Source organism: Pseudophryne corroboree, chromosome 3, assembly GCF_028390025.1.
Source record: "Pseudophryne corroboree isolate aPseCor3 chromosome 3, aPseCor3.hap2, whole genome shotgun sequence".
Taxonomy (NCBI): Eukaryota; Metazoa; Chordata; class Amphibia; order Anura; family Myobatrachidae; genus Pseudophryne; species Pseudophryne corroboree.
The window spans coordinates 139861401-139932276 of record NC_086446.1 but is presented as its reverse complement, the minus strand read 5'-3'; the positions used below and the strand labels follow the sequence as shown (position 1 = coordinate 139932276).

The following is a 70876-nucleotide window of genomic DNA, read 5'->3' as shown; positions in this document are numbered from 1 at the left end:
GAGCGTCTGCATCGCTGGTGACCTCCTCGTGGTCTCTAGCGTACGCTACGTTACAGCGAATCTTTCCCCTAGACATAACCAATAACGTGTCCTGTGATCACTGGGCCGTGAGCGAACGTGACGCTTGAGCGTCTCGCCTACGGCTGAGCGATCGTTACGCAAATAGCGTATCATTACGGTATTTCTTAAATAAACAGCGTACAGTGTTCTTAGCTTCATAAGGGTTGTTTATACGACAAGGAATTTAGCATTGTCAATTGCGGGCTCGTCCGGTCCTTTTCACATCTGCACTAGGTAGATCAGCAGACGTTATCCCCCAGCAAAAGGGTGGGAGGTTGTCTCGCAGTTGCTGACGGGATAAGCGTCTGCTTCGCTTAGGTAAAGAGTGCTGAAGGAATCCGGTAACCGGAAGTAAGAACAAAACGCTTGTGTCTTTTAAAACTGTTTATTTTTCTTTTGTCTTGCGTACGCATACATTTATCTGCATTTCTGTTTCATTTTCGTATATCACTATTCCTGTTTGCCAATTTTTTATAGTTGATAGAAAGTGCTAAAAAAGAGATTTGCTGTTATTTTAGAGGTAATAGTTAAAGTATAGAACAAACACACGGTTTGTCTGAGATACAAGGCAGGCAGTGTGGATTGCGGTAGATGATCAGGGATCACCTACATTGATAAATAAATATATTGTGTTACGGTGGATCCTTTGCATTGCGTACACGTGTCGCTAACAAAGACTAGCGTACGCAATCCAAAAGGCAGACGCACGCAGCGTTCACTACGCAACGTAGCGTCTGGTTACGCCCACGTAGCCCAAGTCACGAAAAGTTGAATTAGCGCAAAGCGATAATTAGCGCAAAGCGATAATTAGCGCAAAAGCGATAAGTAACGCACAGCGGTAAATAACGCAAATCTATTTTTTGGAAAATCTGAAATTTAGTTTAACAGATCCTGCTCCTAATTGGTAACACTTTTGGCCTGAAGACAATTTCTGCGCAGAAATAGATATAGAAACAAAGTGTACATGTGTTGAGTGAGTGTGTTTTGTATACAAAAGTTTATATAACTTTAAGGTGGAACCAAAAGGAAAGTCGGGTACTCGTCAAGGAACATACGTGTAAGTGACATATACGGTGGCCAGGGAGGCATCCCTGGTTAAATAATATTTGAGCATTAGAGTATAGCGGACCATAAGGTAACAAGACCAGGAGGTCATAAGGAACAAGACCAGGAGGTCGTAAGGTAAAAGGTCCGCTATAAAAGTCCAGTGGCACAACGCCTGGGGTGTTGGTGCAGAACCCATATAGGCCATAAGCTCTTGCTGAAGGAATCGCGGCCGGAAACATCGATTCCATTGGTCTTTCAGTACATGACAAATAGTGCTCGTGTACTGAACGATTGGACCACACGTAATTGTGTGCAGTAGTTAGTAATCTGACCTAAATACCATTAGAGTAAAGTGGTCACAAACGCTATTTGTACATTCTGACGTGATTTGTGTAATTTTTTATTTTTGGAAGGGAAGTTCGCTGGTCACTCAGGAACTATCTAACAACCCCAACTTTACTGGAAAGAGTAAGTGTCCTGCGGGTAACCCTCATATGTTCCAGTAAACTGAAGGTTCCATAGGGGCCCTGTATCGAGTACGCTGGCATCATAACGGTGTTTACAGGTCGTATTGGTCGAGGTGGGCGAGTGAGTGGGGTACTCGGTAAACCGCCACCGCCGGCCTACTGTGGAGTAATTTGGTTGTCTGAAAAGCCTTGCTGAAAACCTTGATACAGAAAATCCAAGGAGGATTAAGCAACACCTACAGACGATGGGGGCCAGTTGCTCAGGTAGGGGGCGATCAACCCAGGTTCAGGTTGATTCTGTGAACCGACCAGTTGGGTCGGCACGATATGTAATGTGTGAAAAATATGGAATTCACACCGAATCTTTATGTGATGAATGGGAGAGAATGACTGTACAAGACAGGGACAAGTTCCCAAGAATAGGTAGCTTCAGTCCAGAGGTGTTACAAAATTTAAGGAGGAGGATATGTCTCGTAAAATCAGCAAAGAGACGAATTCAGCATCATGATTATTTACAGTTATGGCACCAGGAAGGTGAGATACAGAGAGGTTTGGCTCTGGCGGCGGGATCTGGGGCAGTCAGGAAGTTGATTGCCACAGCTCCTCCCCCACCATACATTGCAGGAGAGAAGTTGATTGCGGAGAGAAACGCACTGGGTTGTAAAACACAAACTCTTAGTAACACTGTAAATGTTAATGATGTTAACCAAATAACTCATGCAAGTATTAACCCGTGCAAGATGTACCCTGTTTTGAACCTTCCTCAGGAGTGTGATCAAGAAGACGATTCAGCAACAATTTCAGCTCTCTCTCTTGCAGCCACCATAGCAGAGACCACAGTAGGCACAGCGACACCCACGAGATTAGTGAAAGCCCCTAGCGGAGGGATAGGTGAGGTCGTGTCAACGGGTAAGTACGGCACCATGCACTACACTGAAACAATTGTACCACAACAAGCTGTAGAATCTACACAGGAAGAGGCTGTTAGAATTGCTCCTGTAAGGGTAATAGCAGTTCCCAATGGAAAAACAGATGTGTCTGGAGCCACTCCCATAAGGAACATTGCCATGTACACTCCATTTTCCAGAATGGAATTAAGAACAATAGTGTCCGAATTTCCTGACCCCAGGAAGGATTTAGTTGCTAGCCAAAAATACATCAGGGATTTAGGTAACACGGTAGAACCCAACAACAAGGATTGGCAGATACTGCTAAGAGCTTGTTTACCTTCCAATGTTGATGCAACTCAGTTTTTAGCTGATTGTGCATTGGATAAAGATGTACCGCTTACAGACGTGTACAACAAGGATAATGTAAAAAGGATAAATTTACAGCTAAAAGAGTATTTCCCAGCCGTTGTTAAATGGAATAAAATATTTTCCATTAAGCAAAAGGAGTCCGAAACGGCAATAGAATATTTTCACCGGGCACTATTAGAAATGGCAAAGTACACTGGTATAGAAGACATAAAGACCAACCCAAACCATCGAGAAGTAGCAGTATCTGTACTGATGGATGGTTTGAAAGAAACATTAAAAGCTAGGGTACAGACCACGCAGCCATGTTGGCGAGGTCTGTCAGTGTCCACCTTGAGAGAGGCTGCTATTGATCACGACAGAAATATCACTAGGCACAGGGAGTCGCAAAGTGATAAGTTGATGTCCGTAAGTATACAGGCGCTGACCACAAGGCAGCCTGCGTATGTACCACCGAATCCTGTGGGTAAGGCAAGTGTAATAACATGTTTTTCTTGTAACAGACCGGGACACTATGCACGAGACTGTAGAGTAAGAAATGTACAAAGATCTTTTCAACCCCCTAGACAACAACACCACACACGACATTGGCAGCAGGGTCCACAGAGGCGGAGTTTTGAGCCACATACAGGGGAAACAAAAAGATATCCCCCACACAGAGATTGGCATGCCTCTGGTAGTTCCCAGCTAACTCCCTCACAAGTAGTTGCTGCCAGCGGGATTCAGGGAGGTCAGCATACCCAATAGGGGTGTGGCCATACCTGTAATCTGCAACCAGTTAAATTGATTGCCAGTCTTGGAAGCGAACCAGAGATTGCAATCAATGTAGCCGGTAAAACTTTAAACTTTCTTGTAGACACAGGGGCGGCCAAGTCAGTGATCAATTCGACAGTGGGCATGAGAACCACTGGTAGGACAGTTCCAGCCATAGGAGTAACAGGAGTAGTCCAGCACTACCCTGTTAGCAAACCAGCCGAGATTACAATAGGGCCTTTGCATACCAAGCATTCCTTTTTGCTGGCTGCATCGGCACCGACCAATCTCCTGGGAAGAGACTTACTATGTAAAATGGGTTGCGTCATTTATTGTACTCCTGAAGGTGTATTCTTGGACATCCCTGAGAATCACGCTCAGGAAGTACGAGACATGTTAGACTCCCCATCAAAATTAATGTCACATTCCATTATGACAAATAGGAATCCATCCCAAGTAGAAGAGATGACATCTCAGATACCAGAGTCGCTTTGGACAAAAGATGGACAGGACACTGGATTAATGGCAAATGTAGCTCCAGTAGTTGTACAAGTAAAAGATGGTAGGATAGCTCCAAAAATCCCACAGTATCCTCTGAAGCCAGAGGTGGAGTTAGGAGTTTTCCCGGTAATAGAGCGCTTGCTACAACAGGGCATTCTAGTAAGAACGTCCAGCACAGCAAATAGTCCCATCTTCCCTGTTAAAAAGAGTGGGGGGAGGGGTTACAGGCTAGTGCAGGATCTAAGGGGGATTAACAAAATAGTTGAGAGTCTGTTCCCCGTAGTGCCTAATCCAGCTGTCATCCTAATGCAAATTCCTCCCACTGCCAAATTTTTCACTGTTATTGACCTCTGCTCCGCTTTCTTTTCGGTACCTCTGCACCCTGACAGCCAATATTTGTTTGCATTCACATACAGAGGAGTCCAATATACGTGGACTCGGTTACCCCAAGGTTTCATAGATAGTCCAAGTATATTTTCTCAGGCTTTGCATGATTGTTTACAGTCTTTCCAACCGGAAAGTGGATCAGTGTTGATACAGTACGTGGATGATCTACTGCTGTGTTCTGATTCATTGGAGGCATCCCTGAAGGATACGAAACAGCTCCTGTTTCATCTTTCAGACACAGGTCACAAGGTCTCCAAAGACAAGTTGCAATTATGCCAAGCTAAGGTAAAATACTTGGGACACTGTCTAACACAAGGACTGAGACACCTGACCGCTGATAGAATCCAAGCCATTAGAGACATGACACTGCCACAAACCCAGCAACAGATCAGGACGTTTTTAGGAATGTGTGGGTATTGCCGTAATTGGATCCCAGGGTTTTCCATATTAGCACTACCTTTGCAGGAAATGGTCTCCTCAAACAAACCTGATCGGATTTCGCATACAGACGAATCCGAAACAGCATTTGAGAGACTCAAACAGTGCCTAACGCAGGCACCAGCATTAGGTATGCCAGACTATGGGAAACCCTTTGAGCTATACGGAACAGAAAGTGCTGGGTGCGCAGCAGGGGTACTAGCACAAAAACACGGTGATGCCAGCAGGCCAATTGCATACTACAGCGCGCAGCTAGACACGGTAGCGCGATCCCTCCCCACATGCTTGCGTAGCGTTGCAGCGATAGCATTGCTAGTGACGAAAAGCGAAGATGTCGTGCTAGGCCACAACCTCACAATCCATACACCACATGCGGTATCGGCCTTATTGAATTCTGCCCAAACCAGACATGTCTCATCAGCAAGGTTTACGAGATGGGAATTGGCATTAATGGCCCCAGTAAACATCACCATAAGGAGATGCAGCGCATTAAACCCTGCAACATTTCTCCCAGGTGTGCCTGGACAGGCACAAAGGGTGGGAGGTGAGAGTGATGGGGAAGGAGGATTTAATGCAAAGGAAGATACACATGATTGTATGGAATATTTGACCCAAAATTTTTCCGCAAGGCCTGACATCAGTGACAATCCACTAGAAGATGCAGAACTCACGTTCTACACGGACGGTAGTTGTCACAGACAGTCAGACTCGGGAGACTTGTGTACTGGATACGCAGTCGTAGATGACCAAGACACCATAGAAGCGGAACCGCTAGGCCCACCTCACTCAGCCCAGGTTGCTGAACTGGTCGCCCTAACCAGAGCATGTGAATTGGCTAAGGGTAAGTCTGCCAATATCTACACCGATTCTAGATACGCGTTCGGGGTAGTCCATGATTTCGGAGCGCTATGGCGTCTCAGAAATTTCATGACGGCAGCTGGTACACCGATAGCGCATGCAGCTCACATAAAAAGGCTTCTAACAGCGATACAGGAACCCGACAGAGTGGCTGTTATCAAATGTAAAGCACATACATATAGTCAAGACCCAGTATCCCTTGGTAACAGCCGAGCAGACGAAGCTGCAAAGCTTGCAGCTGCTACCCCCATACGGACAGACACCACACAACTGATGGTATTTAATACCATCAACACACAAAAGTTGTGTGAAATGCAGAATTTGTGTTCCACTCAGGAGAAGGCAGTCTGGAAGGCAAAGGGATATGGCCAGGAGTCCTCAGGGCTCTGGACGGATGGACATGGTAAACCAGTGGCCCCCAGGGCATACCTTCCGTGTCTGGCTGAAGCAGCTCACGGGCTGACTCATCTAGGCAAGGAGGGGATGTGCAAATTGGTAAGAGCATACTGGTGCGCCCCAGGATTCTCCTCTCATGCTGGTAAAAGAGCAATGTCATGCCTTACCTGTCTGAGAAAGAATATTGGAAAAGCAATACCAACAGAACCATCCCATATCCCACCTGCCGGCGGCCCTTTCCAAGTAATACAAATTGACTTCATTCAATTACCCCCATGTCGAAATTTGAAATATGTACTTGTTTGCATAGATGTTTTCTCGAATTGGGTCGAGGCTTTTCCAGCAGCTACAAATACCGCTATGTTTACAGCTAAGAAAATTGTGCAGGAATTTGTATGTAGATATGGTATCCCTAGAATCATTGAAAGTGATAGGGGTACCCATTTTACAGGTGATGTCTTTCAAGGAATGTGTAAGTTGATGGGAATTGATAGTAAGCTGCACACTCCGTACCGTCCACAGGCGAGTGCGAAGGTCGAAAGAGTGAACAGCACTATTAAAAATAAATTGAGTAAAGTAATGGCAGAGACAGGATTGACGTGGCCAGAAGCTTTACCCATTGTTTTGTATAGTATCAGAACCACTCCCAGGTCCCCTCTTAATCTGTCTCCTTTTGAAATTCTGTTTGGTCGACAACCGCATGTCATAATTAACCCTCAGGATGATTTGAAATGTAACAATGAAGTAACTGTAAAGTACTTAATTAATATGAGTAAGCAGTTGAGGAATCAAAATGATAATCTGAAGTTGGTGATTCCTGATTTACCAGATAGTAATTGTCATGACATTGAACCTGGGGATTATGTAATGATACGAAATTTTCTACGCTCAGGTTGTCTTATTGATAGATGGGAAGGACCATACCAGGTCTTATTGACTAGCACCACAGCATTGAAGGTTGCTGAGAGAGAGACTTGGGTCCATTCATCCCACTGCAAGAAGGTTGCTGATCCAGAGAAGTCCCGTGATAAGGAACAGACGGTAGAGGTTGTATCACTAGAGTGTCTGTTCCAGGAGGACTGAGGCGGCACCTGAGCCTTGAAGACCGAAAGCAGCTGTCGACTCCCCTCTCCCTTTTATTGTTTTCTCCACTTCCCATCCCCTCTCCTTTAAAATTCCTTTTTCCCCCTTCTCATTCTTCTCTATTTCCTCCTCAAAGATGGACTTGCCCCAAGAGACTGTGATCCGGATTTTGATGTTAACCATGATGTTGACCAGAGCAGTCTGTTCCGGCGAGAGTACCATAGAGGTCGAAAGAGGTTCTGGAATGGGTTCCGATTATGATGATGGAGGCGTAGTTTTCCAAGATCAACCAAGCCAACAAGCAAAGGCGAGTATCAGAAAACGATCCGATAGAAGAAATTGTGATGGATTGTTAGCTGAGGAAAATTGTATCTGTAGGCTCTGTGATAATCTGGTTGAAGATGGATGCATAAAGAAATGCCAATCTAGTTTTAATATCCATATGGACCGGCATCCATTGAGTGACTATCACTCTCTAGTGGGTAACGTGTTGAACCAAACAGATTGTTGGGTATGCTCTCAAGTACCTCAGGGTCACAGCAAATCAGGGCTAGTACCATTTCCTTTAACGTTAGGGGAGGTACTTGAGCTAAGTGGTGGGAGACCGGTGGACCGGAGGTTTAACATCTCCAGCCCTCCTAGTTTGAAGCTCCACCAATACCATGTGGATAGGTCCCTCATATGTTTTAACATCTCCAATCCCAGAAAACCGGGAAATTGGGAAGTGTCATGGAGCAACCTTACCATGACCTTTTCACACAGAGCAGATAGAATGCCTACAGATACAGAACTCGTACGCCACATAGCCAGTAGAGGAAAATCTTTCCGGTATCGATATACCTTAGGAAATAGGATTACTAAAGTTGGAGAGGTATCACCAGGATACTGTGCACATATCGTACAAACCGATACGTGCATTAGGCAGATGGAAGAATTAGGGTCAGGAGATTTCACCTGGAAGGTTTGTAACATGGTCATGTCCTTCTCCGTCCCTTATGTTCTCCCCGATGATGCATATTTCATATGTGGGAGAAAGGCGTACAAGTGGCTTGCCCCAAACTCTGAAGGATTGTGTTATATTGGAAAAGTATTGCCTGAAGTAATGACTGTTACACATGACAAAATGAAGGACATACACCGTGGTGCCCAAACTCCTTATACTCACACTCACTACGAGCACCTTGTTAAAAGACAACTGTCAGAAAGGTTAGAGCATCCGGCCTCTGATCTTATCCATGAATCCACCGGGATTCAGGTTCTGGTAGCGTTAGATTTCACTCGCACCGCTCGAGGTGTGATGAATTATAGATACATTTCCGCACTCGCCAATTTGTTAGATAATATCACTGAAATGTATGATGACACGTTTAGATACACTGGAAGAGAACTTCAAGCTTACAAAACAGAACTAGTTCAGCATAGGATGGTTCTTAATTATCTTACAGCAGTAACAGGCGGATACTGTGTTACATTGGCAACACAGTACGGCATAAAGTGTTGCACGTATATCACAAATAGCACCGAGGATCCGGTAGAGGTCATAGACCAAAAGATGGACGATATTCTGCAATTAAAGTGGGAATTTCGTCGAAAACACAATCTCACCCTTGCTGCTGTAGGTAATGAGCTGACTGGTTGGGTGTCATGGTTGAACCCGCGAAATTGGTTCTCCGGTTTAGGAGACTGGGCTCAAGGAGTCATAATGGATGTTGGAAAGTTTCTCCTATGTATTTTGGGTGTCGTTATATCTATTGGATTGATATTTAGATGCGGGCAGGCTTTGATGAGGTGCAAGCAAAGTACGAAAGTGATGAGCTTAAGGAGTGAGGAAACTGTAATTAACCTGGATTTGATTTATGACCCAATGCTAGAAACCATGACGTAATGATGTAATGAGTATACGGTCCGTCTTTCACCCATTTCTATGTTTTCCTCCGAGGTACAAAGACCCACGTAGACGAAGGATTTGATGAGCCAAGGGGCCGACAACGGAAAGATGGAAAGAAGAAGAGCAGACGACCTGATAAACAAGATTTTGATGGACAATGCCATGGGTACCCCAGTTTCCCTAGGAACTTTAAAATCACGCTAGCCCAACATTTTTTGTAAATCCATGGACGTTGTATGCTTTACTCACGATTTATGAGCAAAAGCACAAAGAAGAAGACTCCAATCAACCGACACCAATCAAGACCCCAATCGACGAACGTACATTAACCTGACATAGAATATCATTGCATTTTTCGTAAGTGTTCTTTATCTTCATCTCTGCAACCCTCAGGTAATAACACACATAGTCGATAGGGAATACAGGCACAGATAGCAGCAACCACATACCCCCCCCAATTCATGTATCATCAACTAAAATGTGCATCCCCATTGTGTTACAACCACAGCCGAAATGAGCTCGGTAGAGTTTGACAGCCCATCCACAGACCTGTACCACAGGATAAGAAGGAATTCAAATGTATACTTCGCAATACCTCGAAGCTTGATTTACCACACGTACGGCACGATGATACATGACCCTCCAAACATGGACTCATACACACATGCTTCTACTTTCTCACTAGGTCATACCCTCTTCACACCTACTCCATTCTTCTTCCTTTCCCCACCATGGAAATCAATTAACCCCTGACTTACATTTTTCTCCTTAAATATTTTGTGGCAGTTATTATTGACTGCCAAAGGGTGGACTGTCAAAGTCAGAAAAATGTCTCAATGCACGTTGCCATATTTGCACCGCACACTGGTCCGTGCTGCGCATGCGTACGCTCTCCCGTGGAAGCGCATACCCGCAATAGCGTGCACTCGCACGCGCAGTATGCGCATTTACGGTAGAGTTTATGTGATCGTAGCGTGCGACTCATTAGTTACAAATGTTCACAATTAATGTAGTTTATAGATCATGATCCCTTTGATAGTTTCTGTAAGTTTGGTTAAAGTATAATGTCCCAGAGCTGAGGAATCCCTCTTTGCATCGTACGAAGGGTTTAACAGGAATCATACAGCAGTGTTTGGTACCCATCGGAAGAGTATTTAATTAGCAATATTCCGGTGTTGGTTTGGAGCGTATTAATCGCTCGTGCGAATAGTTATGGACATAAGAAGTTTATGTCCATTTCTATGATTTGCACATACTCAGGTATGCGGCGGGAAACCCAGTTTCCCACCCACCTGAGCTGTTGGAAATCGTCACAGCCCACCTGTATGAATCACCCTATGACCTTTTGTTATGATGCAGGGCCGAATTCCTTCGGCCAATGGACAATGGGATTGTAGGACCAGGAGATTGCATTGTGTGTGGAGCATAAATAGGCAGGCCGACCACATCCAGCTCTCACTCTCTCATCAACGGTTATCTGCTGATAATCGGGAGCTGGATATCGAGGCGCTGGCGATCATACCCTTTGTGCGTAAGTTCTCTCCATAATCATTGTCTTTCTGCGAGCCAATCTCTCTCTCTCTCTCTCTCTATCTCCCTCTCTCCTCTTTTTCTCTTAAATACCTTATAGTATTATAGTATTGTATCGTATTGCATTTAGGTCAGTGTAGTATTGTCTTTTTGTATTTATTGTTTAGTTCTGTGGTTAGGAAGTCTCTGTTATATTGTAGTGTATCATATGTACTGTTATCCCCTTTTACAAGTATATTAGACATAATACAGTTAATAGGCCTTGGAAACCTAAACCAGTATCTGTGTATTTCCTATAGTGATAAGTGTTCATTTGAGCGTCGGTGACGCTCATGCAGCTTTGTAGATAGTCAGGTTCCACAAGGTTGCACTTACACCCTGTACTCACATTAAGGTATTCAGTGTATTTCATCGGTATAAGGTTTAACATAAAGGTATAGTGTTGTGAGCGTCTGCATCGCTGGTGACCTCCTCGTGGTCTCTAGCGTACGCTACGTTACAGCGAATCTTTCCCCTAGACATAACCAATAACGTGTCCTGTGATCACTGGGCCGTGAGCGAACGTGACGCTTGAGCGTCTCGCCTACGGCTGAGCGATCGTTACGCAAATAGCGTATCATTACGGTATTTCTTAAATAAACAGCGTACAGTGTTCTTAGCTTCATAAGGGTTGTTTATACGACAAGGAATTTAGCATTGTCACGGCACATGGAAGTATTGCCGTATAAAGGGGAGGAGTTATTTGGGGTCGGTCCATCGGACCTGGTGGCCACGGCAACAGCTGGAAAATCCACCTTTTTTACCCCAAGTCACATCTCAGCAGAAAAAGACATCGTCTTTTCAGCCTCAGTCCTTTCGTCCCCATAAGGGCAAGCGGGCAAAAGGCCAGTCATATCTGCCCAGGGATAGAGGTAAGGGAAGAAGACTGCAGCAGGCAGCCCATTCCCAGGAACAGAAGCCTTCCACCGCTTCTGCCAAGTCCTCAGCATGACGCTGGGGCCGTACAAACAGGTGCGGTGGGGGGTCGTCTCAAGAGTTTCAACACGCAGTGGGCTCACTCGCAAGTGGACCCCTGGATCCTACAAGTAGTATCCCAGGGGTACAGATTGGAAATTCGAGACGTCTCCCCCTCGCAGGTTCCTGAAGTTTGCTTTACCAACGTCTCCCTCCGACAGGGAGGCAGTATTGGAAACAATTCACAAGCTGTATTCCCAGCAGGTGATAATCAAAGTACCCCTCCTACAACAAGGAAAGGGGTATTATTCCACACTATATTGTGGTACTGAAGCCAGACGGCTCGGTGAGACCTATTCTAAATCTGAAATATTTGAACGCTTACATACAAAGGTTCAAATCAAGATGGAGTCACTCAGAGCAGTGATAGCGAACCAGGAAGAAGGGGACTATATGGTGTCCCTGGACATCAAGGATGCTTACCTCCATGTCCCAATTTGCCCTTCTCACCAAGGGTACCTCAGGTTCGTGGTACAAAACTGTCACTATCAGTTTCAGACGCTGCCGTTTGGATTGTCCACGGCACCCCGGGTCTTTACCAAGGTAATGGCCGAAATGATGATTCTTCTTCAAAGAAAAGGCGTCTTAATTATCCCTTACTTGGACGATCTCCTGATAAGGGCAAGGTCCAGAGAACAGTTGGAGGTCGGAGTAGCACTATCTCAAGTAGTTCTACGACAGCACGGGTGGATTCTAAATATTCCAAAATCGCAGCTGTCTCCGACGACACGTCTGCTGTTCCTAGGGATGATTCTGGACACAGTCCAGAAAAAGGTGTTTCTCCCGGAGGAGAAAGCCAGGGAGTTATCCGAGCTAGTCAGGAACCTCCTAAAACCAGGAAAAGTGTCAGTGCATCATTGCACAAGGGTCCTGGGAAAAATGGTGGCTTCTTACGAAGCGATTCCATTCGGCAGATTTCACGCAAGAACTTTTCAGTGGGATCTGCTGGAAAAATGGTCCGGATCGCATCTTCAGATGCATCAACGGATAACCCTGTCTCCAAGGACAAGGGTGTCTCTTCTGTGGTGGCTGCAGAGTGCTCATCTACTAAAGGGCCACAGATTCGGCATTCAGGACTGGGTCCTGGTGACCACGGATGCCAGCCTGAAAGGCTGGGGAGCAGTCACACAAGGAAAAAATTTCCAGGGAGTGTGATCAAGTCTGGAGACTTCTCTCCACATAAATATACTGGAGCTAAGAGCAATTTACAATGCTCTAAGCTTAGCAAGACCTCTGCTTCAAGGTCAGCCGGTATTGATCCAGTGGGACAACATCACGGCAGTCGCCCACGTAAACAGACAGGGCGGCACAAGAAGCAGGAGGACAATGGCAGAAACTGCAAGGATTCTTCGCTGGGCGGAAAATCATGTGATAGCACTGTCAGCAGTGTTCATTCCGGGAGTGGACAACTGGGAAGCAGATTTCCTCAGCACGACCTCCACCCGGGAGAGTGGGGACTTCATCGGGAAGTCTTCTACATGATTGTGAACCGTTGGGAAAGGCCAAAGGTGGACATGATGGCGTCCCGCCTGAACAAAAAACTGGACAGGTATTGCGCCAGGTCAAGAGACCCTCAGGCAATAGCTGTGGACGTTCTGGTAACACCGTGGGTGTACCAGTCGGTGTATGTGTTCCCTCCTCTGCTTCTCATACCTAAGGTACTGAGAATTATAAGACGTAGAGGAGTAAGAACTATACTCGTGGCTCCGGATTGGCCAAGAAGGACTTGGTACCCGGAACTTCAAGAGATGCTCACAGAGGACTCATGGCCTCTGCCGCTAAGAAGGGACTTGCTTCAGCAAGTACCATGTCTGTTCCAAGACTTAACGCGGCTGCGTTTGACGGCATGGCGGTTGAACGCCGGATCCTAAGGGAAAAAGGCATTCCGGAAGAGGTCATTCCTACCCTGGTCAAAGCCAGGAAGGAGGTGACCGCACAACATTATCACCACATGTGGCGAAAATATGTTGCGTGGTGTGAGGCCAGGAAGGCCCCACGAAGAAATTTCAACTCGGTCGATTCCTGCATTTCCTGCAAACAGGAGTGTCTATGGGCCTCAAATTGGGGTCCATTAAGGTTCAAATTTCGGCCCTGTCGATTTTCTTCCAGAAAGAATTGGCTTCAGTTCCTGAAGTCCAGAAGTTTGTCAAGGGAGTACTGCATATACAACCCCCTTTTGTGCCTCCAGTGGCACTGTGGGATCTCAACGTAGTTCTGGGATTCCTCAAATCACATTGGTTTAAACCGCTCAAATCTGTGGATTTGAAATATCTCACATGGAAAGTGACCATGATGTTGGCCCTGGCCTCGGCCAGGCGAGTGTCAGAATTGGCGGCTTTGTCTCACAAAAGCCCATATCTGATTGTCCATTCGGACAGGGCAGAGCTGCGGACTCGTCCCCAGTTTCTCCCTAAGGTGGTGTCAGCGTTTCACCTGAACCAGCTTATTGTGGTACCTGCGGCTACTAGGGACTTGGAGGACTCCAAGTTGCTAGATGTTGTCAGGGCCCTGAAAATATAGGTTTCCAGGACGGCTGGAGTCAGGAAAACTGACTTGCTGTTATCCTGTATGCACCCAACAAACTGGGTGCTCTTGCTTCTAAGCAGACGATTGCTAGTTGGATGTGTAGTACAATTCAGCTTGCACATTCTGTGGCAGGCCTGCCACAGCCAAAATATGTAAATGCCCATTCCACAAGGAAGGTGGGCTCATCTTGGTTGGCTGCCCGAGGGGTCTCGGCTTTACAACTTTGCCGAGCTGCTACTTGGTCAGGGGCACACCCTGGCTGAGGAGGACCTGGAGTTCTCTCACTCGGTGCTGCAGAGTCATCCGCACTCTCCCGCCCGTTTGGGAGCTTTGGTATAATCCCCATGGTCCTGACGGAGTCCCCAGCATCCACTTAGGACGTCAGAGAAAATAAGAATTTACTTACCGATAATTCTATTTCTCGTAGTCCGTAGTGGATGCTGGGCGCCCATCCCAAGTGCGGATTGTCTGCAATACTTGTACATAGTTATTGTTACAAAAATCGGGTTATTATTGTTGTGAGCCATCTTTTCAGAGGCTCCGCTGTTATCATGCTGTTAACTGGGTTCAGATCACAGGTTGTACAGTGTGATTGGTGTGGCTGGTATGAGTCTTACCCGGGATTCAAAATCCTTCCTTATTGTGTACGCTCGTCCGGGCACAGTATCCTAACTGAGGCTTGGAGGAGGGTCATAGGGGGAGGAGCCAGTGCACACCACCTGATCCTAAAGCTTTTACTTTTGTGCCCTGTCTCCTGCGGAGCCGCTATTCCCCATGGTCCTGACGGAGTCCCCAGCATCCACTACGGACTACGAGAAATAGAATTATCGGTAAGTAAATTCTTATTTTACCCTCCACCTTTTTGTTCTCCATTTTTTAATGTGTGGAATTATATGCCAGTAATATATCTGGAATTAGACGGTGGTAATGTCTGGAATTAGATACCACTAGATAGATACCAGATATCACTGCATACCCTCCAACATTTTACACACAAAAATCGGTACAAATTAGAAAAAGGGGCGTGGTCACAGGTAAAGGGGCGTGGTCACGCCCCTTTTCCTATACTTTCAATGGAAGTTTGGAGAGCCAAAAATAGGTACAGACCATGAAAAAAAGGTACTGTACCTATTAAAAAGATACAGTTGGAGGGTATGTCACTGTGACTGGAATGATGACATATGCACAGTGACAGGACACTACCACAGCACCCTACAGCAGCCATATGCGGCACAAGACACTGGAGTATTAGTAATGTACTGTAGTATACTGAGCACCACAAGACAATGAGCAGTGATACGGAGCACTGATGAGATTACTAGAACTGACACAGAGCAGCCAGATGCAGCACTGGACTATTAGTAATGTTCTGTAGTATACTGAGCACCACAATGCAGCACAAAACAATGAGCAGTGATACTGAGCACTGATGAGGATACTAGAACTGACACTGAGCAGCAAGATGCAGCACTGGACTATTAGTAATGTACTCTAGTATACTGAGCACCACAATGCAGCACAAGACAATGAGCAGTGATACTGAGCACTGATGAGGATACTACTGAGAACTGACACTGAGCAGGAGAGACACACTACAATTTCATCTTGCGCCTCTTTTTTTATTTATCTTTGCATCATGTGCTGTTTGGGGCTATTTTTTTAAGTGCCATCCTGTCTGACACTGCAGTGCCACTCCTAGATGGGCCAGGTGTTTGTGCTGCCCACTTGGGTCGCTTAGCTTAGTCATCCAGGGACCTTGGTGCAAATTTTAGGACTAAAAATAATATTGGGAGGTGTGAGGTGTTCAGAATAGACTGGAAAGGAGTAGAAATTGGTTATTGAGCTTAATACTATAGGATCAAAATTACCCCCAAATTCTATGATTTTAGCTGTTTGAGGTTTTAAAAAAAAATCACCCGAATCCAAAACCCGAAAGTGTGGTTTTGCCAAAACGCGTCCGTATCCAAAACACAACTGCGGATCCGAAACCAAAACCAAAACATGAAACACGAAAAATGCCCGCTGCACATCTCTAGTTAGGGGAGAAGCATGTAGCCTTGTAGACTATGCACAGCTATATCTAGAAAAATATACGATCTAATCTTTAACCAACCAATGCAAGAAAGTATTTAATGTGAAAATACGAAACACTAGACTAATTGGAGGTGCGCCCTAAAGCAAATTACAATGTTAGGATTAGGGGGTTCGGAAAGACCTCTAGTGTATACACTACTATATACATTTTAAGATAGGAAGGTACAAATTACATATTCACATTGCATCTATGGGCTGGATTCAAATGTCCCTTTCCTCCCTCAATCGTGCCCGTCAGCAGCTATTCTAATGTTGCTGCCAACGGGTGCGACATGTTTATTTCAGCTCGCTACCCCCAGGGGAAACAAGCTGAAATGTGTGCAAAGAGACCCATTTGGGCAACCAAACGGTGTCTTTTCACGATCGCGCCCATTACTTTATTCAGGTTTAGGTGCTTTGTGCACCTAAACCAGAGTGTAATGGGCGCAATAATTGAGGGCATTTGAATTTCCCTTATATGTGTGTGTGTGATATACACATAGACACACATACTGTATTTCTTTATATAATGGACACCTCAGTTTCTATTCATTCATGTCCTGCCCCCTACTCTGTCAGACCCCTTCCCCTCTACTTTTCTGACCCCAAACGCCACTCATTCTTGTTGAGTGCTGGTGGGCCCATTCAGAATTTTGCTATGGGGCCCACAAAGGTCTTGTTACGCCACTGGGCAGGGTTATAGAGGAGGCGGTGCAAGGCATCCTGGGAACAGTCAAAGCTTTAGCCTGTTGGTGCCTTGGATCAACATCCAACTCTACACCCCGATGTTAGTGTAGTGCCTTTTGGGGTTAAGGTTTTACAGAAAGTTACAGGTTTTTTTAATTTAGTAAAATATGCCCCATTTTAAAGATAGGGCATTTAAATTTGTTGCACCTGTGCAGTACATAGCAGCCTGCAGGGCATGTACAGTGGCTTCATTTGGGTGCACATACATTGCCGGCTCCTGGTCGCAAACTGAAATGATTGTGTGTAAGTGGAATAGCGGTGTTTATGTCATACAGGGGGGTGGGGGAGGTTTGTGGTTGGCGGGGGGCACGCTGTGCGATTATTATCCTGCATCTATACATACATGCGCTAACACCTGGACATACACTGATGTACCCACACCTAATATCCATACATACACGCCCTGACACCTGGACATACACCAACATTCCCACACCTGCATCTATACATACACATGCTGACACCTGGACATACACCAACATACAAGCACCTGCATCTATATATACACGCGCTGACAAATGGACATACACCGACGTACCCACACTTGCATCTATACATATATGCACTGACATCTGGACATACAAGCACCTGCATCTATACATACACGCGCTGACACCTGAACCTACACTGACGTTCCCACACCTGCATCTATACATACACATTCTGACACCTGGACATACACAGACGTACCCACACCTGCATCTATACATACACGCGTTGACACCTGGACGTACACTGACGTACACACACCTACATCTATATATGCATGGATGCAAATGTGGGTACGTCTGTATACGTCCAGTTGTTAGCATGTGTATGTATAGATGTTAGGTGTGGGTACATCAGTGTATGTCCAGGTGTCAGCACATGTATGTATAGATTCACATGTGGGTACGTTGGTGTACGTTTAGGGGTCAGCGTGTTTATGTATAGATGTTGGTGTGTGTATGTCAGTGTACGTACAGATATAGGTGTGTGTATGTATGTATGTATGTATGTATGTATATGTATAGAGGAAGGTGTGATACATACATATAACACATACATGATAGATACATACATATATCACACACACGATAGATAGATAGATAGATAGAACACATACCTACAAGATAGATATATACATACATACATGATAGATACATATATACACACACATACGATAGATAGATAGATAGATAGATAGATAGATACATATATATATATATCAAAAAATAGGGGAGAGTTTATTGCGCCACTTGTGTACAACACCAAATAATCTAGAGTCCACGTAAGAATTAACGACACTCCCTAGGAATTAGCACAGGGCGTCAGCTGTCCCCCAGAAAACACAGGGATGGTAGTTCCCTGAAACAACGAGTAATGCACACAGGGGGGTGGGGGATATAGCGACCGTCGGTGTCTTAAAAATAGTTCAGAAATTGTGGAGTTAAAATCGTATCTAAAATGAGTAACCAGATCTAGAAATTATTTAAAAAAGGGGGGTGATGTTTATTTAAACACTAAAACAGACAAATTAATTACATACAATCTCTAAAATTTAAGCAGCAACAATTCTTAAAAAATGGGATAAAAACAATAAACACAATGCTATAAATACCAGTTAAAAGATATAAAACAATTTTAACTTAACTTGGTATGAGGTCACTGCCAGGTAGCGACCTCATACCAAGTTAAGTTAAAATTGTTTTATATCTTTTAACTGGTATTTATAGCATTGTGTTTATTGTTTTTATCCCATTTTTTAAGAATTGTTGCTGCTTAAATTTTAGAGATTGTATGTAATTAATTTGTCTGTTTTAGTGTTTAAATAAACATCACCCCCCTTTTTTAAATAATTTCTAGATCTGGTTACTCATTTTAGATACGATTTTAACTCCACAATTTCTGAACTATTTTTAAGACACCGACGGTCGCTATATCCCCCACCCCCCTGTGTACATATATATATATATATATATATAGAGAAAGCAATTCAGAGGGGGCACTCACCAGACTTCTTTATATTTTACCAAATGTTCATTTATTGAAGATAATACTTTACATGATCAGCAATTCCTCAAGCGCTTTCGGCCCAAAACAAGGGCCTTCCTCAGGAGGTACTGTATAAAGATCACCAATTCCACCAACCGTGAACAATGAATCCAGACATCCAGCAGCAACACTGGTTCTGCCTGACTGGCCCTAAATACCCCAATCACTTGAAAATAGCGCCAAAACCGAATATGATGTCATCAGAGAGCGACACAAGGTTTCTCCACTGTGTAATTACCCAACCCTATGAGGGAAAAAGATGCAACAAACTAAACTCACCCCCAACACAAGACACAGGTGAATAGGCTCATGTCCGCTTGGTCTGGAGCATCAAAGGATTCCACCATAGCACATCGTGCACCGCCGGGACTCTGGAGCGGCCACTTCCGGTCTGTGAAACGCACATGTCGCACGGCCGGAAGTGTGCCTATGGAACGCAAACAGGAAGTAAAGTTCCGTTTTATCGGACACCACTGAGCCACATCAGAATTTGATTCCAAATCAATCCACTGGGTATAATTAAAGTTATAGCGTCTATAAGTGATACAGTGCATATGACATGCACCCGTAGGGTACTAGAGCCAGGCAGTGCAGAATAGAGGATTCCTATTATAAAATCACATAACACATCAACAACAGACAGACAACATGCATATTTGTCCAGATCCTCAAGGTACAGTTTCTCCACTGTGTAATTTCCCTCATAGGGTTGGGTAATTACACAGTGGAGAAACCTTGTGTCGCTCTCTGATGACATCATATTCGGTTTTGGCGCTATTTTCAAGTGATTGGGGTATTTAGGGCCAGTCAGGCAGAACCAGTGTTGCTGCTGGATGTCTGGATTCATTGTTCACGGTTGGTGGAATTGGTGATCTTTATACAGTACCTCCTGAGGAAGGCCCTTGTTTTGGGCCGAAAGCGCTTGAGGAATTGCTGATCATGTAAAGTATTATCTTCAATAAATGAACATTTGGTAAAATATAAAGAAGTCTGGTGAGTGCCCCCTCTGAATTGCTTTCTCTATATTTGGATGCCTCGGTATCCGGGTTGACACCCCAGCGTATGCATAATTGGAAGATGTGAGTGCAATCATACATTGGATATATCTAAGGAAATGGCTTTTTAGAATAAGGACCGTCTCCTGATTAGTCACCCATCCGTTATTACACCTGAAACTACATCCTGGATAATTAGAGTCTTTGGACATCCAACACAGCAACTGCTGGTTTTTTGCAGTTGGTATTCCTTTTTGAATACCTTTATTTTTAACCAATTTTCTTGTTTTTGAGGTTTTTTTGCATCGGGCATGATAGGGCTAGTACCGTCCCATTGATTTTTATGTACTCTTTGTGATAGCAGCTTTTGTTTCATGATACATTGAATAGTGTCTATATTGTTTCTGTGGAGCTGAATGACTGCTATATGAAATGTCCCAGTCTGGCACGGTGGGTTTTGATGAGGGATTGTTATTTGCGGCAGAAAATCAGTTGGTATCACTAACTGACGATGATGCTGAGAAAGTATATTTCCATCACTTTGAGTTTACTAGCCTTCCAGCAGAAAAACCAATTGATCTCTTTCACAAGGTACTACGTTTAAAACGTAGAGAGGTGGAATTAACACTCCACGGCCAATTCTTATCCGAATACCACCGAACTAAACGCATACCACGTGGATTTCGAGTGAGCAACACCCCCACCATCGGTAGAACTAATGCAGCCTTCTGCAGTAAATGGTGTGGTGTTTTAAATAAATGCTCACTCGACTTAATCCTCTTGGTCATTGAAGAAGTGGGGATAGAATTGGTTAAAATCAGGGAGGAAATTGAGACCTTTGAGAAAAAATATCTACAAACCTTGAAGGCAGATAAAACGGAAACCTGGTGTGACAAATTGCAATCACAATTAGATACGTTCAAGGACCAGTTGGTGACTTTTAAAAGGAAAAAGTTACAAATTGTCACTCAGGATTACACTACCCATCAAGTCTATAGGTGGTTAACAGGTGGTACAGGGGTGACTAGACGCTTTAGACAGAATAGGCCCTATCACAATAGATTCCAACAGAATAGTGATTCCTCGACATCACAGTCCGCTTCAGATTCTGAAGCTAGAGGGACTCGCCCACCGAGTGGTTTTTTAGGCAGAGGTACGCGTCCACCTCCCTCAAGAGATCCAGCAGACCAAGAAGACCCCACCCAAGAAGAGGCAGCTTTAAAAAGAAGAGCGAGGAGAAAGAAGGATTGAACAGCATTTTCAATCTATCTGATCACGTTCTGACGAAAGGGGAGATTTCACTCCTGTCATTAGGTCTTTCTTTTGTACCCACCTCCAGACACGACGATTTCAACTTAGCGGTTGATCATTATAAATTTGGGCGTAAGCTGCGCTTACGCGAGTTCTTTGGGGACAAAATTATGAAAGAGGGTGTGGATTTAACTGACCCCAAAATACTTAAAAAACCCAGTCTGTTTGATCCCCCCTCATCCAGCCCAAGTATACGGACCTTTTTAAGGATGACCGAAAATGACTTTAGAAATGATACCTCTAGGGGATTCCCAAATTTGACACCTGACCAACGTACAGCTTTAAGATCTCTGAGAAATAATGATAAGATTATTATTCGGCCCGCTGACAAAGGCGGTGCCGTGGTGATTCAGAATCTTGATAGCTATGATGCTGAGGTCAGGCGGCAACTCGCGAATCCTGAAGTTTATTCTAAATGTACGCATAATCCCATGCCTCTGGTGAAAAGAAAGGTTGATACATTAATTGACAGATCGGTCAGCATGGGTTGGCTGACGGAACAGATGGCGACCTACTTAAAGGTAGATTTTCCTATCTGCCCGATGCTTTACACGCTTCCCAAGGTCCATAAGTCTTTGGTCAACCCCCCTGGCAGACCTATCATCTCTGCTAGGGGGTCGCTTCTACAACCTTTAGCCATATTCTTGGATGGTTTCCTTCAAGAATTAATACCATTTATACCAAGCTATCTTAAAGATACTGGTGACTTTCTGGACAGAATTGTGGACCTTGGGGACATTAAAGAGAATGTGTTACTTGCAACACTAGACGTATCGTCACTGTATACGATCATTCCCCATAGGCTAGGCCTAGAGGCAGTAAGGAATTTACTTGTATCTACTGACTTTGGTACCATTCCTATTGATTGTATTCTGGCATTCTTAGAGATGATATTAACTAACAATCATTTTATGTATCAAGGAGAGTACTATATGCAATGCTCAGGGACCGCCATGGGTTCAAACGTGGCGCCTGTTTATGCAGGTATATTTATGCATGAGTATGAAACGGTAAACATCATGCCGAAATATAGCACTAAGATTGTGTATTATAAGCGTTTCATAGATGATGTGTTTTTGCTATGGGACGGTACTGAACTTGAGTTTAATGAGATGTTAGAATATCTGAATAACCTGGATTCCACCGTGCGTCTTACGGGACATTCAGACATGAAGTCTGTCAATTTTTTGGACTTGACTATTTTTCGGGCCGGAACTAAATTGGGGACTACACTATTCAGAAAAGAGACGGACCGTAACACGATTCTGCACGCCACAAGTAACCATCCGCCAGCTTTAAGATCAAGCCTTCCAATCTCACAATTTATGCGAGTCTTGAGAAACAATACGAATCCAATGACTGCTGAAGAGCAGATTGAAGAGATGAAGGCTCGTTTTATTCAGAGGGGGTACAGCAATGACACCATCAGCAAATGTTTGGAAAGAGCACGATCACGCGTTGGTGAAGCTAAACCGACCAAAGAACAGCGGATGATATATGTCACACAATTTGACGCTAAGTCGCCAGCCATTAGATCATCACTAAGGAAGCACTGGCCTATCTTAAATTCAGATCCGAAATTTAAGAAAGTTTTGGAACATCCACCTATGCTAGCATTTAGACGTGGCCGAAACCTGAAACAGCTGTTGATGCACCCTACAAGACAGACTGGTGACTCGGCAAAGAATTGGTTACACAAAACAAGAAAAGGCTGCGTCAAATGTTTGGGTTGTGTGACATGTCGCTCAATGCTGGTCGGAGATAAGTTCCCACATCCGTTGAGTGGAAAACCAATTACCATCCGTTACCGGTTACACTGTCGGATGGACCATGTTGTCTATATGTTACTATGCCCATGTGGACTGCCATATGTGGGAATGACCACCTGTTCATTCAGGGAGCGAATGGCTAACCACCGCAGCTCAATTCATCAAGCGCTACAAACAGGCAGTACCGACAAACCGGTGGCCTTACACTTCCTGAAGGAAGGACACCAAGTGGCATCTTTAAAGTGCAGAATCATAGATTGGGTCCCCATCCCCACTAGAGGGGGAGATCCCTCACTCCTCCTTAGAAAACTTGAAGCAAGATGGATACACAGACTTGGTTCCGTAACACCGAATGGTCTGAATGAGTCCAACCCGCTTAATATATTTTTACGTTAGATTCTATTCTTAGGCCTTTTTTGCCCGATGCATGCTTTTTTATTGCTTTTTCTTTTGTAAAAAAAATTTTTATATATATTTTTTGGTGTTATTATACACAGTGTCAGTATTATAATGACACAACAGGGACACTGTATTGTGCTTATATAGATATATAAAAAACACTAAAAAATCTGTTTGGTTTTAATCATGCATGTTTGATTTGATCCCCTTGGTACAGTTTGAAATCTAGAAGGGTGCATTATTTTACGGATTAGTAGCCCAGGAACGGGTGTATAAATTAATTAATAATAGCGGTGTCCGTGTTTTTACTGTACCTTGAGGATCTGGACAAATATGCATGTTGTCTGTCTGTTGTTGATGTGTTATGTGATTTTATAATAGGAATCCTCTATTCTGCACTGCCTGGCTCTAGTACCCTACGGGTGCATGTCATATGCACTGTATCACTTATAGACGCTATAACTTTAATTATACCCAGTGGATTGATTTGGAATCAAATTCTGATGTGGCTCAGTGGTGTCCGATAAAACGGAACTTTACTTCCTGTTTGCGTTCCATAGGCACACTTCCGGCCGTGCGACATGTGCGTTTCACAGACCGGAAGTGGCCGCTCCAGAGTCCCGGCGGTGCACGATGTGCTATGGTGGCATCCTTTGATGCTCCAGACCAAGCGGACATGAGCCTATTCACCTGTGTCTTGTGTTGGGGGTGAGTTTAGTTTGTTGCATCTTTTTCCCTCATAGGGTTGGGTAATTACACAGTGGAGAAACCTTGTGTCGCTCTCTGATGACATCATATTCGGTTTTGGCGCTATTTTCAAGTGATTGGGGTATTTAGGGCCAGTCAGGCAGAACCAGTGTTGCTGCTGGATGTCTGGATTCATTGTTCACGGTTGGTGGAATTGGTGATCTTTATACAGTACCTCCTGAGGAAGGCCCTTGTTTTGGGCCGAAAGCGCTTGAGGAATTGCTGATCATGTAAAGTATTATCTTCAATAAATGAACATTTGGTAAAATATAAAGAAGTCTGGTGAGTGCCCCCTCTGAATTGCTTTCTCTATATTTGGATGCCTCGGTATCCGGGTTGACACCCCAGCGTATGCATAATTGGAAGATGTGAGTGCAATCATACATTGGATATATATATATATATATATATATATATATATGTATCTATCACAAACATATATGATTCATACATATATCACACACACATACATGATACATACATGAGAAAGACCTGGGATGGTGATGAGGCCCGGGCCCCCTGCTGATGTTGCGTTGAGGAAGGCAGTGTTCCAGGGCGGATGCCAGTCGGGGAGAGCGCCGCGCAGCCCGGGAAAAATACTGCTGAGGAGCTACATCTGGAAGAGCCCCAGGGAGGGAGAGTGTCACATGCCCCATCCTGCGCGGCACACTCTGCAGGCCTGCACATGGGAAGGGAGGTCTCTGGCCACACATACTCACCCTGCTGCTGAAGCCCCGCTGCTGTCCCCATCAGCGCTCTCCAGCGGGGAGCGGGGCCAGGATGAACCTCAACCTGTGAGAACTATCTTCATGATCAAGAGATCTCATATGCAAGATAAGTATATGTTGGGAAAGGGCTGGGGAGGGCGGCTGCTCGGGCACACCCTCGTCAAGTTAAGGAGATTTAACTGAGGAAGCACAAGGGAACTCTCGTCTGGGGACAACAACTGCAGGGAGACCACATCTTTTCAGATGAACATGGGAGGGCGGAAGGCTGCCTAATACTGAAGCACCCTCAGACATTAAACCATATGCAACAACTATTGCAAGCATTCCTGGGGGAAGGTCTGCAGCAGACGGATTTGCATTCGGTGATGTCATCCAAGCAGTGGGCCAAAGTTGGCTGGAACCCTCATCTGTATATGAAAAGAGAAAAGGGGCATGCGGGGCATGGCGGTCTTTGCGGCGCTTGGATAACCCCAAGTTTGCATTAAACACCCCCACCCTCCTTCGGTGTGGGGCTCATGTTGGCCATGCCCAAGCCCCTGAAGCATTCAAGCTGATTTCTTGCAGCAGCTGGGCACTGTAACAGCTTCAGAGCTGCTCTACAAGACAAGTAAAAGGGTGTGGGCCCTGCAGCACCACCGGTAGTTTGCATACACACATATATAGGACAGCATCTCTTATATGCCTCAGGGTCAATAAAATAGTATCCTTGTCTAGGCTATCCATCCCCTCAGATAAGGCATTTGTCCATGCCGCTACAGCACTACACACCCTGGTCGACGCAATTGCCGGTCTGAGTAAGGTACCTGAATGTGTATAAATGGACTTCAGGGTAATCTCCTGTTTGCGGTCAGCACACTCTTTGAGGGTAGCCGTATCCTGGGACGGGAGGGCTACCTTCTTGGATAAGCGTGTTAATGCTTTGTCCACCCTAGGGGAGGATTCCCATCGTAACCTATCCGTTGATGGGAAAGGATACGCCATAAGAATCCTTTTGGAAATCTGCAGTCTTTTATCTGGAGATTTCCAAGCTTTTTCACATAACTCGTTCAGCTCGTGTGAGGGGGGAAAGGTTACCTCAGGCTTCTTTCCCTTGTACATATGTACCCTCTTGTCAGCGACAGGGGGTTACTCTGTGATGTGCAAAACCTTTTTTATTGCCATAATCATAAATCGAATGGATTTTGCCAATTTTGGCTGTAACTTTGCATCATCGTAATCGACACTGGAGTCAGAATCCGTGTCGGTATCTGTGTCAACAAACTGGGATAGTGGGCGCTTATGAGACCCTGACAGTCCCTGCAACATAGGATCAGGCATGGGTTGAGACCCTGACTGTCCCAAAGCTTCTGCCTTGTCTAATCTTTTGTGCAATGAGTTTACACTAGCATTTAAAACATTCCACATATCCATCCAATCAGCTGTCGGCGGAGACACCACATTCATTTGCTCCCGCTCCTCTCTAATATAGCCTTCTTCCTCAGACATGTCGACACACGTGTACCGACACACCACACACACAGGGAATGCTTTTTCTGAAGACAGTTTCCCCACAAGGCCCTTTGGAGAGACAGAGAGGGAGTATGCCAGCACACACCCCAGCGCTATATAACCCAGGAATAAAACAGTAACTTAATGTTTGCCCAGTAGTGCTGCTGTATGTAATTTGCGAATTATGTGCCCCCCCCCCTCTTTTCAACCCTCTTGTCTAACGTGGTATAAGCAGGGTAGAGTCCGGGGAGCTTCCTCTCAGCGGTGCTGTGGAGAAAAAATGGCGCTGGTGAGTGCTGAGGGAGAAGCCCCGCCCCCTCAGAGGCGGGCTTCTGTCCCGCTTAAACTGTAAAATTGGTGGGGGCTCATACATATATACAGTGCCCAGCTGTATATATGCTATATTTTTGCGAAATAGGTTTATATTGCTGCCCAGGGCGCCCCCCCTGCGCCCTGCACCCTTACAGTGACCGGAGTATGTGAGGTGTATGGGAGCAAAGGCACACAGCTGCAGTGCTGTGCGTTACCTCAGTGAAGATCATGAAGTCTTCTGCCGCCTCTGAAGTCTTCTTTTCTTCTCATACTCACCCGGCTTCTATCTTCCGGCTCTGCGAGGGGGACGGAGGCGCGGCTCTGGGACGGACGGTGAGGGTGAGATCCTGCGTACCAATCCCTCTGGAGCTAATGGTGTCCAGTAGCCTAAGAAGCAGGACCTTGCAACTCAGAGAGTAGGGCTGCTTCTCTCCCCTCAGTCCCTCGATGAGGGAGTCTGTTGCCAGCAGTGCTCCCTGAAAATTAAAAACCTAACAAAATACTTTCTGTCAGAAAGCTCAGGAGAGCTCATGAAAAGCACCCAGTCTCCACTGGGCACAGTATCAAACTGAGGTCTGGAGGAGGGGCATAGAGGGAGGAGCCAGTGCACACCCAGAACTAAAGTCTTTCTTAAAGTGCCCATGTCTCCTGCGGAGCCCGTCTATCCCCATGGTCCTTACGGAGTCCCCAGCATCCTCTAGGACTTTAGAGAAAATAGGATTTTAATACCTACTGGTAAATCCTTTTCTCTTAGTCCGTAGAGGATGCTGGGCACCCGTCCCAGTGCGTACTGTGTCTGCAGTTATTAAATGGCCCTTAACTCCAGAACATTTATGTGGAGACAACTTTCCAGACTTGACCATCTTCCTTGGATGTTTTCCCCCTGTGTGACCGCTCCCCAGCCTCGGAGGGTTGCATCCGTGGTCCCTAGGATCCCGTCCTGGATCCCAAACCATCGCCCCTCTAGGTGGTGAGAACTGTGCAGCCACCAATGGAGTGAGATTCTGGTCTTGGAAGACAGGATTATCCTCCGGTGCATGTGTAGGTGGGATCCGGACCACTTGTCCAACAGGTCCCACTGGAACACTCTGGCATGGAGCCTGCCAAACTGAATGGCCTCGTAGGCCGCAACCATCTTCCCCAGCAACCGAATGCATTGATGGATTAACACTCTTGCTGGTTTCAGAATTTGTTTGACCAGACTCTGGATCTCCAGAGCCATTCCACTAGAAGAAAACCTCTTCTGTGTCCAGTATCACTCCCAAAAACAACAACCGCGTCATTAGGACCAACTGCGATTTTGGCAAGTTTAGGAGCCAACCATGTTGTTAAAGAACTGTCAGGGAGAGTAGATGTTTTGCACCAACTGGTACCTGGATCTCACCTTTATCAGGAGATCATCCAAGTACGGGATAATTGTGACTCCTTGCTTGCGAAGGAGAACCATCATTTCCGCCATCACCCTGGTGAAAATCCTCGGAGCCGTGGACAGACCAAACGGCAACGTCTGAAATTGGTAATGACAATCCTGAATTGCAAACCTCAGGTAGCTTGATGCAGTGGCTAAATGGGAACATGTAAGTAGGCATCCTTTATGTCTACCAAAACCAGGAAATCTCCTTTATCCCCCGGACTGGAGATCACTACCCTGAGAGATTCCATCTTGAAATTGAATTTCTTTAGGTAGAAATTAAGGGATTTCAGATTTAAGATTGGTCTGACTGAGCCGTCCGGCTTCGGGACCACGAAGAGGCTTGAATAAAAACCTTCTCCCTGCTGACTAAGACTGATTTGAACAATCGGTGAGGGGGAACTTCTTGAAACCCCAGTTTGTACCCTTGGGACACTATTTGTAAAACCCACGAGTCCAGGTCCGAATGAATCCAGAACTGACTGAAGAGTTTTAGACGTGCCCCCCAGTGGTGGAACTAGCGAGCAGTGGGCCCATGTGCGACAAAATGGCTTGGGCCCCCCCCCCCCCATCCCTTCCCATCCAAGTCCACCCCCTCACCCCTGGAGAGGATCTGGTGAGGGGGGCCTGCTCAGGGAAGTGGATACCTAGCAACAGTGCCGTAACTAGACATTTTAGCAGTGTGTGCAAGAAACTGCATTGGAGCCCCACCCCTGCATGCAAAACAGGGGCAGTGCGCGCTGTAGGCGCGCGCAAAAAAACATAGTGGCGTGGCTTCGTGGTTAAGGGGTGTGGCCACAAAATAATACCAATTCATAAAACGGTGCACAGTAGTCTCCATTATTCAAATTACGCCGCACAGTAGCACCACTACACCAGGTAGAGACCCTTTTACACCTCACGGCGGACAGATTCCTCTTTTTACACATTACAGCAGACAGCGTCCTCTTTTTACACATTACAGCAGACAGCGTCCCCTTTTTACACATTACGGCAGACAGCATCCCCCTTTTTTACACAACGGCAGACAGCGTGCCCTTGTTACACATAGCGGCAGACAGCGTACATTTTTTTCACATAACGGCAGACAGCCTGCCCTTGTTAAACATAGCGGCAGACAGCGTACACTTTTTACACATAACGGCAGACAGCCTGCCCTTGTTAAACATAGCGGCAGACAGCGTACACTTTTTTCACATAACAGCAGTCAGCCTGCCCTTGTTACACATAATGGCAGACATCGTACACTTTTTACACATTACAGCAGACAGCTTGCCCTTGTTACACATTACAGCAGACAGCTTGCCCTTGTTACACATTACAGCAGACAGCTTGCCCTTGTTACACATTATGGCAGACAGCGTGCCCTTGTTACACATTACGGCAGACAGCATCCCCCTTGTTACACATTACGGCAGGCAGATTCCCCCTTGTTACACATTGCGGCAAGCAGATTCCCCCTTTTTACACATTGCGGCAAGCAGCTTCCCCCTTTTTACACATTGCGGCAGGCAGATTCCCCCTTTTTACACATTGCGGCAGGCAGTCCCCCTTTTTACACATAGCTGCAGGCAGATTCCCCCTTTTTACACATAGCGGCAGGCAGATTCCCCCTTTTTACACATTGCGGCAGGCAGTCCCCCTTTTTACACATAGCTGCAGGCAGATTCCCCCTTTTAACACATAGCTGCAGGCAGATTCCCCCCTTTTACACATAGCTGCAGGCAGATTCCCCCTTTTTACACATAGCGGCAGGCAGATTCCCCCTTTTTACACATAGCGGCAGGCAGATTCCCCCTTTTTACACATAGCGGCAGGCAGATTCCCCCTTTTTACACATAGCGGCAGGCAGTCCCAACAAAGAAAGAAAGAGTCGAAAGAAAGAAAGAAAGAAAGAAAGAAAGAAAGAAAGAAAGAAAGAAAGAAAGAAAGAAAGAATTATACTTACCCTCTCCGCTGGCTCAGGCTTCTCGTGCAGCTTGACGATTCCCGGGCAGTAGAGAAGGAGGAGGAGGGAGGTGGAGGAGGGAGCCGCAGCAGCGCTGTCTTATTGGTGGAGGCGCTGCTGCTGCTGCCCCTCTGCTTCACTATAGGCTGTTCTCGGAAGACAGCCTATAGTGAAGCAGAGGGGCAGCAGCAGCAGCGCCTCCACCAGTAACAAAGCGCTGCTGCGGCTCCTTCCTTCAAATCCCTCCTCCTCCTCCTCCTCCCCCCCGTGCCGCTGCTCCTCTCATCTCCAAGCGACCCTCCTCCCTCTTCGTGTGTTACAGAGGCGGCAGCGTGTCTGGTGCTGCGGCTGCTGCCCGTAGTGCCCTGGCCTGATCTGTTCGTTACGACGGGCGGGCGGCGGGAGTCGCAGGACGCATACCTGACGGGAGCGCTGGTGTGCGGCTGCGGCATGATACAATGAGTCATTGTGACTCATTGTAATGCCGGCGGCTGTGGGCCCTTGAGTGCGGCGGGGCCCCAGTGCAATGCACTGCCTGCCCTGCCAGTAGTTTCGCCCCTGGTGCCCCCCACTGGTGTGGGCTCCTGCAAGAGAGCCCCAGCGTCATGCAGTGGATTTGGCAGAAGCAGAGGACTCTGCTCCTGCGATCTTGAAGAGGCTTCTTGGAGTCAGCATCAGCATTCCCTTGGTGAATCCACAATGCCCTCCTATCCGAGACTGCCATGAAATTGGCCCGTGAGCACTTGTGCCCGGTGTAGGATTTTTAAATATGTGTAGTTTACTGTATGCAAGGGTTTAAAACCTTTTAGGAACTGAGATCTAAGGTGTATTACATGTAGTTTAAAAAAAACAAAAAAGGTTTATTTTATGGCAGTAGTTTCCAAACTGGGGTTCTTGCACTGGTAGCATAGTTTGGTGGTCCAGGACCAATTAAAATTATTTATACTTTATTAAATTGGCAAAACCATTCCCTCACAACATAACTGAACCTGAGTATGACATGCTATAAACACAATTTACTTGATTTTATATTTTTTTCTGAATTTCTCAATAAAAAAAACTTTGGCCTAGGGGTGCCGTGAAACAAATTTTGATACTATTTATTTATATAGTGCTCTTTCTCCAACAGGACTTGAGATATGGCTTCTGGAACTGAACACAGGATTCTAAATGTGGCTGTACCAAGGACCTATACAGTGGCATTACAGGTTGAGTATCCCTTATCCAAAATGCTTGGGACCAGAGGAATTTTGGATATCGGATTTTTCTGTATTTTGGAATAATTGCATACCATAACGAGATATTATGGTGATGGGACCTAAATCTAAGCACAGAATGCATTTATGTTTCATATATACCATATACACACAGCCTGAAGGTCATTTTAGCCAATATTTTTTATAACTTTGTGCATTAAACAAAGTGTGTGTACATTCACAGAATTCATTTATGTGTCATATACACCTTATACACACAGTCTGAAGTTCATTTAATACAATATTTTTAATAACTTTGAGTATTAAACAAAGTTTGTGTACACTGAGCCATCAAAAAACAAAGGTTTCACTATCTCAGTCTCACTCAAAAAAGTCCGTATTTCGGAATATTCCGTATTTCGGAATATTTGGATATGGGATACTCAACCTGTATTACTTTTTTCTGCTACTGGTTCTTTACCTATGCAAACAAGCATCTGACTTGCCTTTCCTATTGCTTTGTTACATTGCTCACCTGAAATAGTAATACTTAGATAGCTTTCCTCTTGCCATTATAATGCCCTTAATATTATAGTTAGCCTTTGTATTTTTGAGACGTGTATGATTTTGCATTTTTTGGCATTAAATGTTGCCATGTTCTTGACCATTCCTCTAGTCCAGGGGCGGAACTGCCAGAGACAACGGAGTCAGTTGCCGCCGGGCTCCAGCCCTAAAGGGGCTTCCTCCATTGCCCTCCGGCTGTTACGTGCCCTTCCTACTAAATAGACAAAGGCGCTACCAGCAGGGTCTCGCAGTTTGTACATTCCATGCCGTAACACCCTTCTTTCCACCTTTTTCAAGACCCAGCCCAGCAGCCTCGCCGCTGCCACCACCGCTAGCTGCAGCACTGCCAGCGGTGGGGTGCCCCTGCTTCTTCTCACACCACAGATAGCTGGGCAGCACTGCAACTGCCTGCCTGATTGCTCCGCCCCCTTCCGGCTCCCAAGCACCTCTGCTGCCCAGTGATCCAGGAGCCTGCTGCTAGGAAGAAGTGGCCGAGCTTCAGCAAGCGAGTCTGGACACTGGCGGAGGAAGCCATGATAACCAGATAATGGGGAGTGGAGAGCCAGTTCCAAGGTAATACTTTATACAGCTGGTTGAGATCCTGGTCGGTGGATATGGATTCCAAGAAAACCCTGGAGGTGCTTCCTTTCAAGGGAGACACTCTCTTTGGAGAAGACCTCAATAAGATTGTAGCTGATCTGGCTACTGCTAAAACAGCTTGCCTACCTAGTATGACTCCTACCACGCAGAAGGCTAAAAGTACTTTCCCTTGGCCCTTTCATCCTCAAGGTAAAGCGTACCCAAGGTCAGGCATACCCAAAGCAAGCTCATGCTTCCAGACCTGCCAAGCCCAGACTGAAGCAAGCCTGGGCTGCCCATCAGCCTGCTTCCAAAACGGACAAGCCTGCCGCATGACGGTGCAGGCCTCCCTCTGGGGGATCCCAGGGTGGGGGGCCCGACTTCTAGGTTTGGCATAATTCTAAGCTAGAGAATTCTGTTTGGAGCTCACCTTGTACTTTGTGAAGAAATAATCAGCATTGTGGCTGAGCAGATACATGTAGTGTGTGGCTGCAAACTGCATGGATCTCCTGCGTTGTAATGCTGATACTTTTTTTTTCAAAGTACCAATAGCTTCATATAATGTTCACAATTTTTATGCAGGATCAAATAGCTCAATAGGTAGGGTGTTTGATTAGAATTCAACAGGTTATAGGTTTGAATCCTGGGTATGGTAGTTTGAGATGTGTTATTTAATAAAGTATGTTGTTCTGACTGCCGGCATCCTATCACCTGGGATATCATACTAAATAAATGGAGTTGATCAATTTTTTTTTATTTTTTTTTTAAACCAGGGACAATTTCCAGATACTTTTCTTTATAACTGAGATTGCCCCCTGGAACTTCACATCAGTTGACAACTATGCATGAGTGAGCAGTGCTTGCTCTGGATCTGCCCACCCATTTATGTGCCGTCATAAAAGAAAGCACAACTGACAGTTATCCTGGGCGTACACTACACAATTATCTGTCAGGCTATCTATCCAGTCTGGATGGATGGAATGAAAATCTGGTAATGTATAGGAGCAAATGTCAATTAACCATTTGCTCCCAAACACTAGAAAAGTGGTCAAAAATGGTCATTACACAAATTGGTTAAACCCAAAATTTAACCAATTTGTTTAGGGGACCATTTTTGTCCATTTTCTAGTGTTTGAGAGTAAATCGTTGATGGTCATTTGCTCACATAGATAACCGGATTTCTATTCCAACCAGCCAGTGTTGGAGATATGGTCTGCCAGATTACATAATGCATACCAGAGCCATAACTAGACTTTTTGGTGCCCTGTGACAGATAATTATATGCCCCCCCCCCTCCCCATTTTTGCAATATGGACAAAAGGCGCATGCCTTGTGGGGAAGGGGCATAACAAGATTGGTCTCAGAGAAAGCACATGAGATATGAAGATATATCTAGTATACTTGACACTCAATGGTTTGTGGTATTGCCGGGGTGCCCTCCTTAAATGCATATACAGTCACACATGGCGTGTTTGTGCAAATGGCATATCAGCAGTCAGCACTAACTGGTGACATGCCATTTGTACAAGTAAGCCATGTGTGACTAATATATAAACATACTTTATTAAATAACACCTCAAACTATCATACCCAGGATTCAAACCTATAACCTGTTGAATTCTAATCAAATACCCTACCCATTGAGCTACTTGATCCTGCATCTATTCTAACCTCCAAAAACAGATTCAGTTGCATTTTCCAGCGTGTTTTGTTTGCGCCTTTGCAAATGTCTTACATCGACAAACTTATTCAGTACTATTTTGCAAATAGGGTTACATTGTCGCAACATTGTGTTCCCTAATTGCTTGATTTTTTTAAATGCAACAATTGATAAAGACACCTGATAATTGCTCTGTGGAGTCTTATTTTGTGTCTACTTCTAATCTACATTTAATTCCCTACCTCTAATCAAGGCATTTTTAAATGCTGGGGGCTGCCAGGACGTGAGGCCTACCTAGACTTTAGATCTGAATTTGAATGTACTTGTGAACTAACTTAATTTCCTACTTCTAAATTCATTCCTAAATTCACTACTTACATGAATCCTGTAGTTGGGCATTTTGGGACTTCGATTGTGGGCATTGTTTTGTGTCCAGACCAGCAGCAGGTGGTGTGCATTTGCTGGAAAGGCATCGAAGACCTCCGATATGCTGCATCTCCTGATGTGTGTCTCCCTCAAGTGTCTGTCAGCAAATGCCTGCTAGACACCCCATTCCAAGCTGATTGTGACATCACGGTACATGCATCATAGAACAGGCATGCTAGAACATGGGTCTTCAACCTGCGACCCTCCAGCTGCTGTGGAACTACACATCCCAGCATGCCCTGCCTCAGTTTTAGCATACCTTAATAGCAAAACTGTGGCAGGGCATGCTGGGATGTGTAGTTTCACAGCAGCTGGAGGGCCACAGGATGAAGACCCATGTGCTAGAGCCAAGCCGCAGGTACATTGAATGCTAGCAAGCTGAATATTTAAATCCTTTTTGTTCCGCAGCATTCCAATGTGGAAGATTCCATGGAACCAGAGATCCTTCCATTGAGAAGGACATGCTGCCTGGATGACTACACTGTGCAAATTAAATCACGGAGCCAGTTGGTTTGTGGGTGGCTCTGGTGACTGGGTGGTTGGGTGGGTGGTGTGTCGGAGGTGGAGCACATGCAAATGATTGTGTATCATCCAGCTAGTGAGAGAGAAAACTCATGCAGGAGTGTGCCTGCTTGTCAGTGGGTTATGCACCTTGCCAGACGTCAAATCTACATAGAGCAGCTGGAGGGGACAAGAGCAGGTTTGCAAAATATAGATAGAAGAGCATATATGCTGGCACATTCTCCATGATTGTGTCAGCTTATGTTTTGGTGCACTGCACTTTCCTCCACTAAGTTTTAGCCATTTTTGTTAAGCTCAAGTGTAGTTGCTTCTCGGCCTTTTGGCTGTGATCTTGTATCGTGGTTGAAGGGTCTGCTGGAGGGAGGGATTGTTTTCTTCATTGGCGAAAAACCAAAGATATTCCAGGATGGAAGGCTTGGGAACACTATCCGTTTTTCAGTTGTGGAAGAGCACAGAGGTCGGATTGGACTACATTCTATAGTAAAGGATACCTTTCTATTTATTGCCCCTCCCCTTATATGTGTCTGTGTTACAATAAAGCTTCGGTCTTGTGATTCCCTCACCCTCTTACACTCCACACACATAGCCTTATTAACTGTTGTATTATTGTATAGTTTAAATGTATAGTGCAGTTCATGATTTATAGTGTAGGCTGGCCTGTGCTGTAGTTCTTGAACTGTACTATACCGACAGCATTTGTATTGTGTTTTATCTGTGCTGCAACACAGTACTTATGTGTGTAATGTTTATGTATGTTTTTTTGCTTCTTTATGTCAATAAAGACTGCTTTTTCAATACAATATCTGAAAACAATCAATGTTTATCTTTGATGGCAATAGAAGTGGTATGATATTTGCTGCTTTTGAAAGGCAATATCTGATATGTCCCCTATCTGGGAACCATATATTAAATGGCTTTTCAGAAAAGGGAGATGGTAGAAGAGCTTTCAGTACTTGTAGGACCGATGCACATTTCCTATTCTAGCCTCCAAAAACAGATTCAGTTGCATTTTCCAGCGTGTTTTGGATGCGCCTTTGCAAATGTCTTACATCGACAAACTTATTCAGTACTATTTTGCAAATAGGGTTACATTGTTGCAACATTGTGTTCCCTAATTGCTTGATTTTTTAAATGCAACAATTGATAAAGACACCTGATAACTGCTCTGTGGAGTCTTATTTTGTGTCTACTTTTTATCTACATTGAATTCTCTACCTCTAATCAAGGCATTTTTAAGTGCTGGGGGCTGCCAGGACGTGAGGCCTACCTAGACTTTAGATCTGAATTTGAATGTACTTGTGAACTAACTTAATTTCCTACTTCTAAATTCATTCCTAAATTCACTACTTACATGAATCCTGTAGTTGGGCATTTTGGGACTTCGATTGTGGGCATTGTTTTGTCTCCAGACCAGCAGCAGGTGGTGTGCATTTGCTGGAAAGGCATCGAAGACCTCCGATATGCTTCATCTCCTGATGTGTGTCTCCCTCAAGTGGCTGTCAGCAAATGCCTGCTAGACACCCCATACCAAGCTGATTGTGACATCACGGTACATGCATCATAGAACAGGCATGCTAGAACATGGGTCTTCAACCTGCGACCCTCCAGCTGCTGTGGAACTACACATCCCAGCATGCCCTGCCTCAGTTTTAGCATACCTTAATAGCAAAACTGTGGCAGGGCATGCTGGGATGTGTAGTTTCACAGCAGCTGGAGGGCCACAGGATGAAGACCCATGTGCTAAAGCCAAGCCGCAGGTACATTGAATGCTAGCAAGCTGAATATTTAAATCCTTTTTATTCCGCAGCATTCCAATGTGGAAGATTCCATGGAACCAGAGATCCTTCCATTGAGAAGGACATGCTGCCTGGATGACTACACTGTGCAAATTAAATCACGGAGCCAGTTGGCTTGTGGGTGGCTCTGGTCACTGGGTGGTTGGGTGGGTGGTGTGTCGGAGGTGGAGCACATGCAAATGATTGTGTATCATCCAGCTAGTGAGAGAGAAAACTCATGCAGGAGTGTGCCTGCTTGTCAGTGGGTTATGCACCTTTCCAGACGTCAAATCTACATGGAGCAGCTGGAGAGGACAAGAGCAGGTTTGCAAAATATAGACAGAAGAGCTCTCCAGCCTAGTTTGCTGTCTGTTTCCACTTCTCTTTTCTTGAGCCGCTCCCTTCTATGCCCTTGCGCACTATCCTGACTTCTCCCATCTGCTTACTTTGTGCCTTCCAACGCACAATGCGAATTACAGGTAGTGCTGCAGGGCCCACACCCTTTTACTTGCCATACAGAGCAGCTCTGGAGCTGTTACAGTGCCCAGCTTCTGCAAGAAATCAGCTTGAATGCTTCAGGGGCTGGGGCATAGCCAACATGAGCCCCACACCGAAGGAGGGTGGAGGTGTTTAATGCAAACTATAGGTCATCCAAGCGCCGCAAAAGGCCGCCATGCCCTGCACGCCCCTTTTCTCTTTTCATATGCAGACGAGGGTTGAAGCCAACTTTGACCCACTGCTTGGATGACATCACCATATGCAAATCCATCTGCTGCAGGCCTTCCCGCAGGAATGCTTGCACTAGTTGTTGCATTTGGTTTGTTGTTTGGGGGTGCTTCAGTGTTAGGCAGCCTTCTGCCCTCCCATGTTCATCTGAAAATATGTGTTCTCCCTGCAGTTGTTGTCCCCAGATGAGAGTTCCCTTGTGCTGCCTAATGATTTTGAATTGAAGTGGTTCATGTAGGTGCTATTTTAATCTGATTTTATATATGCATTTTAGTATATTTTTTTTTTTGCTTTACCATATTTATCTTTTTATTCTAGAACCACTATTTGTCTGATCAGTTATTTAATATTGGAACCAGTAGATATAAGGTGGATTTTATATGTTAATTAAACACTTTTAATTGACTGTATAGAAGTCTACGCCAGCTTATCTCTGATTACGGACATTGGAATAGAAGTATACTGAAGAGAGATGAGCGTTGTGCGGCAAGTTGTCATGACAACGGACTCCAAGACGACGTAACCGGAAGTGACGTATCGCTAGACCTAGCGACTACGAGAAAAAGATCTAGGACTCCGGAGGCGGAAGTGACGGAGTGGGAGTTCAGGTTGCTATGGTAACCCGGCGGTTTCCGAACATGACGCCAGGTGGAATCAATTTGGAATCTGGCTGTGATTTGCTATTTAAATCTGGATGTGTGGTGCAGTGAGTATTCAGCCTCGAAAAAGACTCCAGGAATAGGAGTTGAAACGCGTCGGCGTATTCCATCTGTGACTGGCATTTACGGTGGTCTGCACTTCTAAGAACCAGAGGACTTTCCAGCTCCAGCCCGGGCGGTTTTGGGATTTAAAAGAACTTGTTTGAGAACTTTTTTGGGTTCTCAAACCCTCTGGTAATTGCTCTGCATATCTCTTTGTGGCTGTCACATTTTGGAGAATCATTCTGCACATTTTTACCCTACCTGTTTATTGTGTTATGTCCATGTTCCCCGATATGTGTCATTAAAAAACTTTATTGCACATGTGGTTCCCCTCTCCCCTCTGTTTTACATGCTACTACATTGAGAGGAGGAGGAGTGAGGAGTAAGAACCTGGACTTTCACGGTGACCTTAAGGGTTGTATGTTTTGTTTTTTTATTGCATGCAAGCACTTTATGCATTCATTTATGCACTGTTACTAGGTGCCTGTTGGTACCCGCAGCCTAATTTGTTTATTGTTCATTCATTTCTGGTGCTCTGGAGAGGCACTTATCCTGGTTGCGGGGGCTATTGTGCAGCCTTGTTTTAGACTGCGCGACACGTGGATAAAACTAGACAGATTCTTTGTTATACATTCCCTGCATACCCCTTTTCTCTTTTCATATGCAGATGAGGGTTCCAGCCAACTTTGGCCCACTGCTTGGATGACATCACTGTATGCAAATACATCTTCTGCAGACCTTCCCCCAGGAATGCTTGTACTAGTTGTTGCATTTGGTTTGTTGTTTGGGGGTGCTTCAGTATTAGGCAGCCTTCTGCCCTCCCATGTTCATCTGAAAATATGTGTTCTCCCTGCAGTTGTTGTCCCCAGATGAGAGTTCCCTTGTGCTGCCTCAGTTGAATCTCCTTTACTTGACAGAGATGTGCCTGAGCAGCGGCCCTCCCCAGCTCTATCCCCAAATCATACTTATTTTGCATAGGAGATACCATGGTAATGAAGACTGTTATCCCAGGGTGAGGTTCATTCATTGCATTCTGGGTATGCTGACCCCTGTGATTTCCCCAAATGTGGGAAACTTGACTGCATTATTTGTGGTAGTGGGGGACTGTGTTTGTGCTTTCCTCTGGTCAGCTCTGGTAAAAGTCAGATTTCTTTGTCTCAGATCTTCCTCTAGCCTTGTTCTTCTTTCGAGAGTTCCCTTGTGCTGACTCAGTTGGATCTCCTTCACTTGACAGGGAAGTGCCCGAGCAGCGACCCTACCCAGCTCTAGCCCAACTCCTACTTACCTGCCAGGTGAGATACTATGATCATGAAGGTGTTCTCCCAGGGCAAGGCTCACCCATTGCACTCTGGGTGTGCTGCTCTTGCGATTTCCCCAAATGTGGGAAACTTGACTGCATAATTTGTGTTTCCCCTGGTCGGCTCTCGTATAATTCAGATCTCTTTGTCTCAGGTCTCTCTCCAGCCTAGTTTGCTGTCTGTTTCCACTTCTAAATTCTTGAGCCGCTCCCTTCTATGCCCTTGCGCACTATTATGACCTCTCCTGTCTGCTTACTTTGTGCCTTCCAACGTCAATGCAAACTACAGGTAGTGCTGCAGGGCCCACACCCTTTTACATGCTTTACAGAGCAGCTCTGGAGCTGTTACAGTGCCCAGCTGCTGCAAGAAATCAGCATGAATGCTTCAGGGGCTGGGGCATAGCCAACATGAGCCCCACACCGAAGGAGGGTGGAGGTGTTTAATGTGAATTAGGGGTCATCCAAGCGCCGCAAAAGGCCGCCATGCCCTGCACATCCCTTTTTTCTTTTCATATGCAGACGAGGGTTGAAGCCAACTTTGACCCACTGCTTGGATGACATCACCATATGCAAATCCATCTGCTGCAGGCCTTCCACAGGAATGCTTGCACTAGTTGTTGCATTTGGTTTGTTGTTTGGGGGTGCTTCAGTATTAGGCAGCCTTCTGCCCTCCCATGTTCATCTGAAAATATGTGTTCTCCCTGCAGTTGTTGTCCCCAGATGAGAGTTCCCTTGTGCTGCCTCAGTTGAATCTCCTTTACTTGACAGAGATGTGCCTGAGCAGCGGCCCTCCCCAGCTCTATCCCAAATCATACTTATTTTGCATAGGAGATACCATGGTCATGAAGATTGTTCTCCCAGGTTGAGGTTCATTCATTGCATTCTGGGTATGCTGACCCCTGTGATTTCCCCAAATGTGGGAAACTTGACTGCATTATTTGTGGTAGTGGGGGACTGTGTTTGTGCTTTCCTCTGGTCAGCTCTGGTAAAAGTCAGATTTCTTTGTCTCAGATCTTCCTCTAGCCTTGTTCTTCTTTCGAGAGTTCCCTTGTGCTGCCTCAGTTGGATCTCCTTCACTTGACAGGGGGGTGCCCGAGCAGCGACCCTCCCCAGCTCTAGCCCAACTCCTACTTACCTGCCAGGTGAGATACTATGATCATGTAGGTGCTTCTCCCAGGGCAAGGCTCACCCATCGCACTCTGGGTGTGCTGCCCCTGTGATTTCTCCAAATGTGGGAAACTTGACTGCATAATTTGTGTTTCCCCTGGTCGGCTCTCGTATAATTCAGATGTCTTTGTCTCAGGTCTCTCTCCAGCCTAGTTTGCTGTCTGTTTCCACTTCTCTTTTCTTGAGCCGCTCCCTTCTATGCCCTTGCGCACTATCCTGACTTCTCCCGTCTGCTTACTTTGTGCCTTCCAACGCACAATGCGAACTACAGGTAGTGCTGCAGGGCCCACACCCTTTTACTTGCCTTACAGAGCAGCTCTGGAGCTGTTACAGTGCCCAGCTGCTGCAAGAAATCAGCTTGAATGCTTCAGGGGCTGGGGCATAGCCAACATGAGCCCTACACCGAAGGAGGGTGGAGGTGTTTAATGCGAACTAGGGGTCATCCAAGCGCCGCAAAAGGCCGCCATGCCCTGCACGCCCCTCTTCTCTATTCATATGCAGATGAGGGTTGAAGCCAACTTTGACCCACTGCTTGGATGACATCACCATATGCAAATCCATCTGCTGCAGGCCTTCCCCCAGGAATGCTTGCACTAGTTGTTGCATTTGGTTTGTTGTTTGGGGGTGCTTCAGTATTAGGCAGCCTTCTGCCCTCCCATGTTCAACTGAAAATGTGTTCTCCCTGCAGTTGTTGTCCCCAGATGAGAGTTCCCTTGTGCTGCCTCAGTTGAATCTCCTTTACTTGACAGAGATGTGCCTGAGCAGCGGCCCTCCCCAGCTCTATCCCAAATCATACTTATTTTGCATAGGAGATACCATGGTCATGAAGATTGTTTTCCCAGGGTGAGGTTCATTCATTGCATTCTGGGTATGCTGACCCCTGTGATTTCCCCAAATGTGGGAAACTGGACTGCATTATTTGTGGTAGTGAGGGACTGTGTTTGTGCTTTCCTCTGGTCAGCTCTGGTAAAAGTCAGATTTCTTTGTCTCAGATCTTCCTCAAGCCTTGTTCTTCTTTCGAGTTGCTCCCTCGGTGTGGGGCTCATGATGGCTATGCCCCAGCCCCTGAAGCATTCAAGCTGATTTCTTGCAGCAGCTGGGCACTGTAACAGCTCCAAAGCTGCTCTGTAAGGCAAGTAAAAGGGTGTGGGCCCTGCAGCACTACCTGTAGTTTGCATTGTGCGTTGGAAGGCACAAAGTAAGCAGACAGGAGAAGTCAGGATAGTGCGCAAGGGCATAGAAGGGAGCAACTCAAGAAAAGAGAAGTGGAAACAGACTGCAAATTAGGCTGGAGAGAGACCTGAGACAAAGAGATCTGAATTATACGAGAGCCGACCAGGTGAAACACAAATTATGCAGTCAAGTGTCCAACATTTGGGGAAACCGCAGGAGTAGCACACCCAGAGTGCAATGGGTGAGCCTTGCCCTGGGAGAAGCACCTTCATGATCATAGTATCTCACCTGGCAGGTAAGTAGGAGTTGGGCTAGAGCTGGGGAGGGTCGCTGCTCGGGCACCCCCCTGTCAAGTGAAGGAGATCCAACTGAGGCAGCACAAGAGAACTCTCGAAAGAAGAACAAGGCTAGAGGAAGATCTGAGACAAAGAAATCTGACTTTTACCAGAGCTGACCAGAGGAAAGCACAAACACAGTCCCTCACTACCACAAATAATGCAGTCCAGTTTCCCACATTTGGGGAAATCACAGGGGTCAGCATACCCAGAATGCAATGAATGAACCTCACCCTGGGAAAACAATCTTCATGACCATGGTATCTCCTATGCAAAATAAGTATAATTTGGGATAGAGCTGGGGAGGGCCGCTGCTCAGGCACATCTCTGTCAAGTAAAGGAGATTCAACTGAGGCAGCACAAGGGAACTCTCATCTGGGGACAACAACTGCAGGGAGAACACATATTTTCAGATGAACATGGGAGGGCAGAAGGCTGCCTAATACTGAAGCACCCCCAAACAACAAACCAAATGCAACAACTAGTGCAAGCATTCCTGGGGGAAGGCCTGCAGCAGATGGATTTGCATATGGTGATGTCATCCAAGCAGTGGGTCAAAGTTGGCTTCAACCCTCATCTGCATATGAATAGAGAAGAGGGGCGTGCAGGGCATGGCGGCCTTTTGCGGCGCTTGGATGACCCCTAGTTCGCATTAAACACCTCCACCCTCCTTCGGTGTGGGGCTCATGTTGGCTATGCCCCAGCCCCTGAAGCATTCAAGCTGATTTCTTGCAGCAGCTGGGCACTGTAACAGCTCCAGAGCTGCTCTGTAAGGCAAGTAAAAGGGTGTGGGCCCTGCAGCACTACCTGTAGTTCGCATTGTGCGTTGGAAGGCACAAAGTAAGCAGACGGGAGAAGTCAGGATAGTGCGCAAGGGCATAGAAGGGAGCGGCTCAAGAAAAGAGAAGTGGAAACAGACAGCAAACTAGGCTGGAGAGAGACCTGAGACAAAGACATCTGAATTATACGAGAGCCGACCAGGGGAAACACAAATTATGCAGTCAAGTTTCCCACATTTTGGGAAATCACAGGGGCAGCACACCCAGAGTGCGATGGGTGAGCCTTGCCCTGGGAGAAGCACCTACATGATCATAGTATCTCACCTGGCAGGTAAGTAGGAGTTGGGCTAGAGCTGGGGAGGGTCGCTGCTCGGGCACCCCCCTGTCAAGTGAAGGAGATCCAACTGAGGCAGCACAAGGGAACTCTCGAAAGAAGAACAAGGCTAGAGGAAGATCTGAGACAAAGAAATCTGACTTTTACCAGAGCTGACCAGAGGAAAGCACAAACACAGTCCCCCACTACCACAAATAATGCAGTCAAGTTTCCCACATTTGGGGAAATCACAGGGGTCAGCATACCCAGAATGCAATGAATGAACCTCAATCTGGGAGAACAATCTTCATGACCATGGTATCTCCTATGCAAAATAAGTATGATTTGGGATAGAGCTGGGGAGGGCCGCTGCTCAGGCACATCTCTGTCAAGTAAAGGAGATTCAACTGAGGCAGCACAAGGGAACTCTCATCTGCGGACAACAACTGCAGGGAGAACACATATTTTCAGATGAACATGGGAGGGCAGAAGGCTGCCTAATACTGAAGCACCCCCAAACAACAAACCAAATGCAACAACTAGTGCAAGCATTCCTGGGGGAAGGCCTGCAGCAGATGGATTTGCATATGGTGATGTCATCCAAGCAGTGGGTCAAAGTTGGCTTCAACCCTCGTCTGCATATGAAAAGAAAAAAGGGATGTGCAGGGCATGGCGGCCTTTTGCGGTGCTTGGATGACCCCTAATTCACATTAAACACCTCCACCCTCCTTCGGTGTGGTGCTCATGTTGGCTATGCCCCAGCCCCTGAAGCATTCAAGCTGATTTCTTGCAGCAGCTGGGCACTGTAACAGCTCCAGAGCTGCTCTGTAAAGCATGTAAAAGGGTGTGGGCCCTGCAGCACTACCTGTAGTTTGCATTGACGTTGGAAGGCACAAAGTAAGCAGACAGGAGAGGTCATAATAGTGCGCAAGGGCATAGAAGGGAGCGGCTCAAGAAAAGAGAAGTGGAAACAGACAGCAAACTAGGCTGGAGAGAGACCTGAGACAAAGAGATCTGAATTATACGAGAGCCGACCAGGGGAAACACAAATTATGCAGTCAAGTTTCCCACATTTGGGGAAATCGCAAGAGCAGCACACCCAGAGTGCAATGGGTGAGCCTTGCCCTGGGAGAAGCACCTTCATGATCATAGTATCTCACCTGGCAGGTAAGTAGGAGTTGGGCTAGAGCTGGGTAGGGTCGCTGCTCGGGCACTTCCCTGTCAAGTGAAGGAGATCCAACTGAGTCAGCACAAGGGAACTCTCGAAAGAAGAACAAGGCTAGAGGAAGATCTGAGACAAATAAATCTGACTTTTACCAGAGCTGACCAGAGGAAAGCACAAACACAGTCCCCCACTACCACAAATAATGAAGTCGAGTTTCCCACATTTGGGGAAATCACAGGGGTCAGCATACCCAGAATGCAATGAATGAACCTCACCCTGGGATAACAGTCTTCATTACCATGATATCTCCTATGCAAAATAAGTATGATTTGGGATAGGGCTGGGGAGGGCCGCTGCTCAGGCACATCTCTGTCAAGTAAAGGAGATTCAACTGAGGCAGCACAAGGGAACTCTCATCTGGGGACAACAACTGCAGGGAGAACACATATTTTCAGATGAACATGGGAGGGCAGAAGGCTGCCTAATACTGAAGCACCCCCAAACAACAAACCAAATGCAACAACTAGTACAAGCATTCCTGGGGGAAGGTCTGCAGAAGACGGATTTGCATACAGTGATGTCATCCAAGCAGTGGGCCAAAGTTGGCTGGAACCCTCATCTGCATATGAAAAGAGAAAAGGGGTATGCAGGGAATGGCGGCTTTTTGCGGCGCTTAGATGACCCTTAGTTCGCATTAAACACCCCCACCCTCCTTCGGTGTGGGGCTCATGTTGGCAATGCCCCAGCCCCTGAAGCATTCAAGCTGATTTCTTGCAGCAGCTTGGCACTGTAACAGCTCCAGAGCTGCTCTGTAATGCAAGTAAAAGTTTGTGGGCCCTGCAGCACTACCTGTAGTTTGCATTGTGCATTGGAAGGCACAAAGTAAGCAGACAGGAGGAGAAGTCAGGATAGTGCACAAGGGTATAGAAGGGAGGGGCTCAAAAAAAAAAGAAGTGGAAACAGACTGCAAACTAGGCTGGAGAGAGACCTGAGACAAAGAGATCTGAATTATATGAAAGCCAACCAGTGGAAACACAAATTATGCAGTCAAGTTTCCCACATTTGGGGAAATCACAGGGGCAGCACACCCAGAGTGCAATGGGTGAGCCTTGCCCTGGGAGAAGCACCTTCATGATCATAGTATCTCACCTGGCAGGTAAGTAGGAGTTGGGCTAGAGCTGGGGAGGGTCGCTGCTCGGGCACCCCCCTGTCAAGTGAAGGAGATCCAACTGAGGCAGCACAAGGGAACTCTCGAAAGAAGAACAAGGCTAGAGGAAGATCTGAGACAAAGAAATCTGACTTTTACCAGAGCTGACCAGAGGAAAGCACAAACACAGTCCCCCACTACCACAAATAATGCAGTCAAGTTTCCCACATTTGGGGAAATCACAGGGGTCAGCATACCCAGAATGCAATGAATGAACCTCAATCTGGGAGAACAATCTTCATGACCATGGTATCTCCTATGCAAAATAAGTATGATTTGGGATAGAGCTGGGGAGGGCCGCTGCTCAGGCACATCTCTGTCAAGTAAAGGAGATTCAACTGAGGCAGCACAAGGGAACTCTCATCTGCGGACAACAACTGCAGGGAGAACACATATTTTCAGATGAACATGGGAGGGCAGAAGGCTGCCTAATACTGAAGCACCCCCAAACAACAAACCAAATGCAACAACTAGTGCAAGCATTCCTGGGGGAAGGCCTGCAGCAGATGGATTTGCATATGGTGATGTCATCCAAGCAGTGGGTCAAAGTTGGCTTCAACCCTCGTCTGCATATGAAAAGAAAAAAGGGATGTGCAGGGCATGGCGGCCTTTTGCGGCGCTTGGATGACCCCTAATTCACATTAAACACCTCCACCCTCCTTCGGTGTGGTGCTCATGTTGGCTATGCCCCAGCCCCTGAAGCATTCAAGCTGATTTCTTGCAGCAGCTGGGCACTGTAACAGCTCCAGAGCTGCTCTGTAAAGCATGTAAAAGGGTGTGGGCCCTGCAGCACTACCTGTAGTTTGCATTGACGTTGGAAGGCACAAAGTAAGCAGACAGGAGAGGTCATAATAGTGCGCAAGGGCATAGAAGGGAGCGGCTCAAGAAAAGAGAAGTGGAAACAGACAGCAAACTAGGCTGGAGAGAGACCTGAGACAAAGAGATCTGAATTATACGAGAGCCGACCAGGGGAAACACAAATTATGCAGTCAAGTTTCCCACATTTGGGGAAATCGCAAGAGCAGCACACCCAGAGTGCAATGGGTGAGCCTTGCCCTGGGAGAAGCACCTTCATGATCATAGTATCTCACCTGGCAGGTAAGTAGGAGTTGGGCTAGAGCTGGGTAGGGTCGCTGCTCGGGCACTTCCCTGTCAAGTGAAGGAGATCCAACTGAGTCAGCACAAGGGAACTCTCGAAAGAAGAACAAGGCTAGAGGAAGATCTGAGACAAATAAATCTGACTTTTACCAGAGCTGACCAGAGGAAAGCACAAACACAGTCCCCCACTACCACAAATAATGAAGTCGAGTTTCCCACATTTGGGGAAATCACAGGGGTCAGCATACCCAGAATGCAATGAATGAACCTCACCCTGGGATAACAGTCTTCATTACCATGATATCTCCTATGCAAAATAAGTATGATTTGGGATAGGGCTGGGGAGGGCCGCTGCTCAGGCACATCTCTGTCAAGTAAAGGAGATTCAACTGAGGCAGCACAAGGGAACTCTCATCTGGGGACAACAACTGCAGGGAGAACACATATTTTCAGATGAACATGGGAGGGCAGAAGGCTGCCTAATACTGAAGCACCCCCAAACAACAAACCAAATGCAACAACTAGTACAAGCATTCCTGGGGGAAGGTCTGCAGAAGACGGATTTGCATACAGTGATGTCATCCAAGCAGTGGGCCAAAGTTGGCTGGAACCCTCATCTGCATATGAAAAGAGAAAAGGGGTATGCAGGGAATGGCGGCTTTTTGCGGCGCTTAGATGACCCTTAGTTCGCATTAAACACCCCCACCCTCCTTCGGTGTGGGGCTCATGTTGGCAATGCCCCAGCCCCTGAAGCATTCAAGCTGATTTCTTGCAGCAGCTTGGCACTGTAACAGCTCCAGAGCTGCTCTGTAATGCAAGTAAAAGTTTGTGGGCCCTGCAGCACTACCTGTAGTTTGCATTGTGCATTGGAAGGCACAAAGTAAGCAGACAGGAGGAGAAGTCAGGATAGTGCACAAGGGTATAGAAGGGAGGGGCTCAAAAAAAAAAGAAGTGGAAACAGACTGCAAACTAGGCTGGAGAGAGACCTGAGACAAAGAGATCTGAATTATATGAAAGCCAACCAGTGGAAACACAAATTATGCAGTCAAGTTTCCCACATTTGGGGAAATCACAAGGGCAGCACACCCAGAGTGCAATGGGTGAGCCTTGCCCTGGGAGAAGCACCTTCATGATCATAGTATCTCACCTGGCAGGTAAGTAGGAGTTGGGCTAGAGCTGGGGAGGGTCGCTGCTTGGGCACCCCCCTGTCAAGTAAAGGAGATCCAACTGAGGCAGCACAAGGGAACTCTCGAAAGAAGAACAAGGCTAGAGGAAGATCTGAGACAAAGAAATCTGACTTTTACCAGAGCTGACCAGAGGAAAGCACAAACACAGTCCCCCACTACCACAAATAATGCAGTCAAGTTTCCCACATTTGGGGAAATCACAGGGGTCAGCATACCCAGAATGCAATGAATGAACCTCACCCTGGGAGAACAATCTTCATGACCATGGTATCTCCTATGCAAAATAAGTATGATTTGGGATAGGGCTGGGGAGGGCCGATGCTCAGGCACATCTCTGTCAAGTAAAGAAGATTCAACTGAGGCAGCACAAGGGAACTCTCATCTGGGGACAACAACTGCAGGGAGAACACATATTTTCAGATGAACATGGGAGGGCAGAAGGCTGCCTAATACTGAAGCACCCCCAAACAACAAACCAAATGCAACAACTAGTGCAAGCATTCCTGGGGGAAGGCCTGCAGCAGATGGATTTGCATATGGTGATGTCATCCAAGCAGTGGGTCAAAGTTGGCTTCAACCCTCGTCTGCATATTAAAAGAGAAAAGGGGCATGCAGGGCATGGCGGCCTTTTGCGGCGCTTGGATGACCTATAGTTCGCATTAAACACCTCCACCCTCCTTCGGTGCGGGGCTCATGTTGGCTATGCCCCAGCCCCTGAAGCATTCAAGCTGATTTCTTGCAGAAGCTGGGCACTGTAACAGCTCCAGAGCTGCTCTGTATGGCAAGTAAAAGGGTGTGGGCCCTGCAGCACTACCTGTAGTTCGCATTGTGCGTTGGAAGGCACAAAGTAAGCAGATGGGAGAAGTCAGGATAGTGCGCAAGGGCATAGAAGGGAGCGGCTCAAGAAAAGAGAAGTGGAAACAGACATCAAACTAGGCTGGAGAGCTCTTCTGTCTATATTTTGCAAACCTGCTCTTGTCCTCTCCAGCTGCTCCATGTAGATTTGACGTCTGGAAAGGTGCATAACCCACTGACAAGCAGGCACACTCCTGCATGAGTTTTCTCTCTCGCTAGCTGGATGATACACAATCATTTGCATGTGCTCCACCTCCGACACACCACCCACCCAACCACCCAGTGACCAGAGCCACCCACAAGCCAACTGGCTCCGTGATTTAATTTGCACAGTGTAGTCATCCAGGCAGCATGTCCTTCTCAATGGAAGGATCTCTGGTTCCATGGAATCTTCCACATTGGAATGCTGCGGAATAAAAGGATTTAAATATTCAGCTTGCTAGCATTCAATGTACCTGCGGCTTGGCTTTAGCACATGGGTCTTCATCCTGTGGCCCTCCAGCTGCTGTGAAACTACACATCCCAGCATGCCCTGCCACAGCTTTGCTATTAAGGTATGCTAAAACTGAGGCAGGGCATGCTGGGATGTGTAGTTCCACAGCAGCTGGAGGGTCGCAGGTTGAAGACCCATGTTCTAGCATGCCTGTTCTATGATGCATGTACCGTGATGTCACAATCAGCTTGGAATGGGGTGTCTAGCAGGCATTTGCTGACAGACACTTGAGGGAGACACACATCAGGAGATGCAGCATATCGGAGGTCTTCGATGCCTTTCCAGCAAATGCACACCACCTGCTGCTGGTCTGGACACAAAACAATGCCCACAATCGAAGTCCCAAAATGCCCAACTACAGGATTCATGTAAGTAGTGAATTTAGGAATTAATTTAGAAGTAGGAAATTAAGTTAGTTCACAAGTACATTCAAATTCAGATCTAAAGTCTAGGTAGGCCTCACGTCCTGGCAGCCCCCAGCACTTAAAAATGCCTTGATTAGAGGTAGAGAATTAAATGTAGATAAAAAGTAGACACAAAATAAGACTCCACAGAGCAGTTATCAGGTGTCTTTATCAATTGTTGCATTTAAAAAATCAAGCAATTAGGGAACACAATGTTGCAACAATGTAACCCTATTTGCAAAATAGTACTGAATAAGTTTGTCGATGTAAGACATTTGCAAAGGCGCATCCAAAACACGCTGGAAAATGCAACTGAATCTGTTTTTGGAGGCTAGAATAGGAAATGTGCATCGGTCCTACAAGTACTGAAAGCTCTTCTACCATCTCCCTTTTCTGAAAAGCCATTTAATATATGGTTCCCAGATAGGGGACATATCAGATATTGCCTTTCAAAAGCAGCAAATATCATACCACTTCTATTGCCATCAAAGATAAACATTGATTGTTTTCAGATATTGGATTGAAAAAGCAGTCTTTATTGACATAAAGAAGCAAAAAAACATACATAAACATTACACACATAAGTACTGTGTTGCAGCACAGATAAAACACAATACAAATGCTGTCGGTATAGTACAGTTCAAGAACTACAGCACAGGCCAGCCTACACTATAAATCATGAACTGCACTATACATTTAAACAATACAATAATACAACAGTTAATAAGGCTATGTGTGTGGAGTGTAAGAGGGTGAGGGAATCACAAGACCGAAGCTTTATTGTAACACAGACACACATAAGGGGAGGGGCAATAAATAGAAAGGTATCCTTTACTATAGAATGTAGTCCAATCCGACCTCTGTGCTCTTCCACAACTGAAAAACGGATAGTGTTCCCAAGCCTTCCATCCTGGAATATCTTTGGTCTTTCGCCAATGAAGAAAACAATCCCTCCCTCCAGCAGACCCTTCAACCACGATACAAGATCACAGCCAAAATGCCGAGAAGCGACTACACTTGAGCTTAACAAAAATGGCTAAAACTTAGTGGAGGAAAGTGCAGTGGACCAAAACATAAGCTGACACAATCATGGAGAATGTGCCAGCATATATGCTCTTCTATCTATATTTTGCAAACCTGCTCTTGTCCCCTCCAGCTGCTCTATGTAGATTTGACGTCTGGCAAGGTGCATAACCCACTGACAAGCAGGCACACTCCTGCATGAGTTTTCTCTCTCACTAGCTGGATGATACACAATCATTTGCATGTGCTCCACCTCCGACACACCACCCACCCAACCACCCAGTCACCAGAGCCACCCACAAACCAACCGGCTCCGTGATTTAATTTGCACAGTGTAGTCATTCAGGCAGCATGTCCTTCTCAATGGAAGGATCTCTGGTTCCATGGAATCTTCCACATTGGAATGCTGCGGAACAAAAAGGATTTAAATATTCAGCTTGCTAGCATTCAATGTACCTGCGGCTTGGCTCTAGCACATGGGTCTTCATCCTGTGGCCCTCCAGCTGCTGTGAAACTACACATCCCAGCATGCCCTGCCACAGTTTTGCTATTAAGGTATGCTAAAACTGAGGCAGGGCATGCTGGGATGTGTAGTTCCACAGCAGCTGGAGGGTCGCAGGTTGAAGACCCATGTTCTAGCATGCCTGTTCTATGATGCATGTACCGTGATGTCACAATCAGCTTGGAATGGGGTGTCTAGCAGGCATTTGCTGACAGACACTTGAGGGAGACACACATCAGGAGATGCAGCATATCGGAGGTCTTCGATGCCTTTCCAGCAAATGCACACCACCTGCTGCTGGTCTGGACACAAAACAATGCCCACAATCGAAGTCCCAAAATGCCCAACTACAGGATTCATGTAAGTAGTGGATTTAGGAATGAATTTAGAAGTAGGAAATTAAGTTAGTTCACAAGTACATTCAAATTCAGATCTAAAGTCTAGGTAGGCCTCACGTCCTGGCAGCCCCCAGCATTTAAAAATGCCTTGATTAGAGGTAGAGAATTAAATGTAGATAAGAAGTAGACACAAAATAAGACTCCACAGAGCAGTTATCAGGTGTCTTTATCAATTGTTGCATTTAAAAAATCAAGCAATTAGGGAACACAATGTTGCAACAATGTAACCCTATTTGCAAAATAGTACTAAATAAGTTTGTCGATGTAAGACATTTGCAAAGGCGCATCCAAAACACGCTGGAAAATGCAACTGAATCTGTTTTTGGAGGCTAGAATAGGAAATGAGCATCGGTCCTACAAGTACTGAAAGCTCTTCTCCCATCTCCCTTTTCTGAAAAGCCATTTAATATATGGTTCCCAGATAGGGGACATATCAGATATTGCCTTTAAAAAGCAGCAAATATCATACCACTTCTATTGCCATCAAAGATAAACATTGATTGTTTTCAGATATTGGATTGAAAAAGCAGTCTTTATTGACATAAAGAAGCAAAAAAACATACATAAACATTACACACATAAGTACCGTGTTGCAGCACAGCCAAAACACAATACAAATGCTGTCGGTATAGTACAGTTCAAGAACTACAGCACAGGCCAGCCTACACTATAAATCATGAACTGCACTATACATTTAAATACAATAATACAACAGTTAATAAGGCTATGGGTGTGGAGTGTAAGAGGGTGAAGGAATCACAAGCCCGAAGCTTTATTGAAAGACAGACACATATAAATGGAGGATTAATAAATACAAAGATATCCTTTACTATAGAATGTAGTCCAATCCGGTCTTTCAACTCTTCCACAACTGAAAAACGGATAGTGTTCCCAAGCCTTCCATCCTGGAATATCTTCAGTCTCTCGCCAATGAAGAAAACAATCCCTCCAGCAGACTCTTCAACCACGATACAAGATCACAGCCAAAAGGGCGAGAAGCAACTACACTTGCGTTTAACCAAAATGGCTAAAACTTAGTGAAGGAAAGTGCAGTGCACCAAAACATAAGCTGACACAATCATGGAGAATGCGCCAGCATATATGCTCTTCTATCTATATTTTGCAAACCTGCTCTTGTCCCCTCCAGCTGCTCCATGTAGATTTGACGCCTGGCAAGGTGCATAACCCACTGACAAGCAGGCACACTCCTGCATGAGTTTTCACTCTCACTAGCTGGATGATACACATTCATTTGCATGTGCTCCACCTCCGACACACCGCCCACCCAACCACCCAGTCACCAGAGCCACCCACAAGCCAACTGGCTCCGTGATTTAATTTGCACAGTGCAGTCATCAAGGCAGCATGTCCTTCTCAATGGAATAATCTCTGGTTCCATGGAATCTTCCGCATTGGAATGCTGCGGAACAAAAATGATTTAAACATTCAGCTTGCTAGCATTCAATGTACCTGCGGCTTGGCTCTAGCACATGGGTCTTCATCCTGTGGCTCTCCAGCTGCTGTGAAACTACACATCCCAGCATGCCCTGCCACAGTTTTGCTATTAAGGTATGCTAAAACTGAGGCAGGGCATGCTGGGATGTGTAGTTCCACAGCAGCTGGAGGGTCGCAGGTTGAAGACCCATGTTCTAGCATGCCTGTTCTATGATGCATGTACCGTGATGTCACAATCAGCTTGGAATGGGGTGTCTAGCAGGCATTTGCTGACAGACACTTGAGGGAGACACACATCAGGAGATGCAGCATATCGGAGGTCTTCGATGCCTTTCCAGCAAATGCACACCACCTGCTGCTGGTCTGGACACAAAACAATGCCCACAATCGAAGTCCCAAAATGCCCAACTACAGGATTCATGTAAGTAGTGGATTTAGGAATGAATTTAGAAGTAGGAAATTAAGTTAGTTCACAAGTACATTCAAATTCAGATCTAAAGTCTAGGTAGGCCTCACGTCCTGGCAGCCCCCAGCATTTAAAAATGCCTTGATTAGAGGTAGAGAATTAAATGTAGATAAGAAGTAGACACAAAATAAGACTCCACAGAGCAGTTATCAGGTGTCTTTATCAATTGTTGCATTTAAAAAATCAAGCAATTAGGGAACACAATGTTGCAACAATGTAACCCTATTTGCAAAATAGTACTAAATAAGTTTGTCGATGTAAGACATTTGCAAAGGCGCATCCAAAACACGCTGGAAAATGCAACTGAATCTGTTTTTGGAGGCTAGAATAGGAAATGAGCATCGGTCCTACAAGTACTGAAAGCTCTTCTCCCATCTCCCTTTTCTGAAAAGCCATTTAATATATGGTTCCCAGATAGGGGACATATCAGATATTGCCTTTAAAAAGCAGCAAATATCATACCACTTCTATTGCCATCAAAGATAAACATTGATTGTTTTCAGATATTGGATTGAAAAAGCAGTCTTTATTGACATAAAGAAGCAAAAAAACATACATAAACATTACACACATAAGTACCGTGTTGCAGCACAGCCAAAACACAATACAAATGCTGTCGGTATAGTACAGTTCAAGAACTACAGCACAGGCCAGCCTACACTATAAATCATGAACTGCACTATACATTTAAATACAATAATACAACAGTTAATAAGGCTATGGGTGTGGAGTGTAAGAGGGTGAAGGAATCACAAGCCCGAAGCTTTATTGAAAGACAGACACATATAAATGGAGGATTAATAAATACAAAGATATCCTTTACTATAGAATGTAGTCCAATCCGGTCTTTCAACTCTTCCACAACTGAAAAACGGATAGTGTTCCCAAGCCTTCCATCCTGGAATATCTTCAGTCTCTCGCCAATGAAGAAAACAATCCCTCCAGCAGACTCTTCAACCACGATACAAGATCACAGCCAAAAGGGCGAGAAGCAACTACACTTGCGTTTAACCAAAATGGCTAAAACTTAGTGAAGGAAAGTGCAGTGCACCAAAACATAAGCTGACACAATCATGGAGAATGCGCCAGCATATATGCTCTTCTATCTATATTTTGCAAACCTGCTCTTGTCCCCTCCAGCTGCTCCATGTAGATTTGACGCCTGGCAAGGTGCATAACCCACTGACAAGCAGGCACACTCCTGCATGAGTTTTCACTCTCACTAGCTGGATGATACACATTCATTTGCATGTGCTCCACCTCCGACACACCGCCCACCCAACCACCCAGTCACCAGAGCCACCCACAAGCCAACTGGCTCCGTGATTTAATTTGCACAGTGCAGTCATCAAGGCAGCATGTCCTTCTCAATGGAATAATCTCTGGTTCCATGGAATCTTCCGCATTGGAATGCTGCGGAACAAAAATGATTTAAACATTCAGCTTGCTAGCATTCAATGTACCTGCGGCTTGGCTCTAGCACATGGGTCTTCATCCTGTGGCTCTCCAGCTGCTGTGAAACTACACATCCCAGCATGCCCTGCCACAGTTTTGCTATTAAGGTATGCTAAAACTGAGGCAGGGCATGCTGGTATATGTAGTTCCACAGCAGCTGGAGGGTCGCAGGTTGAAGACCCATATTCTAGCATGCCTGTTCTATGATGCATGTTCCGTGATATCACAATCAGCTTGGAATGGGGTGTCTTGCATGCATTTGCTGACAGCCACTTGAGGGAGACACACATCAGGAGATGCAGCATATCGGAGGTCTTCGATGCCTTTCCAGCAAATGCACACCACCAGCTGCTGGTCTGGACACAAAACAATGCCCACAATTGAAGGCTCAAAATGCCCAACTACAGGATTAATGTAAGTAGTGAATTTAGGAATGAATTTAGAAGTAGGAAATTAAGTTAGTTCACAAGTACATTCAAATTCAGATCTAAAGTCTAGGTAGGCCTCACGTCCTGGCAGCCCCCAGCATTTAAAAATGCCTTGATTAGAGGTAGGGAATTAAATGTAGATAAGAAGTAGACACAAAATAAGACTCCACAGAGCAATTATCAGGTGTCTTTATCAATTGTTGCATTTAAAAAAATCAAGCAATTAGGGAACACAATGTTGCGACAATGTAACCCTATTTGCAAAATAGTACTAAATAAGTTTGTCGATGTAAGATATTTGCAAAGGCGCAAACAAAACACGCTGGAAAATGCAACTGAATCTATTTTTGGAGGTTAGAATAGATGCAGGATCAAGTAGCTCAATGGGTAGGGTATTTGATTAGAATTCAACAGGTTATAGGTTTGAATCCAGGGTATGATAGTTTGAGGTGTTATTTAATAAAGTATGTTTATATATTAGTCACACATGGCTTACTTCAGTGGTTTCCAAACTTTTTTGAATCACGGCGCCCTAGAATATCAGAATTTTTTTCACGGCACCACTAGGCCAAAAATTTCTTATTGAGAAATTTAGAAAGAAATATTACATTAAGTTGATCACGTTTATATGTCATCCTAAAGGTCAGTTGTGTGGTGAGGGACAAGATTTGATTCTGTTTGGCCACATATTTTATGACTGGCAGCCACCAGCACTGGTTTTGCCTATTATATTGACCATGAATAATTTGAATTGGTCCTGGACCACCAACCCAGGGCACCCCTGCAAGTGTCCCGAGGCACCCCAGGGAGCCACGGCACACAGTTTGGGAACCTCTGGCTTACTTGTACAAATGGCATGTCACCAGTTAGTGCTGACTGCTGATATGCCATTTGCACAAACACGCCATGTGTGACTGTATATGCATTTAAGGAGGGCACCCCGGCAATACCACAAACCATTGAGTGTCAAGTATACTAGATATATCTTCATATCTCATGTGCTTTCTCTGAGACCAATCTTGTTATGCCCCTTCCCCACAAGGCATGCGCCTTTTGTCCATATTGCAAAAATGGGGAGGGGGGGGGGCATATAATTATCTGTCACAGGGCACCAAAAAGTCTAGTTATGGCTCTGGTATGCATTATGTAATCTGGCAGACCATATCTCCAACACTGGCTGGTTGGAATAGAGATCCGGTTATCTATGTGAGCACATGACCATCAACGATTTACTCTCAAACACTAGAAAATGGACAAAAATGGTCCCCTAAACAAATTGGTTAAATTTTGGGTTTAACCAATTTGTGTAATGACCATTTTTGACCACTTTTCTAGTGTTTGGGAGCAAATGGTTAATTGACATTTGCTCCTATACATTACCAGATTTTCATTCCATCCATCCAGACTGGATAGATAGCCTGACAGATAATTGTGTAGTGTACGCCCAGGATAACTGTCAGTTGTGCTTTCTTTTATGACGGCACATAAATGGGTGGGCAGATCCAGAGCAAGCACTGCCCACTCATGCATAGTTGTCAACTGATGTGAAGTTCCAGGGGGCAATCTCAGTTATAAAGAAAAGTATCTGGAAATTGTCCCTAGTTTAAAAAAAAAATAAAAAAAAATTGATCAACTCCATTTATTTAGTATGATATCCCAGGTGATAGGATGCCGGCAGTCAGAACAACATACTTTATTAAATAACACATCTCAAACTACCATACCCAGGATTCAAACCTATAACCTGTTGAATTCTAATCAAACACCCTACCTATTGAGCTATTTGATCCTGCATAAAAATTGTGAACATTATATGAAGCTATTGGTACTTTGAAAAAAAAAGTATCAGCATTACAACGCAGCAGATCCATGCAGTTTGCAGCCACACACTACATGTATCTGCTCAGCCACAATGCTGATTATTTCTTCACAAAGTACAAGGTAAGCTCCAAACAGAATTCTCTAGCTTAGAATTATGCCAAACCTAGAAGTCGGGCCCCCCACCCTGGGATCCCCCAGAGGGAGGCCTGCACCGTCATGCGGCAGGCTTGTCCGTTTTGGAAGCAGGCTGATAGGCAGCCCAGGCTTGCTTCAGTCTGGGCTTGGCAGGTCTGGAAGCATGAGCTTGCTTTGGGTATGCCTGACCTTGGGTACGCTTTACCTTGAGGATGAAAGGGCCAAGGGAAAGTACTTTTAGCCTTCTGCGTGGTAGGAGTCATACTAGGTAGGCAAGCTGTTTTAGCAGTAGCCAGATCAGCTACAATCTTATTGAGGTCTTCTCCAAAGAGAGTGTCTCCCTTGAAAGGAAGCACCTCCAGGGTTTTCTTGGAATCCATATCCACCGACCAGGATCTCAACCAGCTGTATAAAGTATTACCTTGGAACTGGCTCTCCACTCCCCATTATCTGGTTATCATGGCTTCCTCCGCCAGTGTCCAGACTCGCTTGCTGAAGCTCGGCCACTTCTTCCTAGCAGCAGGCTCCTGGATCACTGGGCAGCAGAGGTGCTTGGGAGCCGGAAGGGGGCGGAGCAATCAGGCAGGCAGTTGCAGTGCTGCCCAGCTATCTGTGGTGTGAGAAGAAGCAGGGGCACCCCACCGCTGGCAGTGCTGCAGCTAGCGGTGGTGGCAGCGGCGAGGCTGCTGGGCTGGGTCTTGAAAAAGGTGGAAAGAAGGGTGTTACGGCATGGAATGTACAAACTGCGAGACCCTGCTGGTAGCGCCTTTGTCTATTTAGTAGGAAGGGCACGTAACAGCCGGAGGGCAATGGAGGAAGCCCCTTTAGGGCTGGAGCCCGGCGGCAACTGACTCCGTTGTCTCTGGCAGTTCCGCCCCTGGACTAGAGGAATGGTCAAGAACATGGCAACATTTAATGCCAAAAAATGCAAAATCATACACGTCTCAAAAATACAAAGGCTAACTATAATATTAAGGGCATTATAATGGCAAGAGGAAAGCTATCTAAGTATTACTATTTCAGGTGAGCAATGTAACAAAGCAATAGGAAAGGCAAGTCAGATGCTTGTTTGCATAGGTAAAGAACCAGTAGCAGAAAAAAGTAATACAGGTTGAGTATCCCATATCCAAATATTCCGAAATACGGAATATTCCGAAATACGGACTTTTTTGAGTGAGACTGAGATAGTGAAACCTTTGTTTTTTGATGGCTCAGTGTACACAAACTTTGTTTAATACTCAAAGTTATTAAAAATATTGTATTAAATGAACTTCAGACTGTGTGTATAAGGTGTATATGACACATAAATGAATTCTGTGAATGTACACACACTTTGTTTAATGCACAAAGTTATAAAAAATATTGTCTAAAATGACCTTCAGGCTGTGTGTATATGGTATATATGAAACATAAATGCATTCTGTGCTTAGATTTAGGTCCCATCACCATAATATCTCGTTATGGTATGCAATTATTCCAAAATACAGAAAAATCCGATATCCAAAATTCCTCTGGTCCCAAGCATTTTGGATAAGGGATACTCAACCTGTAATGCCACTGTATAGGTCCTTGGTACAGCCACATTTAGAATCCTGTGTTCAGTTCCAGAAGCCATATCTCAAGTCCTGTTGGAGAAAGAGCACTATATAAATAAATAGTATCAAAATTTCTTTCACGGCACCCCTAGGCCAAAGTTTTTTTTATTGAGAAATTCAGAAAAAAATATAAAATTAAGTAAATTGTGTCTATAGCATGTCATCCTCAGGTTCAGTTATGTTGTGAGGGAATGGTTTTGCCAATTTAATAAAGTATAAATAATTTTAATTGGTCCTGGACCACCAAACTATGCTACCAGTGCAAGAACCCCAGTTTGGAAACTACTGCCATAAAATAAACCTTTTTTGTTTTTTTTAAACTACATGTAATACACCTTAGATCTCAGTTCGTTTTAAACCCTTGCATACAGTAAACTACACATATTTAAAAATCCTACACCGGGCACAAGTGCTCACGGGCCAATTTCATGGCAGTCTCGGATAGTAGGGCATTGTGGATTCACCAAGGGAATGCTGATGCTGACTCCAAGAAGCCTCTTCAAGATCGCAGGAGCAGAGTCCTCTGCTTCTGCCAAATCCACTGCATGACGCTGGGGCTCTCTTGCAGGAGCCCACACCAGTGGGGGGCACCAGGGGTGGAACTACTGGCAGGGCAGGCAGTGCATTGCACTGGGGCCCCGCCGCACTCAAGGGCCCACAGCCGCCGGCATTACAATGAGTCACAATGACTCATTGTATCATGCCGCAGCCGCACACCAGCGCTCCCGTCAGGTCTGCGTCCTGCGACTCCCGCCGCCCGCCCGTCGTAACGAACAGATCAGGCCAGGGCACTACGGGCAGCAGCCGCAGCACCAGACACGCTGCCGCCTCTGTAACACACAAAGAGGGAGGAGGGTCGCTTGGAGATGAGAGGAGCAGCGGCACGGGCGGGAGGAGGAGGAGGAGGGAGGTGAAGGAAGGAGCCGCAGTAGCGCTTTGTTACTGGTGGAGGCGCTGCTGCTGCTGCCCCTCTGCTTCACTATAGGCTGTCTTCCGAGAACAGCCTATAGTGAAGCAGAGGGGCAGCAGCAGCAGCGCCTCCACCAATAAGACAGCGCTGCTGCGGCTCCCTCCTCCACCTCCCTCCTCCTCCTTCTCTACTGCCCGGGAATCGTCAAGCTGCACGAGGAGCCTGAGCCAGCGGAGAGGGTAAGTATAATTCTTCTTTCTTTCTTTCTTTCTTTCTTTCTTTCTTTCTTTCTTTCTTTCTTTCTTTCTTTCTTTCTTTCTTTCTTTCTGTCTCTTTCTTTCTTTGTTGGGACTGCCTGCCGCTATGTGTAAAAAGGGGGAATCTGCCTGCCGCTATGTGTAAAAAGGGGGAATCTGCCTGCCGCTATGTGTAAAAAGGGGGAATCTGCCTGCAGCTATGTGTAAAAGGGGGGAATCTGCCTGCAGCTATGTGTTAAAAGGGGGAATCTGCCTGCAGCTATGTGTAAAAAGGGGGACTGCCTGCCGCAATGTGTAAAAAGGGGGAATCTGCCTGCCGCTATGTGTAAAAAGGGGGAATCTGCCTGCAGCTATGTGTAAAAAGGGGGACTGCCTGCCGCAATGTGTAAAAAGGGGGAATCTGCCTGCCGCAATGTGTAAAAAGGGGGAATCTGCTTGCCGCAATGTGTAAAAAGGGGGAATCTGCTTGCCGCAATGTGTAACAAGGGGGAATCTGCCTGCCGTAATGTGTAACAAGGGGGATGCTGTCTGCCGTAATGTGTAACAAGGGCACGCTGTCTGCCATAATGTGTAACAAGGGCAAGCTGTCTGCTGTAATGTGTAACAAGGGCAAGCTGTCTGCTGTAATGTGTAAAAAGTGTACGATGTCTGCCATTATGTGTAACAAGGGCAGGCTGACTGCTGTTATGTGAAAAAAGTGTACGCTGTCTGCCGCTATGTTTAACAAGGGCAGGCTGTCTGCCGTTATGTGTAAAAAGTGTACGCTGTCTGCCGCTATGTTTAACAAGGGCAGGCTGTCTGCCGTTATGTGAAAAAAATGTACGCTGTCTGCCGCTATGTGTAACAAGGGCACGCTGTCTGCCGTTGTGTAAAAAAGGGGGATGCTGTCTGCCGTAATGTGTAAAAAGGGGACGCTGTCTGCTGTAATGTGTAAAAAGAGGACGCTGTCTGCTGTAATGTGTAAAAAGAGGAATCTGTCCGCCGTAAGGTGTAAAAGGGTCTCTACCTGGTGTAGTGGTGCTACTGTGCGGCGTAATTTGAATAATGGAGACTACTGTGCACCGTTTTATGAATTGGTATTATTTTGTGGCCACACCCCTTAACCACGAAGCCACGCCACTATGTTTTTTTGCGCGCGCCTACGGCGCGCACTGCCCCTGTTTTGCATGCAGGGGTGGGGCTCCAATGCCGTTTCTTGCACACACTGCTAAAATGTCTAGTTACGGCACTGTTGCTAGGTATCCACTTCCCTGAGCAGGCCCCCCTAACCAGATCCTCTCCAGGGGTGAGGGGGTGGACTTGGATGGGAAGGGAAGGGGGGGGGGCCCAAGCCATTTTGTCGCACATGGGCCCACTGCTCGCTAGTTCCACCACTGGGGGGCACGTCTAAAACTCTTCAGTCAGTTCTGGATTCATTCGGACCTGGACTCGTGGGTTTTACAAATAGTGTCCCAAGGGTACAAACTGGGGTTTCAAGAAGTTCCCCCTCACCGATTGTTCAAATCAGCCTTAGTCAGCAGGGAGAAGGTTTTTATTCAAGCCTCTTCGTGGTCCCGAAGCCGGACGGCTCAGTCAGACCAATCTTAAATCTGAAATCCCTTAATTTCTACCTAAAGAAATTCAATTTCAAGATGGAATCTCTCAGGGTAGTGATCTCCAGTCCGGGGGATAAAGGAGATTTCCTGGTTTTGGTAGACATAAAGGATGCCTACTTACATGTTCCTGACACAGAAGAGGTTTTCTTCTAGTGGAATGGCTCTGGAGATCCAGAGTCTGGTCAAACAAATTCTGAAACCAGCAAGAGTGTTAATCCATCAATGCATTCGGTTGCTGGGGAAGATGGTTGCGGCCTACGAGGCCATTCAGTTTGGCAGGCTCCATGCCAGAGTGTTCCAGTGGGACCTGTTGGACAAGTGGTCCGGATCCCACCTACACATGCACCGAAGGATAATACTGTCTTCCAAGACCAGAATCTCACTCCATTGGTGGCTGCACAGTTCTCACCACCTAGAGGGGCGATGGTTTGGGATCCAGGACGGGATCCTAGGGACCACGGATGCAACCCTCCGAGGCTGGGGAGCGGTCACACAGGGGGAAAACATCCAAGGAAGATGGTCAAGTCAGGAAAGTTGTCTCCACATAAATGTTCTGGAGTTAAGGGCCATTTAATAACTGCAGACACAGTACGCACTGGGACGGGTGCCCAGCATCCTCTACGGACTAAGAGAAAAGGATTTACCAGTAGGTATTAAAATCCTATTTTCTCTAAAGTCCTAGAGGATGCTGGGGACTCCGTAAGGACCATGGGGATAGACGGGCTCCGCAGGAGACATGGGCACTTTAAGAAAGACTTTAGTTCTGGGTGTGCACTGGCTCCTCCCTCTATGCCCCTCCTCCAGACCTCAGTTTGATACTGTGCCCAGTGGAGACTGGGTGCTTTTCAGGAGCTCTCCTGAGCTTTCTGACAGAAAGTATTTTGTTAGGTTTTTAATTTTCAGGGAGCACTGCTGGCAACAGACTCCCTCATCGAGGGACTGAGGGGAGAGAAGCAGCCCTACTCTCTGAGTTGCAAGGTCCTGCTTCTTAGGCTACTGGACACCATTAGCTCCAGAGGGATTGGTACGCAGGATCTCACCCTCGCCGTCCGTCCCAGAGCCGCGCCTCCGTCCCCCTCGCAGAGCCGGAAGATAGAAGCCGGGTGAGTATGAGAAGAAAAGAAGACTTCAGAGGCGGCAGAAGACTTCATGATCTTCACTGAGGTAACGCACAGCACTGCAGCTGTGTGCCTTTGCTCCCATACACCTCACATACTCCGGTCACTGTAAGGGTGCAGGGCGCAGGGGGGGCGCCCTGGGCAGCAATATAAACCTCTTTCGCAAAAATATAACATATATACAGCTGGGCACTGTATATATGTATGAGCCCCCACCAATTTTACAGTTTAAGCAGGACAGAAGCCCGCCTCCGAGGGGGCGGGGCTTCTCCCTCAGCACTCACCAGCGCCATTTTTTCTCCACAGCACCGCTGAGAGGAAGCTCCCCGGACTCTACCCTGCTTATACCACGTTAGACAAGAGGGTTGAAAAGAGGGGGGGGGGGGCACATAATTCGCAAATTACATACAGCAGCACTACTGGGCAAACATTAAGTTACTGTTTTATTCCTGGGTTATATAGCGCAGGGGTGTGTGCTGGCATACTCCCTCTCTGTCTCTCCAAGGGGCCTTGTGGGGAAACTGTCTTCAGAAAAAGCATTCCCTGTGTGTGTGGTGTGTCGGTACACGTGTGTCGACATGTCTGAGGAAGAAGGCTATATTAGAGAGGAGCGGGAGCAAATGAATGTGGTGTCTCCGCCGACAGCTGATTGGATGGATATGTGGAATGTTTTAAATGCTAGTGTAAACTCATTGCACAAAAGATTAGACAAGGCAGAAGCTTTGGGACAGTCAGGGTCTCAACCCATGCCTGATCCTATGTTGCAGGGACTGTCAGGGTCTCATAAGCGCCCACTATCCCAGTTTGTTGACACAGATACCGACACGGATTCTGACTCCAGTGTCGATTACGATGATGCAAAGTTACAGCCAAAATTGGCAAAATCCATTCGATTTATGATTATGGCAATAAAAAATGTTTTGCACATCACAGAGTAACCCCCTGTCGCTGACAATAGGGTACATATGTACAAGGGAAAGAAGCCTGAGGTAACCTTTCCCCCCTCACACGAGCTGAACGAGTTATGTGAAAAAGCTTGGAAATCTCCAGATAAAAGACTGCAGATTTCCAAAAGGATTCTTATGGCGTATCCTTTCCCATCAACGGATAGGTTACGATGGGAATCCTCCCCTAGGGTGGACAAAGCATTAACACGCTTATCCAAGAAGGTAGCCCTCCCGTCCCAGGATACGGCTACCCTCAAAGAGTGTGCTGACCGCAAACAGGAGATTACCCTGAAGTCCATTTATACACATTCAGGTACCTTACTCAGACCGGCAATTGCGTCGACCTGGGTGTGTAGTGCTGTAGCGGCATGGACAAATGCCTTATCTGAGGGGATGGATAGCCTAGACAAGGATACTATTTTATTGACCCTGGGGCATATAAGAGATGCTGTCCTATATATGTGTGTATGCAAACTACCGGTGGTGCTGCAGGGCCCACACCCTTTTACTTGTCTTGTAGATCAGCTCTGAAGCTGTTACAGTGCCCAGCTGCTGCAAGAAATCAGCTAGAATACTTCAGGGGCTTGGGCATGGCCAACATGAGCCCCACACCGAAGGAGGGTGGGGGTGTTTAATGCAAACTTGGGGTTATCCAAGCGCCGCAAAAGACCGCCATGCCCCACATGCCCCTTTTCTCTTTTCATATACAGATGAGGGTTCCAGCCAACTTTGGCCCACTGCTTGGATGACATCACCGAATGCAAATCCGTCTGCTGCAGACCTTCCCCCAGGAATGCTTGCAATAGTTGTTGCATATGGTTTAATGTCTGAGGGTGCTTCAGTATTAGGCAGCCTTCCGCCCTCCCATGTTCATCTGAAAAGATGTGGTCTCCCTGCAGTTGTTGTCCCCAGACGAGAGTTCCCTTGTGTTCCTCAGTTAAATCTCCTTAACTTGACGAGGGTGTGCCCGAGCAGCCGCCCTCCCCAGCCCTTTCCCAACACATTGTCACAATCCTGACTGTAGGTTTATATTTGGTGACTTACCCCTGCCATCTGTCCTGGATCCTGTGTCTTTTCACTCACGGAGTTAAACAGCTTGTCAGCACTATGGCCCTCATTCCGAGTTGTTCGCTCGGTATTTTTCATCGCATCGCAGTGAAAATCCGCTTAGTACGCATGCGCAATGTTCGCACTGCGACTGCGCCAAGTAACTTTACTATGAAGAAAGTATTTTTACTCACGGCTTTTTCTTCGCTCCGGCGATCGTAATGTGATTGACAGGAAATGGGTGTTACTGGGCGGATACACGGCGTTTCAGGGGCGTGTGGCTGAAAACGCTACCGTTTCCGGAAAAAACGCAGGAGTGGCCGGGGAAACGGTGGGAGTGCCTGGGCGAACGCTGGGTGTGTTTGTGACGTCAACCAGGAACGACAAGCACTGAAATGATCGCACAGGCAGAGTAAGTCTGGAGCTACTCTGAAACTGCTAACTCGTTTGTAATCGCAATATTGCGCGTACGTCGGTCGCAATTTTAAGAAGCTAAGATTCACTCCCAGTAGGCGGCGGCTTAGCGTGTGTAACTCTGCTACATTCGCCTTGCGAGCGAACAACTCGGAATGAGGGCCTATGAGTATTCCTGAGTTCTCTGCCTGAGAGGTAATCAGCTCCACCTGTGGTGGTCTCCTGTGTGAGGCTGAATTCAGTAATCTAAAAGCAAGCATCCTGTGTTTTGCAGAAGTCCAGGCTTCAGTGTTCTCTTGGCCTGCTAGGCCTCATTCTACATTACAGCCTTGGCTAGAGTAGTCACATGTCAGTGACATCACCTAATCCTGCCCACCAATCATCAAGGACCAGGAAGTATAAATCAGGAGGCTGAGTTACAATCTGGGCCAGTTCCTTGTGTCACATACAGCCTTGTGTGAGTCTGAAAAGCTGAGCTCCCTAAAGGTAACCTTTGTACCTAAGTTCCTGTGGAAACTCTGTTCCCTTGTTACCGTATGGTTTACCTTTGTGTTGCCATTGATTTCACCATTTCCCTGAGTCTCAATGTAAAGGCACAGCTGCAGTGTTTTGTCTTAAAGGCACAGTACAGAATTCCGTGTTCTCCACTAATACCACAGTTGTCGTGTTTCAGTTTTACTACTGTTGTAGTTGGGATCTCCAGAGCTCAGTACCTCCGTGCCTCAGCACCTCCGTGCCTCAGCACCTCCGTGCCTCAGCACCTCCGTGCCTCAGTACCTCCGTGCTTCCAGCACCTCCGTGCCTCAGTACCTCCGTGCCTCAGTACCTCCGTGCTTCCAGCACCTCGTGCCTCAGTACCTCAGTACCTCCGTGCTTCCAGCACCTCCGTGCCTCAGCACTTCCGTGCCTCAGTACCTCCGTGCTTCCAGCACCTCGTGCCTCAGCATCTCCGTGCTTCCAGCATCTCCGTGCCTCAGTACCTCCGTGCTTCCAGCACCTCGTGCCTCAGTACCTCAGTACCTCCGTGCTTCCAGCACCTCCGTGCCTCAGCACTTCCGTGCCTCAGTACCTCCGTGCTTCCAGCACCTCCGTGCCTCAGTACCTCCGTGCTTCCAGCACCTCGTGCCTCAGCATCTCCGTGCTTCCAGCATCTCCGTGTTTCAGTACCTCCGTGCCTCCACGCACCCCAGTGCCTCCACGTACCTCCGTGCCTCCACGCACCTCAGTGTCTCCACGCACCTCAGTGTCTCCAAGCACCTCAGTGTCTCCAAGCACCTCAGTGTCTCCAAGCACCTCAGTGTCCGCAAGCACCTCAGTGTCCGCAAGCACCTCAGTGTCCGCAAGCACCTCAGTGTCCGCAAGCACCTCAGTGTCTCCAAGCACCCCGTTAGCACAATTATACCTGGTATTCTTCACTGATTCATCAGTGCCTTTCCAGTTCTGTCTTTCAGGAGACCTTCAGCATGCCTCCTGTCTGCCGACCTAATCCTGCATGAGGAGAACCTAGATTCGGCCATCTCTGCTGCGGTTCCTCTTCCCAGTCACCGGAGGAAACCCTGAGTCCACAGCATTTCAGAACCAGGTCAGTGGTAGTATTCACATAATCCTCCAGTCGCCCGCACAGACTTCACTACACCGGGTTCACAAAAACCTCAGTCATGACAGTAGGAACTGGCCACATGGACCCGGCCGAAAGTGTTAGTCTGACGCATGACCTCCTAAGCAATATTGCAGGACGCTTGGAAGGTCTGGAGTCGACTCAGCATCGATTGGCACAGTGTCTGCAGCGGAATTCGTCCTCCAGTGATTCTATGACCTTCTGCTCTAAGACTCCTGACCAACTGCAGATTTTCTACCAGATGTTACTACAGTTACAAGAACTTTTGCCTAGTATTCTCTCTGTGATGCCTGATCTCTTCAGGAATACTACCAACGTTGTTGATCCTGTTTTGTCCCATCCAGTTAATAGAGTCTCTTCCTCTGCGCAAGGGAAAGTTTTTCATCAGAGCTATCCACGGCCCAAGCTCTCTGAAGCTGAACGTCAGCGGCGTAAGGAGCTACATCTCTGTCTTTACTGTGGAAATTCTGGTCATTTTGTTAAAGACTGCATTCTTCGCAAGCCAGGTAATAGTGACAAATCTCAGTATCATAGTGCTCATGTCTACAAGTCATCCACAGTATCCGATTCTTCTGCTGCTGACGGGGGTATCAAGAAGGCTACTCTTCTGAGAGAGACTCAAATTTATGACTGGGGTCCGGTGGTTAAAAGACCTTATCCCAAGTTGGGTGTCCAGAGAAGAATGTTCAAGCCATTTACAGTCACAGAGGAGTCCGTGTCCACAGCCCCAGGAGGGGCGTCTTCAGAGCGTCCAGCCCCAGGAGGGGCGTCTTCAGAGCGTCCAGCCCCAGAGAGTCTTCAGAGTGCTGCCCAGCCAGTGAGTCTACAGAGTGCTGCCCAGCCAGTGAGTCTACAGAGTGCTGCCCAGCCAGTGAGTCTACAGAGTGCTGCCCAGCCAGTGAGTCTACAGAGTGCTGCCCAGCCAGAGATTCTACAGAGTGCTGCCCAGCCAGAGATTCTACAGAGTGCTGCCCAGCCAGAGATTCTACAGAGTGTTGCCCAGCCAGAGATTCTACAGAGTGCTGCCCAGCCAGAGATTCTACAGAGTGCTGCCCAGCCCCGTGAAGAGGGGGCTCTTGCCTCAGCCCAGCCCCGTGAAGAGGGGGCTCTTGCCTCAGCCCAGCCCCGTGAAGAGGGGGCTCTTGCCTCAGCCCAGCCCCGTGAAGAGGGGGCTCTTGCCTCAGCCCAGCCCCGTGAAGTGGGGGCTCTTGCCTCAGCCCAGCCCCGTGAAGAAAGGGCTCAGCCCGTCCCGGTTCCAGCCGGTCCAGCAATACTCCAGGCCCTGCCTGGTCAGTCCGTCCCGGTTCCAGCCGGTCCAGCAATACTCCAGGCCCTGCCTGGTCAGTCCGTCCCGGTTCCAGCCGGTCCAGCAATACTCCAGGCCCAGCCTGGTCAGTCCGTCCCGGTTCCAGCCGGTCCAGCAATACTCCAGGCTCCGCCTGGTCAGTCCGTCCCGGTTCCAGCCGGTCCAGCAATACTCCAGGACCAGCCTGGTCCGTCTCCTTTGGCTCCAGCCAATCCAAGTATCCTCGGATCCAATCCAGTCCTACTCGTCCAGCCAAAGCTTTCTTCAGTTTCATCCTCTAAGCTTTCGTCTGATGGTTTTCCACCTATTTACTTTGATGGAGATTTATTGCAATATGCCGCTCTGGTTGAACAATTTCTCTCTCGGATGGAGTCTGATCCTTTAGGTGCAATAACTCCTTCCAACGTTACTCGATATCTGTTCCTGGCATTCAGAGGAAGAGCTTTGGAGTGGGCCAACATGCTCTTTGAGAGTAATGATCCTGTGTTCCATGACTTACAGACTTTTAGTAACGCTGTAGTTAAAGAATTTAGTCCTAAACCTTTGGAACCTTCTACAGTTTATTCCTCAGTCCTTTCGGATGAAGGAAATTCCAGTCTTGTCTATGATGGATGGTCTACCTGTTCTGAAGATGAAGATCAGGAAGACTTCTAAAGAATCCAGCTTAAGTTTTGTTCTGGACCCTCTGGTTTCCACTTTTTAGAAGCTTTGTGTACAAGTTATTCATCAAGTTCCTCTAAGATTCAAGATGGGTGTCCGGAGTCCACCCTTGAAGAGGGGGATACTGTCACAATCCTGACTGTAGGTTTATATTTGGTGACTTACCCCTGCCATCTGTCCTGGATCCTGTGTCTTTTCACTCACGGAGTTAAACAGCTTGTCAGCACTATGAGTATTCCTGAGTTCTCTGCCTGAGAGGTAATCAGCTCCACCTGTGGTGGTCTCCTGTGTGAGGCTGAATTCAGTAATCTAAAAGCAAGCATCCTGTGTTTTGCAGAAGTCCAGGCTTCAGTGTTCTCTTGGCCTGCTAGGCCTCATTCTACATTACAGCCTTGGCTAGAGTAGTCACATGTCGGTGACATCACCTAATCCTGCCCACCAATCATCAAGGACCAGGAAGTATAAATCAGGAGGCTGAGTTACAATCTGGGCCAGTTCCTTGTGTCACATACAGCCTTGTGTGAGTCTGAAAAGCTGAGCTCCCTAAAGGTAACCTTTGTACCTAAGTTCCTGTGGAAACTCTGTTCCCTTGTTACCGTATGGTTTACCTTTGTGTTGCCATTGATTTCACCATTTCCCTGAGTCTCAATGTAAAGGAACAGCTGCAGTGTTTTGTCTTAAAGGCACAGTACAGAATTCCGTGTTCTCCACTAATACCACAGTTGTCGTGTTTCAGTTTTACTACTGTTGTAGTTGGGATCTCCAGAGCTCAGTACCTCCGTGCCTCAGCACCTCCGTGCCTCAGCACCTCTGTGCCTCAGTACCTCCGTGCCTCAGTACCTCCGTGCTTCCAGCACCTCCGTGCCTCAGTACCTCCGTGCCTCAGTACCTCCGTGCTTCCAGCACCTCGTGCCTCAGTACCTCAGTACCTCCGTGCTTCCAGCACCTCCGTGCCTCAGCACTTCCGTGCCTCAGTACCTCCGTGCTTCCAGCACCTCGTGCCTCAGCATCTCCGTGCTTCCAGCATCTCCGTGCCTCAGTACCTCCGTGCTTCCAGCACCTCGTGCCTCAGTACCTCAGTACCTCCGTGCTTCCAGCACCTCCGTGCCTCAGCACTTCCGTGCCTCAGTACCTCCGTGCTTCCAGCACCTCCGTGCCTCAGTACCTCCGTGCCTCAGTACCTCCGTGCTTCCAGCACCTCGTGCCTCAGCATCTCCGTGCTTCCAGCATCTCCGTGTTTCAGTACCTCCGTGCCTCCACGCACCCCAGTGCCTCCACGTACCTCCGTGCCTCCACGCACCTCAGTGTCTCCACGCACCTCAGTGTCTCCACGCACCTCAGTGTCTCCAAGCACCTCAGTGTCTCCAAGCACCTCAGTGTCTCCAAGCACCTCAGTGTCTCCAAGCACCTCAGTGTCCGCAAGCACCTCAGTGTCCGCAAGCACCTCAGTGTCCGCAAGCACCTCAGTGTCTCCAAGCACCCCGTTAGCACAATTATACCTGGTATTCTTCACTGATTCATCAGTGCCTTTCCAGTTCTGTCTTTCAGGAGACCTTCAGCATGCCTCCTGTCTGCCGACCTAATCCTGCATGAGGAGAACCTAGATTCGGCCATCTCTGCTGCGGTTCCTCTTCCCAGTCACCGGAGGAAACCCTGAGTCCACAGCATTTCAGAACCAGGTCAGTGGTAGTATTCACATAATCCTCCAGTCGCCCGCACAGACTTCACTACACCGGGTTCACAAAAACCTCAGTCATGACACACATACTTATCTTGCATATGAGATCTCTTGATCATGAAGATAGTTCTCACAGGTTGAGGTTCATCCTGGCCCCGCTCCCCGCAGGAGAGCGCTGATGGGGACAGCAGCGGGGCTTCAGCAGCAGGGTGAGTATGTGTGGCCAGAGACCTCCCTTCCCATGTGCAGGCCTGCAGAGT

At 46.6% G+C, this 70876-nt stretch overlaps 17 non-coding genes across 17 annotated transcripts; 5 read left to right on the top strand and 12 right to left on the bottom strand.

The window, feature by feature from the left end:
• The first annotated feature begins 39276 nt into the window (after positions 1–39276).
• Positions 39277–39440, top strand: LOC134899058 (U1 spliceosomal RNA). Its single transcript, XR_010172744.1, has one exon. It is a non-coding gene; the product is annotated as a U1 spliceosomal RNA (small nuclear RNA).
• A 152-nt stretch (positions 39441–39592) lies between these two features.
• On the top strand, positions 39593–39754 carry LOC134899389 (U1 spliceosomal RNA). The gene has a single exon (XR_010173065.1). It is a non-coding gene; the product is annotated as a U1 spliceosomal RNA (small nuclear RNA).
• Positions 39755–40423: 669 nt separating this feature from the next.
• LOC134898926 (U1 spliceosomal RNA) lies at positions 40424–40587 on the top strand. The gene has a single exon (XR_010172615.1). It is a non-coding gene; the product is annotated as a U1 spliceosomal RNA (small nuclear RNA).
• A 152-nt stretch (positions 40588–40739) lies between these two features.
• Positions 40740–40902, top strand: LOC134899596 (U1 spliceosomal RNA). Its single transcript, XR_010173249.1, has one exon. It is a non-coding gene; the product is annotated as a U1 spliceosomal RNA (small nuclear RNA).
• Positions 40903–41571: 669 nt separating this feature from the next.
• Positions 41572–41735, top strand: LOC134898970 (U1 spliceosomal RNA). The gene has a single exon (XR_010172658.1). It is a non-coding gene; the product is annotated as a U1 spliceosomal RNA (small nuclear RNA).
• A 357-nt stretch (positions 41736–42092) lies between these two features.
• LOC134899538 (U1 spliceosomal RNA) lies at positions 42093–42255 on the bottom strand. Its single transcript, XR_010173210.1, has one exon. It is a non-coding gene; the product is annotated as a U1 spliceosomal RNA (small nuclear RNA).
• A 152-nt stretch (positions 42256–42407) lies between these two features.
• LOC134898969 (U1 spliceosomal RNA) lies at positions 42408–42571 on the bottom strand. The gene has a single exon (XR_010172657.1). It is a non-coding gene; the product is annotated as a U1 spliceosomal RNA (small nuclear RNA).
• A 671-nt stretch (positions 42572–43242) lies between these two features.
• Positions 43243–43405, bottom strand: LOC134899578 (U1 spliceosomal RNA). The gene has a single exon (XR_010173232.1). It is a non-coding gene; the product is annotated as a U1 spliceosomal RNA (small nuclear RNA).
• Positions 43406–43557: 152 nt separating this feature from the next.
• Positions 43558–43721, bottom strand: LOC134899045 (U1 spliceosomal RNA). Its single transcript, XR_010172731.1, has one exon. It is a non-coding gene; the product is annotated as a U1 spliceosomal RNA (small nuclear RNA).
• Positions 43722–44391: 670 nt separating this feature from the next.
• Positions 44392–44554, bottom strand: LOC134899285 (U1 spliceosomal RNA). The gene has a single exon (XR_010172965.1). It is a non-coding gene; the product is annotated as a U1 spliceosomal RNA (small nuclear RNA).
• Positions 44555–44706: 152 nt separating this feature from the next.
• Positions 44707–44870, bottom strand: LOC134899168 (U1 spliceosomal RNA). Its single transcript, XR_010172850.1, has one exon. It is a non-coding gene; the product is annotated as a U1 spliceosomal RNA (small nuclear RNA).
• Positions 44871–45545: 675 nt separating this feature from the next.
• On the bottom strand, positions 45546–45708 carry LOC134899316 (U1 spliceosomal RNA). The gene has a single exon (XR_010172996.1). It is a non-coding gene; the product is annotated as a U1 spliceosomal RNA (small nuclear RNA).
• Positions 45709–45860: 152 nt separating this feature from the next.
• On the bottom strand, positions 45861–46024 carry LOC134899044 (U1 spliceosomal RNA). Its single transcript, XR_010172730.1, has one exon. It is a non-coding gene; the product is annotated as a U1 spliceosomal RNA (small nuclear RNA).
• Positions 46025–46694: 670 nt separating this feature from the next.
• On the bottom strand, positions 46695–46857 carry LOC134899284 (U1 spliceosomal RNA). Its single transcript, XR_010172964.1, has one exon. It is a non-coding gene; the product is annotated as a U1 spliceosomal RNA (small nuclear RNA).
• Positions 46858–47009: 152 nt separating this feature from the next.
• On the bottom strand, positions 47010–47173 carry LOC134899167 (U1 spliceosomal RNA). The gene has a single exon (XR_010172849.1). It is a non-coding gene; the product is annotated as a U1 spliceosomal RNA (small nuclear RNA).
• Positions 47174–47848: 675 nt separating this feature from the next.
• On the bottom strand, positions 47849–48011 carry LOC134899378 (U1 spliceosomal RNA). The gene has a single exon (XR_010173055.1). It is a non-coding gene; the product is annotated as a U1 spliceosomal RNA (small nuclear RNA).
• A 152-nt stretch (positions 48012–48163) lies between these two features.
• Positions 48164–48327, bottom strand: LOC134898813 (U1 spliceosomal RNA). The gene has a single exon (XR_010172503.1). It is a non-coding gene; the product is annotated as a U1 spliceosomal RNA (small nuclear RNA).
• Positions 48328–70876: the final 22549 nt, after the last annotated feature.